The 53,393-nt window shown below is 39.7% G+C and overlaps 1 protein-coding gene across 4 annotated transcripts; it reads left to right on the top strand.

Annotated features, from left to right (window-relative positions):
* Positions 1-8,302: 8,302 nt before the first annotated feature.
* On the top strand, positions 8,303-43,639 carry GPBP1 (GC-rich promoter binding protein 1). Of its 4 annotated transcripts, XM_030968732.1 has the most exons (13): positions 8,303-8,736; positions 9,167-10,209; positions 11,003-11,070; positions 24,572-24,690; positions 28,660-28,783; positions 29,260-29,483; positions 30,112-30,178; positions 32,201-32,385; positions 33,338-33,478; positions 33,941-34,105; positions 37,700-37,884; positions 41,160-41,262; positions 42,396-43,639. In XM_030968732.1, the coding sequence occupies exons 4-13, from the start codon at positions 24,628-24,630 to the stop codon at positions 42,552-42,554; spliced, it is 1,416 nt and encodes a 471-aa protein (XP_030824592.1). In that variant the 5' UTR covers positions 8,303-8,736; positions 9,167-10,209; positions 11,003-11,070; positions 24,572-24,627; the 3' UTR covers positions 42,555-43,639. The 4 variants fall into 4 exon arrangements, with proteins under 4 accessions (XP_030824592.1, XP_030824591.1, XP_030824594.1 ...); XM_030968731.1 differs by lacking the exon at positions 8,303-8,736 and having other exon boundaries at positions 8,967-10,209; XM_030968734.1 differs by lacking the exons at positions 8,303-8,736; positions 9,167-10,209; positions 11,003-11,070 and having other exon boundaries at positions 24,638-24,690; positions 28,635-28,783.
* Positions 43,640-53,393: the final 9,754 nt, after the last annotated feature.

The following is a 53,393-nucleotide window of genomic DNA, read 5'->3' as shown; positions in this document are numbered from 1 at the left end:
TGAACAGAGACACATGGTGATCAGAGATTACCATACGCATGTTTGAAACCTTAGTTCGTGTCTGGGTGATGTGAATATGGTGCTACTTTCTTACTTCAGTCCACACTCTTCCAGCAAACCTTTGCCCAAAGCCGTAGAGTAATAGCCTCAAATAGCCCTTTCTGTAGACATAAGGAAAAAAAAAAAGCAAAGCCTGCTGGTTCAGGAAATGGAGCTGGTCTTACATCTTTTTTTGGCTGTATCTGTGCTAGTAAATTAAATATGCTCAGGGATGTTTGCTTGACATTAAAACCACCAAGAAGCACAGAACTTCTGTCCAGAACACAGAACTTATGTCCAGACCTGCACGTATGTCTGCAGCCAAAACCTCTACTTCTGTCTGAGACCAGCTGTTGTAGGTAGACAGTTGAACTCAGTAACCTGAAGGATAATGAAAAGGAAGGCTGCTGGTCATGAAACACATGGGAACCATCCTAATAGTTTGATATCAAGGATGGCCGTGTCACAGCAGTGTTCAACTTATTGGAAAAGAAATATTATAAAAATACAAGGCACTATCTCCCACCAATCTATATTCTTTGAGCTTTTGGAGGGGAGGATGAAAAGAGCCCTGTCTGTGTATTAGGCATATGGCTTACTACTCCTAATCACATTTCTTGCTGTGCAAATGCCATCAGTTTGAGGATTTTATTTCAACAGAGAATGGATGTGCAGAGAAATTTTAAAATCTCCTAGTTGTTTGTAATGGTTTAACTCAGTTGTCATCTAAATACTGTGCAACTGCCTGCTTGTTTTCCCCAGGTATGGAGAAAAGTCAGGAAAGAAAGTAAACTTGTAGCTGGAGATAAGCACAGTTTAATAATTGAAACAAAATAAAATATAATAATACAAATTATAATGACGGCAATAATCATCAATGTCATCAACAACAATAATAATGAAACAGAGAGGAATAAAACCCCAGAAAGGCAAGAAATGCTCAAATGGAGTTGCTTTTTATCCAATGACAGATGTACAGCCTGTCATCCTGCAGCAACAATCAGTACTTCCCAGCCAGCTCCCCCAGCTCACATCCTGGCCATGCTGGTCTGTGTATGGAACATCCCTTTGGCCAGTTCAGGTCAGCTCCTTGTCCACCTGATTGATGCAGAGCACAGGACACTGAAATGTCCTTGGCTATGGAAAGTATTTCATAATAATGATAAAAAAATTAAAATAGCAAAAAACAACAATAAGCAATAATTTAATTTTAGTAGTGAGCAAAGCACCTTACTTTTGGTGAAGCTTACAAAAACGGAAAGATTTATAGCGAGATGTTTTATCTAGACTTACAGATATATAACTTAGACATGTAAATAATTACTGCACTGTTAATTGCACAAGAGATGTGCACCAGAGGTGGTATAATGTGAATACTTCAATTTAGGAGATCTTTACAGAAGTCATCTAAGGAAGTCTTCCTAACAGGGATCTACCTTAGGCTGCAAACTTCAGCCCTCCTTAGATTTTAACACCTCTGGGATGGATAACCCTGGTGTGAAGGAAATGAGCCCTATGCTCTGTTAAAGGCACAGCTTTCCCAGGAAGGTCTTCTTGCTTAGAGAAAGCATCTTTCTGATCGCCTTCATGCTAAAATGGGACTGCCCTTGCAATATAACTGAAAACAGCTGTTCCTCAGCTATGCAAAGAAAAACAGACGCTCAAGTACCTCCTCTGTTTGCACTACTGTTGGCCAAGGAGGAAGTTTTTAATGAAAACGTAGGTATGCCATTCAATTATAAACAATTGACAGCCTAGTAAGAAACAGCTTCTCCTCAGTATTGCACATTGCTAGTTTTGATTTTATAACACTGGCAGATGTGTCACACATTATGAAGGAAAAAAAACATTGTGTTTTTCAGTGCCTCAAAGTATTTTAAATGCATACACAATAGCCATCGTAATTCAAAAAAAGTATTTTCAAGAAACTTGTCTGTACTTATTAAAGATATGCTATTAGCCTTTCTGGCAACATTGCTATAGTGTGGTAAGATATCTTTGTTTTGGGAGAATTGGGGGGGGGGAGTATTTCCTAAACAGGAAGCTTGGTACTTGTGAGTTGAGGGAATTTTGCCTATTTCTTTTCAGCCAATTTGTAGTAATTACAGAATCACAGAATCCTTTATGCCAGAAAAAAACCTCTGAGGTCATAGGATACAACCTTTTTATCACCACCTTGAGATTAAGACCAACGTTCCATGTCCAGTAATTTCTTGAACACCCCCCAACTTGGTGTTGCTTAGGCAGGACCTGCCTTTCCCAGACCCATGCTGTCTGGGCCTCATCCCTTGGCTGTCCTGTGTGTGCTGTATGATGACACTTTAGATGATCTCCTCTATGACCTTGATGGGCTCCAAGGTCAGGCTAAGAGGCCTTTAGTTATCTGGATCCTCCTTCTGGCCCTTCTTATGGATGAGCATCACATTTGGCAACCTACAGTCAACTGGAACCCCCCCAGTTAGCCAGGATTGATGATAAGTGATAGAGGATGGTTTAGCAATCTCTTCTGCCAGCTCCCTCAGTACCCTAATGACCAAGTTCACAGCAACTATCCTCACTGTCTTTCAAAGAGTTCACAAAGATACACATACTTTCAAAAACTTTGTAACTGTGCACGTTGATGGGCAAAACTTGCAGAAAATCCTTAAAAAACCAGTTTTCTTCACTTGGATATGCAATGTTTCTAAATTATTCTAGTAATTAAAAAATTGAGGAAACAAAAAAAAAAAAGGCACAAGTTGTTGCCAATAAAGATTTTGTAAAGAAAAAAGGGCCAAAGCAAATAAAATTTGCTATGAAATGAAACAGCATTAAACTGAGATCTGCTTATATTTAGGAATGTGCAAGATCCTGATATCATGCCAGTTATCTAGTCTCTTTATTTCAAATTTAATATGCTCTATGTTCACAAGTTAGCAAGGCTAATTTTAGGAAAAACACAGAAATTTCACTTTATAGAGAAAGAGTAGGGTAGAGAGAAGCATCCAATTAGTCACTTGGTATTGAATGTTTAGTTCATAATTCCTTCAACATAATTCCTTTTTTATCTAAACAGTTTCTTGTCATTAACAGTTACTATTTTAAGGGTTTTTAAAAAATTTAGAACAGTGAATATTCACTTGATGTTACTTCATGTGTGGCAGAAGTTGAGTACATTTAGAATTCAGATGTGTAATATTGTGGAGAAGATGTATACCATGACTTTGTCCTTCAACAGAAGAAGTGTAATGTAGGCAGTGTTCATCTGGGACATATTTGAAGAACAGTTGCACCCTCTTGACCTCTATTTATTATCTCTCATAACGAGGAAGGAATACTACTCAGTGGAGATAAACCATTCAATTGGCTTCAAATAGCCCTTACCTTCATTCTGCACAGTGTTTATGGAATGTGTTGTTGGAGATTGGTGCTTTTACTGTTGAAGGGGGAGAAAACTACTAGTCAGGCTATTTTCAATTACAGTATGTGTGAAAAACTGGAAAGAGAGAAGCTGCTCTTTTAAAAACTTGGTTCTAAAAGAGTTTCTATTTCTAATTAGCATAAAGAAAAGCATGGCCTCCCCGTTTTTGTCCTGGCTTTTCACTAGTGTCACCAAGATACTGATTATTTGAGATAGGAACAGACATTATCTTGAGAGAGGTAAAATGATCAATTTATTTCAATAATATAGGTCACTATATAATTCAAAATTAATACTGAGGTATTATTTCAAAATATGGACTGTTAACTACAGCTTTGTTGAAGTCTTTGCCCAAAATTCTGCTTCTGTCAAAGTCAGTGGTAATTTTAATATAAAAGTTCTTCAGAAATTAGGGACTCAATAAGGACTTATGTTTTAATTTCCAGTCCTGTCTTGTACTTGCTTATTATATTAAATGCATTGGATGCAGAGATGTTCAGAACTCTTGAAAATCAAATAACTAGAGGTTATACATAATATAATGCAAATAATAACAGCCAAATATTTAATACAGTCAAATCCTATTGTCTTATTTATGTAGACAGAGCCACTGAAATCTGGAATAAATTGGTAAAGTCACCTTACCTTTCCTACCTAGAAGGTATAATACATAAAAATAGACAAGCCCAGATACTTTACACTAGTGTTCATCATGTTATTGCAAATGATAATGACTAGATGTTGTTGTGCACTTTTTTATAGTGCTTCCATTCTTTTAATTTTGCTACTTAAAATATAAGTGAACATGCAGCTGAAAGATATTTAAAACTTTGCAGTAAGGATGATTCATTAGAACTGTTTGTACTGAGGAACTGTCACTGTGTTTAGGAACTAATTATACAAATAATCATTTGCTGAGAGAAACATACATTAGAATTGGGGGTTTTATTATCATCATTAGGTGACCATTTGCTTTCTAAGTTTTAAATATTGGGCTCCCTGCATCAGAAGCTTTCTGGATCAAATCTGTATCAATCAGATTTAAGCCTCTTACATGGAAATTTTTATTTTGGCTTTCTGTCTGATCTTTTGGTTTGGATTGGTTGTATACTGGGCACGCTGGATTTTTAAGAAAAGGTGAAGTGTTTTGTAGATCTTCTGGAGTGACACAAGAATGTGTAATAGTAGGTATTGATTATATTTCTATACTTTTCTATAGTATTTCCTTAATTAACAATCTGAGTGTGTACTCTACTAATGTAAGTATCTTATATTCCACTCCTATAAATGAAAGCACATTTCAAGTGCCTGCCAAAATACATTTTTGGTCTCATACTTCATCTCATTAGGTGAGGAAGGAGAGGTGGTGATGTGTCTTTGTACAGTAAGGAGTGTTTCAACTATATAGAGCTCAAGGATAGTGATGTCATAAGTTTGAGTCCCCATGAGCAGGAATCAAGGGGATGGCCAACAAGGCAGATATCCTGGTGGTAGCCTGTTCAAGACCACCTAACCAGGATGAAGAGGTAGACAAAGCATTCTACAGGCAACTGAAGGATATCTCATGATCACTGGCCCTTGTTATTGTGAGAGACTTTGCTTTAACTTGCTGGATCTCTGTTGGAAACTCAGCATAGCAGAGAAGAGGCATTCTAGGCAGTTCCTGGACCACTTGGAACACAATTTCCTCACACAGATGGTGGGAGGGAAGACCTCATTTGACCTGCTGTTTGTGAATAGAGAAGGACTGGGGGTGATGGGGTGGTCAGAGGCTGTCTTGGGGATAGTGACCACAAAATGACAGCTTTCAATTATTGGTGAAGGAAGAGAGGGCATCAGCTAAACTTCTGCCTTGGCCTACCAGAGGGCAGACTTTGGCCACTTCAGGACAGTGGTTCAGAGAGTCCCTTGGGAAACAATCCTCAATAACAAAGGGATCCAATAAGGCTGAACATACTTTAAGAAGGAAATCTTAAAGGCACAAGGGCAGCTCATCCCTATTTGCCGAAAGACGAGCTGGAGGGGGCAGGGAGAAAGAAGACTGGCCTGGCTTTTCCTGGAACTCAAGTGAAAAAGGAGATTTTATGACCTTTGGAAGAAGGCAACTCAGGAGTGTATAAGGAAGAAGTGTACAAGTGTATTAGGTCATGTAGGCTGAAAGTTAGAAAGGCAAAAGCTGAGCTAGAACTCAATCTGGCCACTCCTGTGAAAGATAATTAAAGGGTTCTTATAAAAAAGATTAACAGCAGAAGGAGGACCAAGGAAAATTTCCATACCTTATTGGATGCAGAGGGAAACGTACCTAAAGATGAGAAAAAGGCTGAGGTAGTTAATGCCTGCTTTGGGTCAACCTTTAACAAGACAGTTGTTATCAAGGCAACCAGCCCTCTGAGCTGGTAGACAAGGACAAGGAGCAGAAGTGAGCCCCTCTCCAGGAGAACTCAGTTAGTGACCTGCTGAGCTGCTTAGACATCAAGTGTAGAGGGCCAGATGGAATCCACCCAAGGATACTGAGGAGCCAGTGGGAAAGCTCACTCTCCCTCATTTACCAACAGACCTGGCTAACCTGGGAGGCCCCAGGTGACTTGAGTGGAGATTGGCCAATGTGACACCTATCTACAAGAAGGGTTGGAGGGAGGTTCTGGGGAGCTGCAGGCCTGATGTTAGTGCCTGGCAAGGTTATGGGACAGATCATCTTGAGCGCTACAGTGCAATCACATGGCATGTGCAGGACAGCCAAGGGATCAGGCCCACCCAGCATGGTGGGAAAAAGTAGATCCTGCTTGGCCAACCTGATCTCCTCCTATGACCAGGTGACTTGCTTGGTGGATGAAGGAAAGGCTGTGGATATTGTCTACCTAGACTTTAGTAAAGCCTTTGATACTGTCTCCAATGCCATTCTCCTAGAAAAGCTGGCAGCCCATGGCTCAGACAAGTGCTCTGTTCACTGGGTAAAATCTGCCTGGATTGCTGGGCCCAGAGAGTGGTGGTGAGTGGAGTTACATCCAGCTGGTGCCCGGTCATGAGTGGGGCTCCCCAGGGCTCAGCACTGGGGGCATCTCTCTTTAATATCTTTGTCAATGATCTGGATGAGAGGATTGAGTGTGTATCCTTAGCGTTGCAGACAACACCAAGTTGGGTGTGAATGTTGGTCTGTTGGAGGGCAGGAAGGGAGGGATCTGGACAGGCTGCATTGATGGACTGAGGCCAGTGGCATGAGGTTCACCAAGACCTGGGTTGTTGGTTCATAGCTGTGCCAGGTGGCAGAGCACTGCCCTGCCTTTCCTGCTCAGGTCTGGCATCAGGCTGTGCTAATAACTAAGAGACACAGGGAATGCTCCCACACCCTTCCTGGGAATCCTTGCTTTTGCAGCACAGGCAAATAGAAGGACAAACAACTTCAGGGATCAGGAGAAAGGAGGTTTCACTGCAGTCAAGACTGTGATGAATCTTGAATTCTTGAACCTAGAAAATCACTGCTGGTGTTAGAAACTGGAACTGGGGTTTAAATACTCAGAGTTGAGCTGAAGATTAATGTTTCAGAGCTTTTGAATTGTTTCAGAGTTTCTGTCAGTTTAAAGATGAAATTATCATGTGCTTTTTCTACTTTATGGTCTCAGTTGTTGATTTTTGGTTTCTGGTAATTGTTGCTTAGTTCATTTGCTGTTAGTCTGGTAATTGTTTAGTCAAGTTTCTGGTAATTGTTGCTTTCTAGGGATTTCTATCAAGTTATAAAAAATAGTTTACTTTGTCGACATATACATGCTTGTAAAATGCATTTAAAAGAGAATCCTACAGTTTGAGATAATTTTTGTCAAAAGTCAGTGCATAATCTCAGCTTCTACAATAACTTAAACCTTGTGGAGGAAACTTCCAAAGAAAATCCAAAATCAAATGCAGGTGCTACAAACACTTGCCAGCGTTCTAACTATATCAAAATATAATTTTGCAAATTTATTTTTTCTCCTAATTAATTGAAAAAACAATTTTGATTGCGTTGGTAAAAGGATTTCAAAATTGCAAAACGCTGATTTAGGCATTTAAATCCCAGGCAGTAAGAATCCTCCCATCACTTTTCTCTCAAAACTGCACACGCGGAATAACTGTGCGGACCTCCACGGTATTTCCACTCGTGCGCTTGTACACCTAAGTGTCGATTTAGCGAAGATTCTGATATTTTGTTTGATTAATCGGTGGTTATTGGTTTTACTGGCCTCGGGCCACTCCGGCACCGCGATTAAACCGCGCTGCGGGCGCGGGCGGCGCTGGGCGCTGCGGAGCCCCGCTCTGTCCGTGGCAGCGGGCACAGGAAGGAACCTGCGCTTCCCGGGGCCCGCGGCGCCCCGCTTCCTCCCGGCGGGGATCTCACCGGCACACACCGGGCTGATCCAGGGCCGGGCTGGGCGGGCGCTCTCGCACACACACGCGGTCTGCGGGCCTCCAGCCGGGGTCCCGCGGCGCCCGCCCGGGCCGGCCCGGCTCCCGTCCTCAGCGGCCCGGGCCCGCTGCCCGGCTCTCTCAACGGCCGGCGCCGGCACCGCCTCGGCGCCCGTTGCGCATGCGCTGGCGGGGCCGCGCCGCGGCACGGTTAGTGACGGCGGCGCCGGGGACTCCCGCCGCGGGGGCGGGGCGCGCTCTGGGGATTCCCCGTCCCGCGCGGAACCTTCGGGATGGTTCCCGTCACGTCACGGCGGGGGCGGTACCGGGGAGCCCCTCCCGCTCCTCCCCAGGCTCCAGCGCGGGGGCTCTCGCGGAGCTTGCGCGTGCGCACGCGCGTGGGGAGCACTGCGGCGCGGAGCGGCGCCATTTTGAGGAAGGGAGGCGAGCGCGCGGTGTGTGCGCGCGCGCGTGGGGAGGCGGGGGGGCACTCGGAGCAGCCCGGGACAGCCCCGGGACAGCCCCGGGAACAGGCGCGGAGCGGACACAGAGCAGCTGGGCCGCCCCGCTCCTTGCCCCACCGTGTTGCCCGGACCGCCCTCGGGGACGACACGGAGAGCCGCCCCCGGGCGGCCGCCGGGAGGGCCGAGCACGGGTGCTCAGCGGAGCCGCAGGGGGAGGTCGTGGACCCCGAGAGGCGGGGCTCTGTGTGCCCGCACACCCGAGAACCGGGGTCTGTGTGCCCGCACACCCGAGAGCCGGGGCTCTCTGTGCCCGCACACCCCGGAGCGGGCGGCCTGTGTCCGCCCACCCCGGCAGCGGGTCTGTCTCCACAGCCCGGGAAAGGAAGCATGCCCCGGGCCGCGCTGGGGCTCCCCCGGCGGCTCCCGCCGCCCCTCCGGGAAATGTCCCTGGCCCAGGTCAGCGCTTCCCGCCCGGGCGCCTTCTGTACATCTGTTCAGCTTCCCCAATAAAAAGAGACATGAGCCTTTCTTTCTTTGCCCGTTTTTCCCCCCTACTCTCTCCTCCCAGCCCCCACTGCCCGTGGCTCCAGGCCCCAGCCTGTTTTCCTGCCGGGGCCGAGCGGCAGGAGGAGGTTTCCGCTGATAGGCTGCGGCCCCCGTCAAACACTGCCGCCGCCCTCTCTGGCTGCGAGTGGAGGTGTAAGCCAGGCTTCCGCTCGCGGGCTCGGCTCCCCGGCTGCGTGCGCGTGTGCTCTTTGGGATCCGGGTTCCTGTTTGCTTCTGGTTTTAAGATTCAGGCGTTTGAGTTTTGTTTGTTTCGTGTTTGTCTTACGCCAGTCCGGATTTCATAAGGGAGAACTGATTTTTCTGGTTCTTTTTACCTTAGGTTGCTTGAACGATAGAGTCAGTCCTGGATGTTTGTAGCCTTTTGCTTCAGCTGGCAGAGAAGAGGTGAACACTGACCTGCAGCAGTTCTTCCTGTGAAAGGAAGAAATATCGGACACTGTTCTGGGATAATTTGTGCGTGCTTTGTCCAGAAAATGCCCCTCAAACAAGCAGTAGACATCTGGGAAGAGAACTGAGGAAATCGTGAGGTTTTTTCTTCTAGCAGTGTCGAGCACATCACCCTTGGATTCTTTTGTCCGCATGGCATGGATACATAGCTAAATTAATGAAGTTCTGAATACTTCAGCTGCAAAAATAAAGTGCTTTCCTTTTTTACGTACTCCTTTTACTTCTCAGCAACATTCTTTCTGAGTCAGAGGCTTAACCAGTTTTGTTAACTAGCTGCAGGTTAAATGTGGCCTGAGTCACTGTGGGGACATTGCTGAAAAGTTTCATGGCAGATTTTTTTCTCCCCCTTATTTCATTTTTTAGATTTTCTGACACAGTCTTCTCTCATTTTGCAGTGAGACTGATTTTATAAATGAAGAATTTAATAGATGTTTGTTTATACTTTTTTCTTTTGTATTTTATTTAATATTTTTCTTGAAAAATGTTGTTGCTCATAAGCAGTATGGAGGTATCCAGATAACTGTTTACAAATGCCTGTGCTGCCGGAAGGTAGGAAATGTTCTTCAGTTCATATGTGAAATTTGGGTTTTTGACATCACAGTCTGTGGAGTAAAAACTGTATTTATTTCACTTGGAGCTGATGCTGCATATAGTGGTATCTACATGCAATAGACAAGAGAAGAAACTGTCAGAGAAAAGAAAAGGCTTTTAAGACAGACATTGGCAGACTTTGTAAATAGCCTTGCAGAATCTGTAAGAGAGAAGGATAGGTAGCTGATTTCTGAGAGGTCAAATCTATGTCAAACTGCCACGAATGTAGTATCCACAGGAACTCGGGATATTATCTCAAGGAAAACAAACTGGAAAAATATAAATCACGCAGTACTAGCACCTTGTGTGGTCCTCTTGGATTAGGTAAGTGTTGTAGTGTTCACAAATCAATTTTCACTTGAAAAAACATTTTATCGGTAGAATAGTTAAACCTGTAATTTTTACTGGTTAGAGGTTCTTTGGTGGTTGTTTTTTGTTTTGTTTTGTTTTTTGAGAATGTTGAATGTTGAAGTTTGTTGATTTTTACTTGCTGGCCTTTATAATGGAATAATTCCTTAAGACTTTGAAGAATACAGCTACAAGGAGAAATGTGTAGATAAGAGTGTGATTTTTATGTGGGATTAAAAAGTAGCTATATCTAGACTAAATCCATAAGGAATTTAGCCTTTATGTTAGTGTTGTAGTCTCAAGAGTAAATGTTATATCTTTTTGACCAAATCTTCTGGATAGCTTGCATGTGCCATTCCTTCCATTTGTGTTAGATGTGTTTGCAGTATCAGGCTAGTAATAATACAGAGGGGTTTTCATGCTTTTTTTTTCCTTTCCACTATTCTTTGTCACATATGAAAGCCAGAGGGTTTTTTTACCAAAAACTATTTTACTGACTATGCAGACTAGCTTTTATCTGTGTTGATATTGTAAGATTGACTTCAGTGTGTTTTCCTGTTCTGTAATGGCAGTGAATTGGACTGACTGGTCTGCAAGTGTAGCACTTCAAAAAGAGCTCCTTTTCCTTGGAATGATACAAAATTAAATCTAGTGGTGAATTGGCTTATCTTCCTAGTTATTTTTAGATGTATTGTAGCTTTCTTCATCCCACAGTGATTAAATTTTTTTTTAATTTTGGCATTAATGTGTTTATAATAATTTTTTGTAGGTTTGCATTCAACAGAGCTGCTACTGCCTGAAAGAAAATTAAGATGGACAGAGCAACTTAATTCAAAAGTCAGTGGTAATTTTACTGCAGTTCTCTATCCCCTACCCCACCCTGATGATTCATAAGGCTTTAAATAATTAAAGCATTATTGGGTAGACTTTAAACTGAGTGTCTGGTAGAGGTTACGCTTTTACCTCAGTTCTCACCTTCTAAAATATCATTGAGAGCTTCTCCAGTACTAAAGTATTAGCAGTAGTGAAGTAATGAAAAAACGGTTTTCTTTCAGGGCAGTGCCAAGATTTGGGAAGATTGCATGTGTTAAAACCTTGTAGAAAAGTGTAGTTAAGCATGCGAAACTGTATTTAAAAATTACTGCGGTGTATTTTAACTCCTGTAGCTTGTTATTTTGACCACAAATGAAGGACTTGCATCTACATAAATATTGTAAATTCTCAGTCTCACTAAAGTTCTTATCTGTATGTTGTCAATATCTAAAAGTTGAACTAACTTCAGTTTTGTGCTTTGGATGGTCTTGCTGCTTTATTATTTTAACTTCTGTTTCAGTTTTGCTGTTTTGAAAATATGGAAACTATGGAACAGGAGTAGGACTCTGCTGTAATCTCTGGCTATGGCTTGTGGCTCTTCTCTATTGAGTCTAGGTGTGGCTGGGGTTGACTCATGAGCTGAGCCACTTGTTAAAGAACCAAACCAATAGAAAAGAATGATCTTGTATATTCCTTTACTTGTATGACTATGATTTTTTGAAAGCATTTGATAGATGGAGAGTTCTGGTGTGAATTGCCATTTAATTTGATTGTTGTCTATTGTATGCATGACAGTAATAGAAATATTCACTTCTTAACTTATAGAAAAAGTGATGTGTTGCTTGTTTTTCCAAGCTATTAATTTTCAGTGCTGAGATACTTCTATTTATTTTCAAGATGCTCTCATTGAAATCAAGGAGCTACATCCCCCACTTACTGTTTTGGGTGGCATCTTTTTCTAGACTTTTCTGGAAGTTTGGAGGAGTTTGCTTTTTAGCTTCATTAAATTAATTCTGTTTTTACACCTCTCTGTTTGCTGATAGGATAATTCTTTTATCGTTTCACAGTACTTACTCTTGGGAAGTAGGGGAAAGGAGCACCCAAGATGCATAAATGCATCTTGGTTGCAAGGGACAACAAAAGTGGGAGGGTCCACAAAAAATCACCGGGTTTTATACATAAATTGCACACTTGGCATTGAAATGGGTATGTCAGTCCCTGGCCTACTGTATAAGCACACAGCTTACAAAGTAGGGATGGGGTAGAAAGGAAGAGAGAAGGGAAGAGATGACTTAAGGAGAGGGAGAGAGAGAAAAAGGAAAGAAGAGAGAAAAAGAGATCACCGGCCTTGATTCCTAGTGTTGGTCTGGCTATGGGATGTCCTGGGATGTGCAGGCAGGGCTTGGTGGAGTAGCTTTTTAGAGATAACCTCAGTTTCCTTGTCCTGAAACAAAGGTTTTCATTTTCTATCTAGATCAGTTATCTTGTATGGTCCATTCTTTGAGGCCTTTCTGGAAATGGCTTGGAGGGTTTTGGGGGATCCCTGATGATCTCATTATCCCCCTGTGGCATTGGGCTCTGGTCAACAGTTCATGCTTGCTTCTGTGCTGGTTCTGTCTTTTGTTTTGTGTGTCTCTGGACTAGAATGAGGATGCTTGTCCCAGAAGAGTGCTGTCCTACCTCTGCATGGCCCCTTCTCCAGCCACATCCTGTTTTCCACAAACATTGGTTGGCTCTGCAGTTATCCAGCTATTGGTGTTTGGGATTTACATGTTAGCCCCTTCAGGGATTATATAGGAGTGTATTTTTTCCTATTTGTGAACATATGTGTTTGACAAGAATTCAGGAGTGTTTTACAGCTGTACCCTTGTGCCCTAAACATAATTCATGCCTACTGAGGAGAGAACACCAAGCATGCTGGTCCACTTTAATTTCTTCCCTAGATTTTTGTTTTTCAAGTGCTTACAGTCTGTTAAATGCTTTACAGACAACTATGAAGAGAATGTCCTTGCTCCTGAGAGCTTATACTTTAAACCTTGATGTAAACATAACTTTTGAAGAGGGATAACTGTCAGCAGGTTGTGTCTTTTACTGATGTGTTTATTCTGGTAGGTTCATAAAATGGGTACATTTGTACTGACTAATTCTGCAGAATGGTGCAGGTTGCTCTACTATGTGAAAAAGTGTTGGTGGAAACTTTTGAGAATAAGTACCCTTTAATCCTGCAGCAAAACTGAAACAGAATTACATTGGTAAAATGATAGAGGCAAATTGTGCAGATATTTAGTGTTGTACAAGTTAATGTACTTTGTGCTCCTTTTATTTTTATTCTAATGAGGTTATTCTGTTTAACTTGTGTGGCTAGAACTGTTACAGTGATAGTTCATCAATAATGTCTGAGGAAGTTGCTTTTATTTCCTTTTTTTTTTAGTAGTAGGAATAAATTCTGTCCTGCAAAGACAACTATTTGCAGACCTTATTATAAACAGATGTGAACAAAACTTGTCACACTTTTTGTTTTGTTTTTTCTTACTTTATGTGTTTGAGTAACTGAACGTGGTAGCTGACGATAATGCCCTATGTGGTGCTATCAACTCTTCACCAGTCTCCTCCTTTCATGTCTTGGGTAGACATAGTCAGGGAAACAGCTGAAATAAGAAGTTATCTGCTTTATATGCTCAGCATAGGGCAAAACTTCTGCCTTTATCAGCTGCTACTTCTTTCTTGTGGCAATTCTCAAGTGCTGAAGCATTCCTGGTGATTTCCTACATAACATATGCTGACTAGGGCAGTGATGTAATTCAACTCACACTTTAGCTTTTGAATTTGAACCTTGTTAAAGGGCAAGAAATGAGCATCTATCAGGCTTGTGCTAAATGGTCAGTACCATTTAGTGGAGTCATTACACACCAAAATGTATTAAGACTCCTAAGGAGAAGAAATCTGGCTGTAGTGAATTGAAGTTACTCAGTTGAACCTGGCTGTAAATGTGAAGTTGTTTCATGTTATGAAATAACTTGCATTTTTTTCTTATATCTATGTTTCAGTACAGTGCAAAAACAGAACATTTTTTTGGTTAAAAAGTCATCATTATGTTATCCAAAGGATTTAGCAGCTTCATCTATATCTAAAACATTTCTTAAAAGGTGTTTTGATTGTTGTGACATTTATATTTGATTCACAGAGGTAATGTTAAAACCTGTTGCTTGTGAACCACAACTGTATATAGTAAAGGGGACTGTATGATAAAAAGCAGTGCTGATATTCTAGATTATTATGCAAAACATTCTGTGCTTTAGTTGATTCGTTCTTCCACAAGGAATTTAAGCACAAAGTAGAAATGAAGGTGGATTTTTTTTTTGTTGGGTTTTCTATATTTATGCTAAGTCTCTGTAAAGGTAAGTATTGTGGCTGTACTAAAGAATGTGTTGGCTTTAATTGGTTGAAAAACTGACATTATGTTTTGACTCTGGATACTCCTCATACGTAAGTGTCAGTGCTCAGATCTAGCAGAGGACCTTGCTCCAGAAACCTTAGTTTTTATACTTCTTTTTGAAACATGAGGCAAGAAGGTTAATTATAAATTGTATGGATATCTTCTTTTGTTCTTCTGTGTTGTCCAGTGATAGAATATATATGAGGACAGCTCTGTATTGGATGGTGGGGATATCAAAACTAAAATAGAGGTTTTGCTTGCTCTGCAGTAGCCTGATTGAGAAATAAGAGGCTACAGTTGAACTGTTTCAGAGCTTTTTGTTTAATTGGTGGGGGAGACCTTCAAAAGTTCAGCTCCCTTTCCCTTGTGTTGAAAGTATGAGTCTTAGGCAATAAATTCTAGAGAAAGAAAAAACTTGAGGGAATTACCATAACCAAGCCTAATCTTTTTTAAAACTAGTTTTTCATTGAAATGCCACAAGGGGTGGCATGATACTCTTTCCTTCAGAATGTTAAAAGTTTGACTGTAAAGGTGTAAACTTATTCTGTTGTTATGGCTGTTCATTTACACAGAGATGAAAGAAAGAATCTTCAGTTGAAGTGTTTGTCATGGCTTTGCAGCAATTTGTGATCAGTAGAAATGCTTCCAGTTTCAAAAACTCATAAAGCTTTTGTAAGGGTTTGAATATTATTTTCTGTTTTAGTGACATACAAATTTTGAATAGCAAAATAACTTAAAATTAGCTTATTTTGATTTGTTGGAACTACATGGATCACAGAATAGTAAGGAAGATATTGAATAAACTGTGTCTTCAAAAGGGGAACGAAAATTGAGATTTATAGATTTTTAATAAAAGTATTGTTGAGACCTTACATTTAGCAACTTGATTTCAAATTAGTGCTGCTCTTAACTAGGGATAGCAGGGAGGGATAACAGAGAAGGATCTGCTATCACTGAAAATTTTTCTTTTGAAAAAAGAAAAAGAAGATGTGTTTTATGGCAGAAGAAAAAACTTTTGGTAGTGTGGGTTATTTTTAAGATCTGCTTAGTATGAAAAAAGTCCTGAATGATGCTGTATTTGAAGAAGGAGTGTGTAGGCTGATGGCTGAGTCTTGTGCACGTAGTTTCTTTGCCTCATTCAGACCAATATTGGTAGTTTTCTACCAATGTGTAGAATGATTGTCTAATGATAAAGAGTTGAAGCCAAAATTTGAAGCTGGCCCATGGTGGGAGGACTGAAGGGCCAGTGTTGTAACTATTTTGTTGGACCCTCTGAAGTTCATACATATGCTCTTGTTTGTCTTCTGATGAAATAAGAATTTGATATGTATGCTGGAGCTCATTATCAAGGAAACAAAGCAGTAGCAGCCAATTGAGACACTGCATATAACCTTTTCTTTCCATGCTCTCGTAACAACATTATGGTGTGCTTTAATTCTCACACTTACAACCTTCTTGTGTCCCATTTATAAATCTTGTGCTAAAAATTACATTGACAGAGTGAGGATGGTTTGTCAGATGCATGTAGTTGAGAAGTGAAGGGTCCCCTATGTAATTTGTGGTGTGCTGTACTTACTGTGATAATAATCTATGAGGCATTGGATTAAAGCTCATAGGAATGTGCCACTTAGATATGCATACATACTATTTTTAGATTCCCTTGGAAAATATAAATGTGTATATCATGTCAGTGCTTTTAACATTTATTCTGTTTGAGGTTTTCTCTGTGCAAATCAATTGTCTGAACTTCTAAACCGGTCTTCAGGAAACATCAAGAAATTTGTATCTCTTTTCTAATTTTTGTGATTCATGGCTTGAACCTTTCCTCCCCTCCCCCTATTGTTGCTAAATTTGAAATTCCATTCACAAGCTTCAAGTATTCCTTGCTGTTTGAGTTTATATTGCCTTTTGTTTTAATGGTCTTTTGACAATTTCTCAAGTTTTCAAATGTCACAGAAACTGTTTCCTGAGAAATGATACAGACTACACAGAGAGAAAGCTTAAGTGTAGAACCTGAAGATACAGAACTGATTTCCTGTGGTTTTCCTTGTCTTCTGGTGATGTGTTCAGCTGACAGGGTTGTTTAGGGTTTTTTTTTTCCCAATTTTGGCTTTATTTTAAAATTTGTTTTTCCTACAAAATTCTGATCAGCTCCATTTAAATAGGGTGTAGTTGTAGCATGGGAGGTCCATTCCAAAAGCACATACCTTTTAGTTACATTTTTAAACTTTTAGTTAAACTTTTAGTTAAATTTAACTTTTAGTTAAAACTTTTAAGTTAAAATTTTAAAATGTAGACGTTTTGGCTATTTTACTATAATATTGGCTATTTTTTTTCTTATTATAGTAATGTCACTCTTTTATCTGTTTCTTCATGTTAGAACATTAAGAAAAAGCAAAGCAGTTTTAATTTATTCTCACAGTTCAGACAGATAGTGTTACTAAACGTATCTTATCTGTAGTAATGAAACCTATTTTAAGTACTGAAGATAAGTTTCTAAGCTAGAGAAATACTTTCATTTTGTTGACTGGAAGAGGCTTCCCTGAGGTTGGAGATCTGTTCACTACCTGTGGGACTGTCTCTTCCAGCTGAATACTGGTTAGACAAGTTAAACAACGCCCTTTAAATTGGGTGGGGACCATCTCTGGTCTCATGTCATCTTCAAGTTCTGCTGTGCCTTTTTTCTCCACCCTCAGTGAAGAAAGAATGAGGTTAGGGAACACTTAAATAACATTGTAAGTCCATGGGGCTTGACAGGATGGTTCCATGATGGGTGTTCCATTCTGCCATGTGTGCTGATGTTACTGCAAAGCCGTCTTTGAGAGGTCTAATGGTCATTGGGAGGAGTTCTTGTGTAAGAGAAGAGAGCAAATATTAATTTTGTCATCAGGAAGGATGAGAAGGAGGATCCAGGGAACTACAGGCCAGTCAGCCTCACTTCAGTCCATGGGAAGGTTGTGCACCAGTTGATCCTGGAAACGTGTTTCCAAACATGTGATGGATAGGAAGGTGAGTGAGAAAAGTCAGAAGGGCTTTATGAAGGGGATGTCATACTTCAGCAAGCTAATAACCCTTTACAATGAAGGGTGATCAGATGATCAGAGAGCAATGGATGGTATTTATCTTGACCTTAGTAAAGCTTTTGACATTGTGTTCTATGACTTTGTCATGGAAAAGTGGCAAGTATGTGTGGAGGAATGAGCAGTGAGGTGTATCCAGAACTATCTGAATGGTCAGGTCGGCAGGGATGCAATCAGTGGCACAAAAACCATTCAGAAGAAGCTGTTCCAGTGTACCCCAGGGTTCACTGCTGGAGCCCCTGCTATTGAACATCTTAATTCAAGTCCTGGACAGTGGAGTAGAGTTTATCCTCAAAAATTTGCAGATAATATAAGAAAGGGAACTGGCTGATACGAGCACTTGATGTTTGGTCTGCTGCATGGAAGAATGTGGGTAGGGGATCCTCATGTAGCAAAGGGAAAGTGTGAATTTTCTGGAACAGCAGCTGCATATGCCAGCAACAGAGAAGGACCTGGGGGTCCTGTTGAACAGCAGGCCGACCTCGACCCAGCAATGTGTCCTTGTAAGGAGTAAAGTGAAAATCTCTGGGCAGCATTAGGAGGAGTGTTGCGGTGGGTCAAGGGGAGTTCAGTTTTGTCCCGCATGCAGACTTGGTGAGGCCACATGTGTAGGACTGTGTCATCCTTCCAGGATGTGTAACACTGTTACGGCTCCCTGATAGAAGAAAAGGTGAGGCTTGGCGGAGAGAGTTCAGTAAAGGACCACAAAGATAATAAAGAGACCACAGTATCTTTCCAATGGGCAGAGGCTGATACTTGGTTTGAAGTTCTAGGGAGGTAAAAGTTGGCCATTAGTCTTAAATTGATGTTAGGGAAGTACAAGTTGCCATTAGTCTTTCAGAGTTATCTTTGGATGTTATATTTTAATTTTTCAGAAGGTCCTTTACAAATTTAAAATTAGTAAGCCATTAAACTCACTTCTCATGAAGAACTGTGTGAAGATGCAAATGATGAGGGAGACTTTAGTTTTGTTAATACTATTAATGGGACTAGAGACTCTAGGTACAAGAGGACGGACATGCTTTGATTACATCTACTTTCTCTGCCCTGCCATCTTGCAGTATTTCAGAAGGTGATTTCTTTTGCCCTGCCTTCTATGAGCTCTCGTGTCCACTTATACAGACAGTGAAGAGATTGCCTCCAGCTCAATTCTCACAACAGTCACTTTTCTGATTCCTGTATTCCAGAGATGGTCTGTGGCTATTTTTAGTGTTGTGTAGATCTTAGAGGGAGATTTGTTTTTTAATGCTGTAAAGGTTTGATGAGTACAATTAAATCTAGAAGAAATTCTGGGTAAACAATTGTCTTTAAAAGGGACCACAAGTGATCAGGTGAATTATTTTTTGTGTAAGAAGCCTTTGTTTTCATTATACATTTAAGGCCAGATTAAATACTTTTGTCAATGAATTTGCTATTCTACTGTGTCATTAGAAGCAGTGCAGAAGACATTATATGAGTTTCTACTATGTGAAAGTAGTCTGCTTACACAGTAAATTTTCTACAGTATGAGCTGAAGACTTTCTTATTTTATAAAAAAATATTTCTTTTTATTTTAAATTGTATTTTTACTTTATTTGTAATTTTAGTTTAGTTTATTTTATTTTTCATTTTAGTTTTAATTTTATTTATTTTAAAGCTTTGTCTGTGCTAACTGTTTTCAGTGTTTTACAGATGCCTGGCATGGGGGAAATATAGTCTAGGTCTGTCTTCATGTCTTATCCTTTTTCTTCATAACATTTGGCAGCACAAGTGCTTCCTGGTGTAGTGCTGCATTTAAGTGAGGTGGTACATACACCCAATTCTGTCTGTAGTGGCTCTGCAGTTACCCTGTACTGAGTCTGGTATGTCACTGCAGTGTATTCCCATTTTTTTTGCTATGCAGAGATACAATCTGGAGTAACAGATGCCTGCTGTGGTTCTGCACTGTGCTTAGCCTGTGGTGCTCTTGGGCTTCACTAGGGGTTGGAAAGTAGTGCCATGTACTCCAGTCTGCCTGCTTGGTGGAATTGCCCTGGAGTGAACGGCATGAAATCCGTGACTAGCATGGCTGTGGTGGCAGCTGTCCCAAATTTAGCACAAATGGTGTGAGAATGAGCAAGCATTTTGTTCTGCCTGTATCCTCCACACCCCTCCCCCCAGTAAATTAATAGAGAAAAAACCCCAAGTGTTAAAATAAATTAATTTTTACTGCAAGAAGTTACAGAACTTTATTAAAATGTGACAAATTGTATTTATTAGAGCCAAGATGTACTCCATAACGCTATTTCAGCTAGTTTGTTTATCTGCATCTCCTTGATCTGTGTATTATGAACAAGCTTTGCAAATGAAACTTAAATGTTAGTAAGTTTGCTTGTACCAGTAATAGTGAATGGTTGCAGATAAGGTGAAAATTTTAATATTAAGATGAAGTTTGAGGAAGCACTTTGCTAAAGTAATCTGAAAGCAGGCTAATATAAAAATTCATGAAGAGAAGGGTGTTCTCTGCTTTTGTATTGTGTTGAATTCTATTTGTAGAAGAGAAGGGTGTTCTCTGCTTTTGTATTGTGTTGAATTCTATTTGTATTATTGCAGGAAAAGAACAGAATTTTACTTATATTTTAGTTGAAATGGGTGTTCTTTGTGCTTAAAAAGTTAGTTTTTTAAACTGTATATTTATTTCAAGTAGCATAGGAGAGAGAAAAAAGTTGCTGGAGAGACATCACACTTGCGTGATTAGCACTGAAAATAGGGAAAAAGTGGATTAACTCTTACAGTGTAACTTTTATGTAATGTGTCATCCTGCATGTTAAACTCTTTAATTACAATTATTGGGGTCTGGTTTAGAAGTATAGTAGAAATCAACAGGTTCAAATATTTCTCTAAGTCTTAAAGCTATTTCAGAATATTGTTCTTGAGATTTTCAGGACCATGTGTCTGTCCACCTTCAATCTACTGTCCGGGTGTATTTGTTGCAGTGCTCTTATTTCAGCTGCAAATGTAGCTCAAAGCAGATGACTGAGTAATATTTATGACAAATCTCTTCACTGTACATCATCTGGAACCAGCTGTTCATTATTCCTTGGCAGTCAGTACCTTATTATTGAAGATCATACTTCACAAAACTTCAGAATTAAATTTTATTTAATTGAATATTGGATTAATTACTGCATGTTACTTAAAGCAAAATTGTTTACAGACTTCTTTCAGATCCTCCCCTCAAGATGTAAAACTTAAGAACAGGATTTCTTTCTTTGCACTAAGCTATTTGGTTATCCACAACCCAGCAACACATTACTTTTATCTAAATTTATGGGCTATGGGAGACTTTGGTTACTGAGGTCACTAAGGTCACTACATGTTACTTGAATTGGTCACAAGAGGCTATTGCTGAGATGAGACAGTAGTTTGACCAGTCTGTCTAAAGACTTTTAAATGTGTTTAAGTGTTAATAGTATGAGGATAGCAGAATTTCAGTATCCTTTTCTTATCTTTCTAGAATTGTGCAGCTCTGCTTCAGTAGCTGAGAGTCTGAGCCAAGTTAGCTTTTGCCACTGTTTGGTTGGAGAATGGCAGATTTGTGATAATAGGGAATGGTGACTTAAACATTCATGATGAATTTTGGGCCTGCTCTTTTGTTACCAGGAGAGTTTTTGAAAGCCCTGGAATTGTGTTTGACTCTGTGGTGTTTACTTCGCTCAGTTTACTTCTGATAGCTGTGTTAATGGTGGGAATGCATCAACTGCTTTATTAGTGTTACTGAACAGTGTTTGTGTGGTGTGTACACGAGAGAAAACTTGCTAGTAGATGTATAGTTTCATGTCAGTGTAATAAAAGCAGTTTTATGCTACTGATGTTTGTTCTATTCAAATACTTTAAATGTTGTTTTTGTTTAATTAAAAAGTAGTAGATAGTATGTATGCAACCGGAAGAAAGGTTGCAAATGCTTTCTTGGACACAGAATGCAGGTGCATCTCTGACTCTTTGGGATAGCTTAGGTATGGACCTGAATAGCAGGGGAAGAAGGTAGAAAGAACCTTTTTAGTGTTAGAATGTGTTGCAGTATAATTTGATAGTTGCTGGTCCAGCTTAAGTTGGAAAACTAGCAAGAAGCGCACTAGTGTTGGCAGCCGAGCTGGCCACAAAGGGTTTAAGGGTAAATCCTGCCTGTGGCAGTAGAGGTGCCTTGCTGACATCCCATTCTTATGTTTTGTGATCTGTTTTCAGATTTCACATTTTCACCTTTCAAAAATACTTTCCTGAGAATGAAGAGTATCCTAGAGCTATCAAATATGTGTCACATCATTTGAACAGAGATCATGCTTATAATAATTTTTTTTATATATAGGGTAAACTTGTTGGCAGCATCAGAAAGCTAGTAAGAATGTTTATGAAACCTGGTAAAATATGGAACCAGTAACTTTAAGCTGGGTAGACTATGTCCTCTAATACAGTTTTAAAATATCTTTTCCTGACCTGCCCTTTGTTTCCCAGTTTAATTATGTCTGGGATGTTTGTGCCTATTCAAAGTTAGAAAGGTTTAATAATGAAAGAACTCTCTGTTCCCATGTCTAATTGCTAGACCAGGCAAATGTACAATTAGGTGAAGGAAAATGTTTTCTTGACTTAGGTGTGGAGTATCCACAGGAGTTGTTTTTCATGTTAATGCCTAACTGCAAACCTCTGAGTTTGGTCAAGTAGTTTCCAGAAGTACGTCTGTGCTTTTTTTCTTGCTGTTTTTTTTTTTTTTTTTGTTAAAACTATTTGGAAGAATTAGCCCTAAAAGTTTGTCTTTTATGGGTTTATTGAAACTTACATATATATTCTGTTGCTGACTTGGCTCTGAGTATTGTGTAGTTTTGGCACAGGTCTCTGTCTTAACCATTTATTTCTTTCTAAGAAAAGGACTGATTCATATGACAGAGCAGCAATATAAAATTTTTTTCAGAGCTTTTTTGCTGAGAACATGAGGAAGACTTGAATCTGCTTCTAGGAAAATTTTTGCATGAAGAAATAGGCAGCCAGTGTCAGTGAGCTGTGGGAAAAGGTCTTTTTGCAAAATACCTTTTCCAGTCCTTGGTTACTTGGTGATCACGCAGTCTTTTGTGCAAAGGATAAAAGGTAAGTATGTTAGTGAGTTAATAACAAGCTCTTCTTGTGGCAGTTGCATAAAAAATGTTAGGAAGCTTGACTAGTTTTCTAAAAACTTTAATATAAATCTATTAAGTCACATTGTTAGTGGATCGTGTGTGCTGTAATTAATAGCTGATGCACCAATAACTTGGTGATACTTTGTGGAATCTTTAAGTTCTCACTTAGTATAAACCTAATCTTACTCATTGTTTTTCAGACTGTAAGTGCCTCAGTCTGAAGACTTTGTTGTTGTTGTGTCAGTCTTTCAGTACTGAAAATCTGTCTTGATAATTTCTGAAGATAGCATGATTCTTCTGCTTGAAGAGAACTGTGTCCAAGTGAAGAGGAATAAACTTTTTTCTTGCTGGGATCTGCTCAGATTTCTTGTTTCTTAATTTAACATCTCTTGGTTCATTTGTAAACATACGCCCTTTCGTATACTGTTGCTGAATGGGATATATCAGTAAAAATGAACATTGTTCCTTTTAGAGAGAAGCCATTTCCGTGATGGCTGATTGACTCCAGAATTTTGTTCATTTATATTTTACTAGTTTGATATAACTGGAAATACTTACAATATTTCTCTGGATTTTTTGCTGAAGTTGGTGTAGGAGTGAGTTGAATGACTTCAGCAGAGTAATTCGAGTTAGTTATTTGAGTGAGACATACCTTTAACCTTGTCCCTGTTTAACTGTACTAATTTTATGTCCTACACTACAGTTTATCTATGTTATTGGATGTTCCCAAAAACTTAGATATGAGCTCACATCATTAAAAACAAACAACAGCTGAACTAAGTACAGTTTTACACTGAGTCAAATCTAACAAATCTATTAGACTTCCTTTTAGAAGCTGGAAGAGTCTTGTCTGTCAATGGAAATCTGCAGTAGCCTGCAATATTTTGGTTCAGGCTGGAGAACAACCATAATTATGAGTTACCAAGTTCAGATTCCACATCTCTTACTAATACATTACAGCAGCCACAGATTAAAGTGAATTATATCTGTGCTCAATAACCGATTTGCACTCTGCTGTGCGGAGATGTAGAATTCATGTTTATTTGGGCCTCCCTATAGAATGTGTGTGAGAGTTTATTATGTTTTCACTAGCTGGATTTCTCATAGCACATATATCATACTTAAAAATTTTTTGAGTGATTGACCATTTTGTCGTGACTAGCTGCGGAGCATGGTTTGGTTGCCCTAGTATAATTAAGGAAGTGTTTAATCCATCTCTTTCCTGTCTTTGCTACTGTTCAGTTTCAGGTAATATAGTTCACATTACCTTGTGTTCTCTTGCTTATTGAGAAATATTTTCTTACCTCTGAGAAGAGTGTAGGGTAGAAAAAGTACTTGTGGGTTTTAATAGTAAGCCATTATGTTCTTTGGCCCATTTTCAAACTAGAGAATTTTACTGGATTTTGATACTCTGGACATATAGACTCTGTTTCCATTGGAGAGAGGGGACATAGAGACATTGTGAGGTTTGTAATGAGCCCAAGTATGTAGGTTTTTCATAAGGAACTTTCATATGGCCGTTGAGACTGTTGGGGATTAACTAAAAATATCAGCTTCTAGGAAGCTAATAAAAGCTTCCTAGGTCCCTTCTAGGTAGTACCAGAATGTATTTCAGCAAGCTAGTTTTGCCATAGTATTACACAAGATGCTTCATCCCATTTATAGGAGGAAATAAAGAAATGTTACATTTATATTTTCATAATTCCTGTGATATATTTGATTTATGTGACATTTTAGTAATAAAAACACAGATTTGATGCTGTAAATTATATGATGATAGATTCTAAATGAGATCTGTGAGGAAAATAATACGGGAAAACAGAAGGGAAATACTGAACAAAAGACAAGAAGTGTAATCCCTTAGTATTTTCTTCTGATTACAGGGACTTGCCATGAGGTGCTAAGCCTTTTTTCATTGATTTGGAAAGACTGGACCTAAATGGCGCAGCATGACTTTGCTCCAGCCTGGCTTAATTTTCCTACTCCACCATCATCAACAAAGGTATGTTTAGTATTGTTGTTTTGAAAAGACACTCTCGTTATTAGGGAAATCTAAATGTCATAACCTCAATCACAGTAAAAATGCCAATCTCTTAATGAATACTGTGATGACAGATGACTGCAGTAGAGTTTTTTGCTTGAGCAGCTTAGTTCATGGAGAGAAGCACATATCTGGCCTTTGCTGTGGTTGGTTTAAGACTGCCTTCTTCAGGTGTTTAAAATTAATTACTGTGTTCCATGCTAGAAGTACCAAGACAGAGCACCTACTTGATGTTCTTGTTTCTGATTTTTAATTGTGTCCTTTAAATTTTAAGGGAGTATTATTCTGTCATCCAAGTGATTAAAACTATGCTTTTTTAGAGTTTCTGAAGTGGCTCTGCAGTTGATGATGGAATGCTTGTTGCTGCTGGTGGAGTGTGTTACTTTCATACTGTTAGGCATCTCCACTCTGGTTGTTTCATTTAGACTAGTGTTCCTTTATGTAATGGGACCGCTTGGAAATGGGAAATAATAATCTCTTTTAATTGTTAGAATTAGTAAATATTCCTGGAAGTCTTGAGTATGTCTATCTCAGAAATGTTTTTTCTACTCTTTCTTAATTTGTGCAAATGCAGAAGCAGAGTCAGCAGCGGATGATAAAACTCTTGTTATCTGTTTCCCTATTTGTAGACCTGTCTTCATTATAATAATTTGAATTAATATTTATATCTACTGCTAAGACAGTTGCTTTATTTTTTTAATATATAAACTTTGTGCAGTCTATCACCTCCATGGAAAATGCTTAGCCTTGAGAAACTTAGGGCAATAGGCTTGTGGTATTGTTAAATGCATGGAGAGATGGCAGTGTTAATTGTGTTCCTGATGCTTTGATTCTGTATGTCTACACAAAGGTAAACACTTTTTTTTTAGTGAGGTCATTGAATGTCCTTTTTTATATCACTGTTTAAGTCTTTTCTACCCTGACCTAGCTAGATTGTCTAGTACAGTCTGTTTCTGGGAACATAAAGCTTATCTGTTCCAGGATACATAGTGTCTGAAAATCCAGATTAAGAAGCAGTCTCTTTGTTTTCATTCTCTATGATTTCTTTTGCATTCAGCTCTTTTGATCTGATTTTTTCAATGTAATATGTTTTAAATTGGAAGTGTATTTGGAGCTTAATTGATACGGTGTCACAATTGCAAAACAGTCTTCACTACTTATTTAGAGAGTCTGCTGCAAGAGCTTTACCTGCATGCTTTATGTGCCAATATAGCAGGATAAAACAAAGTTCCAGAAGTACTCTAGCACCACTAGAATATATCTGAGGTATGGGTTATATTTGTCACCTCATTTCTGAATTGTGTGAAATTTTGTTGCAAGTGCATTTTTCCTTTCCTCTTTGATGATTATTTGCCTCATGGAGTTTGGTTAGATTTTCTTCTCTTTCAGAAACTCCATGTTGTGTGTATTACTCGGTTGTAATATTTGTGTGTCATTGTTGGAATGCACCTTATTTCCCTGTATTACCTGCTCCCTCAGTGATGAGCGTTCTGTGATACACAACACATTTGAATTTTAAGTGCTTGAAAAGTCGGTTTGTAGTTCTTAGTTTACAGAATAAGACTTATGATTCCTCCACAAGGCAGGTCACAAGTGTTGTGGCTCCCTGTCCCCTCTATTTCCTAAAATAGACTTATTTTCTGCTGTATATCAAAAAAGCAGAAGAGCAAAGCAGGTAAGAGGGATGGAGATGAAGAGGAAGGGGTGAGGAAGGCAAAGTGTCTCATGTTTCATGCAGAATGGAGCTGGGGTGAGGCTACGGTATCAGCAACATTTAGACATTTTAAAGATTTGAGAAGTAGAATCTGAGCTCTGCTTAGTCAATTTTTATATTCCTGAAGTGTGATCGCTTTCAGAGATTACACCCATAGGACCCTGGTTTTCCCCTTGAGCCCTTTTGGTAGCTGAGATGTTTTTCCATACATAGCTCAAGGCTGGCATTACAGAAATTGCTACCAGGAAACTGTGATTGTGAATGAGCTCTTTAATGTGACATACAGATTGTAGCTTGATTGAAATCCATCTCATCTGTTGCTGCTGATTTTCGTTTAACAGCAAGCTTTTCTCATCTCTCTTTCAACTACTCTGCAAAATCCACCTGAATAAGTGTGTATCTGTCACTCAGTGAGTTTTGTTCAGGTCTGGAGCTAATGTGTTTGTGTCAGTGCAGTATTACAGATGGGGAGCTGGAATGGGAAGGTGTTATGAATAGTGAAACCATTTTGGGACATGGACAGAACTTTTAAGAAAATATTTCTGTGAAAAGGATATGGGAACATTGCAGATAGCTAAAGTCAGTTTTACAGTTCTCTTTTACTTCTTGTTAAGCAGTTAGACTTCCTGTAGTTCTTAAAATCTATGTTGTTTCTATACTTTTTCTTGATTTGCTGAACTGAGTCAGATAGTTTCTCAATTTACAGAAGTAATCAATACATTTCCTTTTGATTACAAAGCTTACTGTCATCTCTGCCTTGGGAAGCTTCATAGGCAGGTATCTCCATCATGTGGGGAAAATGCAAACTGCATGATCTTTGCACACTGTTCAGAAGCGTTGGATTCCTGATAGCATGTACAACTCAAACACAACATATAAAATGCTGTCAGTTATACTTTGTAAAAACGTCGATTGTTTTGAAGTTAATAGAAAAAAAGAAAGTTAAATTCCAAGAACAATCTTTAGAGGTTGTTGTATGTAAATAAACGCATGAAGTATCTTCTAAAATTTCACCTAAGATTGGCAGATCTAGTGCTTTCTGAAATTTTTGGCAGCTCAGTCAAAATCTGTTTAAGGATTTTCTTTCACTTAAATATTTAGATTAATTTGGTAATTTTTCAAGTACTTTTATTTTAACAATTTTTTGCAGTCTTCTGGTCAAAGCTCTCTCCAAGGAGAGTTTGTCAAGTAATTCATGTCCCATGTCTCAGATTGAGAGGGTAGTCCCTGTACATTTGACTCTAAAAATTAACAGTCTATAAATATCTGCTTTAATTTTTAAAGATATACTTATTGGAGTTTTAATTTTAAGCAGTGAATATTGAACAGCACCTTGAGCTCTACAGGGCCGTTTTCCATAGAGCTTTGGGGATCTTTTTTTGTGTGTGTGATTTCCTCTGTGGGTTAGGTGGGAAGAAGAAAGTAATTTTAAAGGCACACCCAGAGAGAAGTTATAAGGAAGATATTGTGTAAGGAAAAATGTTTTTTGCTTTAATCCCTTTAGGTGTGAATTCTAGTCAGGATGTAGTTTGATATCTTGGTGCTGTTCTCAAGATAAGATTTTAGTTTACTACTTCCTACTGATATATTAAATATTTATTTCTTTAAAAATTCTTTAATATGTGTTTATAAGCTGAAAATTTGAAGTATCTTTGTGAATCTGGGCTCTTCTGATTCTAGATTTTATTAGTATTTCATAACTACTTGTATTTGCCTTTTTAAATTGTAATAATGACAAGATTAATGAATTAGGGTTTGCTTGAGTATAGCTGCCTGGGTTGCAAGGGGTTCCTTGCTTTCTATGGAATGCCTGTATGTAGTCTCTGAAAATCCAGATTAAGATCCCAGACTTCTGCTCAGCCTTCCAAATTGTGATCTTCTGTCCTTTCTTATCTTTTAAAAATTTTTTTTCTTCTGCTGCAGCACATGTCACTTGTGCTCTGTTTTGCTGCCAAAACAAAGTAGACACTTCTTACCTTGTGTCACAGGCATGTGACTTAAGGGCTGTTTCAGTGTCCTGGAGCAGAAGATGCAGCTTCCACTTTGTTAGCCTGAGAGATGGTGACACAGCTCTGCATGAGGGACTGCTGCATTGTCTGTCATTCTAAGTTCTTGTAAGAATGAATTATATACTGTCAACAATGTGCATGTTACAGTTCTGATGATTAAGTTGTTAATAATCAGATCTCAGGTCTACCACTTATGCTCCTTTGCAGTCATCACTGAATTTTGAGAAGCATTCTGAAAATTTTTCATGGACAGAGAATAGTTATGAAGCAAATCGCAGAAGACACAATTCTTCGGAAGGATTTGATCCTAGCGCTGGAAGGCCAAATGGAGGTATAATTTATGGAACACTGTGAATATGTTTGTGTCATTTCTTTGTGGCACTAGCTAGAAAGGAAGTCTGATGATGACAGCTCATGTGTGCTAAATTCTTTTGCTGCAGTGAAAGAGAGGTAATGGAAAGACACACCTGGGAGAGGATGTGAGCACTAAGGGTTTGTTAAAGTAATGCGATTCCAGGTGTATTTCTCTCTTGAGTAGAATAAGAGTGTTAATACACTAGCCAACAACATATAAAATGAGTAGCCAGAAAAAGAGGTTGACTTGTTGTAGCATTGGCTGGCTATTTTCTCTCTGGCACTGTTTTGTGAGATCCTTCCCTGATGCTTATGTGAATGAAAACTTATTTCCTATGCTATTGTATCCCAGTGTATAGAGCTTGTGATTTAAATTTTTTAACAATTCTGCAGAGTAAAATATTATTTTTAAATGGTTTGTAATTACATTTATTTAAAATTTTAAAATCCAAGGGCATTTTGGGCGAAAAGAGAGGAATGGGTGGCGTTCACAAGGTAGAAATGGTCCAGAAAATATAAACCAACGTGGAGGGTACCATGGTGGAGGTTCCCGTACTCGTAGCAGCACCTTCCATTGTGGAAAAGGCCAGGGACTGCATGAAAAGAATGTACTTGATAATGAAATCCGGAAAAAGGAAGAAAAAGAAGTACCCAACCAGTTTGAGGCTGAGGACTTCGTAAGTAAATTGTAATTACAATTAAAAAGGTTTCATTTTGTCTGCAAATACCATTTTGTCCATTACAAGTCACTTCATGAGATTTCACCTGTTTCAGATCATCATGTAAGGAATTTTCTGTAGGTAAGGGAGTGTTGGTAGTTTGTCTAATAACTTGTTTCTTATTTTATAACCAGATTTTTCATTATATGTTTATTATTGTTATTTGTGTATTTAAGTGAAACTACAGTTGCATTCCTATCTGCTGTGGTATGTGTATGTATTAAATTCTACACAGTTGCCTTATTGGAATTTGAAATAGTAACAAAGTAATTTTCATGCCTGTGGCCTTTGAGCTCTCATGCTTTAACCCGCAGTTAGGATGTGAGGGGAAGGGTGATCTTACTATTTGAATCAAAATACATGGCTGGTTTTTTGCTTTCTCTGCTGCTGTCATATAATGGCATTGGCTGCTGCCTGAGATTTTTGTAGAGAAGAGAAACAAGTGAGCATTGTCCTGTTTGGTTCCTGAGGGAGGTGTTTAGTCTGTCAGCAGAGGTCATGCTGCTGGTGTTATTGTGACTCTTTAGTTCATTCATCCCACAGTTCAAGGGTTACTTTTTAAAATAATGACAAAACTTTCTTTCAGCCATCTTTAAACCCTGAATATGAGAGGGAACCAAACCAGAATAAATCTCTAGCTGCAGGTGTGTGGGGTAAGTATTTTGATGTTTTTAAATGCAAAAACGTAGCAGAGATCTGCAGTTGTTAACATGAGCCTCTTTTTAGAATTCTAAAGGTATAGATTGAGAAGACTTCAATATTATTACAATGTAGGTATCTTTTTGTTGAAGGGTAACACTTCCATATGCGTATCAGTCTGCTAGTGTGTAGATGTGACCACAACTAATACTCTTTCCCAGAACAAGTATACATCTTTTTTTGTAATGATGTCAAGAAATCTTCACCTTTATTTTCAAGAGGAAGTACAATGAAGGTTGGTCACCTATATGAGTGGTATTGGTTGCTAGCTGAAGGCTTTGTAAAATGTGTTGGAAGAATTTGGAGAGAAACCTGGGAGAGCTGGAAGAGTAGGTTAGCTTGCAGAGATTTAAGGTCTCTTTCTGGAAGCACATGTCTTATGCTGTTGGTTCTGTTTGTGTATTATTTGTATGATAAATACAATCCTGGGCAGGGGCATTGAACAGACCTGTAGCTGCGATTGTTTTCTCATCCTCACCTGATCGTTTGGCTAACACTTTACAATTCTAATGGGCTTTATGTTGTCAATTGTTTATACCAGGAAGGTGGTAGCTTTAGATGGCAGGCATTTTAAAGTAAATGTACTCAAAATAAGAACATTTCTCTTTATTAAAAAAAAAAAAAAAATTAAACATGAAAACTTTTACTTGTCTACTTAAACAACTGCTAATACTGAGATTTTAAAGATATTTTAATTTGCTGATTCTTTTCTCATACTTAACCAGTATTTTTTGTACACTAAAGTAACATTAGATACAGGCCAACCCCTCAATATAAATATCTAATTGCTGTAAACCTTTACAGCATCATAAATAATTGGACAGTTTTCTGGCATTGTATTGTTAGCAGCTTTCATGTGATAATCTATCTTTCAATAAAAGAGTCTTGTTTTGTAATTGAAAAACTGAAGGCTGTTATTATTCCCTTTAGAAGGAAAAAATATTCAGGATAGAGGAGTGTTACAATCCCTTCTAATATCTGTTAAAAACGTAAGCATCTCTTAGATTCCATTTTACCTTGTGTATATGTGATGGGAGCCTGTAAATATTATGAAAAATCTTGTAATGAGATTTAATGACAATGTAGCTTACAGTTATGGTAACTATTTTGTAGCATCTACCTGCTAAACAAAGCAAAAGTCATGTATTCTTTTAAGATAGGGTTTGTTGTTTTTTTTTTTTTAAACAGAGGCTATAGTGACTATGTGAAGTAGAATTGCTTGCAGGGAGAGGAGATAATCCTTGAAAAAGGAATGCAAGTACAAAAAATATATTTTTTTTACTTTTTGAAAATTTTAGAACTGTTTTTAATGGATGTTCCTTAATACTGCTAAATGGCAGTTTCTCTAGTTTGATGGCTAACTGTATGTCTTGTAATTTTTTCTCCATTGAACATGGAAATTTTGTCCTGTTATGTCCATCTGAAGCATGGAGCTAGAGAAATTGGTCATTGCCATGGTCTAATGTGTAGTGCACATCTTGTCTCATGTTTATAGAACCTCAGTGCACATCTCTAAACTGAGCTGTTAATAAATATATAACTAATTATTCTTTAGGAAATCTTAAGGGGAATATGAAAGCCATAAACTCTTTTGAAGTTTGGTTAACTATCAACAACTGACAGTATTTTGATTGTAGAATTGCTACACAGGAGTCTCTAGAAGTGTGTTGCAGGTTTCTTTGAAGAATATATTTTCTTTCAAAAAGTGCAATTCCTGCATTGCCAAGTGAAATATTTTTAGAATGATGACTGTAGAAAATGGAACAGAACCTGTGTTTTTCCAGGTTTGCACAGTATGTTATTTGTGGAGCTAATACTGATTTAAGTTCCTGATTTATGCCTGTTAGCTCTGGATCATATGGCTGTTCCAGTACCTTATGATCTAAAAACTAGTGAGTTGTGTACATAGGCACACACACACACACACACACATACGCACATATCTTTATACATACACACCTCTTTTTTTCTTCCAGAGTACCCTTTAAATCCTAAATCTAGGTCTCAGAGAATGCTGGTCATTAAAAAAGGCAGTACAAAAGAACTGCGGATATCTGGATTCCCATTAGTGGGAAGTCTTCACTCACAGCCGGTAAGGAATGGAACTGGCACAAGTGTTTATAAAGGATTAGTCCCCAAACCTGTAACTCCACCTGCAAAGGTGAGTATTGGATACTAGTGTTGTGAAAAACATGCCTAGAAAAGTAATGCTGTAATTCTCAATATGTTTATTTCATCCCTGAGGATACTGTTCTGGATTGTCATGTATTCAACACTTGCAAAATGCAACACACCCCAAAAATGAATAGAAACAACTTTTTTGCATTTTTCTTTTTAAATTATAATTTTGTTTCTCTTTGCTTCTCATCTGCCTCTTTTGAGAAGCGCAGCAGCTGTACAAGTGAGAGTAAAAATGGTGTTTTTTAACTTATGGAATAGCAGTCCCTTTTGTATATATGATTTCAACAGAACAAAATTAGGTACGTTGTAGAGAGGTATAGTCAGCATAATATTACCTTCAGAATTTATCCCAATTATAGACAGAGATGACATTATAACCTCGTAGTATCATTCTGGTCTCTTACCAAATGCAACTTTCCATATGCACAATCAGAATATTGGAAGGAACCCACAAGAATCATCAAGTCCAGCGCTTAAGTGAATGGTCTATATGGACTTCAAACCCACAACCCTGGCATTATTATCGCCAGGCTCTAACCAACTGAGCTATTCTCACTGGCTTCATCTCTATTTTTTTGTTTCAGGAATTTTTCTGTGCTCTTGGGAGCATATGGTGGATTAGTTCTTAACTCTGTAACATTTTGAATCTGAAATAATACTTTCAGCTGTTGAAAGTATTATCATTTTTGATATCTCAAATATGAGGATCTTAATTGTTTTAAAATTTTAGTTTTTATATAAACAGCATGAACAGTATTTGTGAGCAGATGAATTGCTCATAAACATCCTGTTTTCCACAAGAAAACAGATGTTTGCACTACATTAAGGTTGCAGTTATGATTTGCTTTTGCTTAATCATTTTTCTGAAGATTCTTGAAAACAATCTTTTTTGGTTAATGACACTTTACTTCTCTGTTTATTCTTCTGTCTAGCCCACACACTGGAAAAGCCAAGCAAAAGAAAATAAACTTGGGAATGCATTTCCTCCTGAATCTGCATATGGTGTTGGCAGTTTCAGTCCTTTCAAATCAACTGTCAAGGCATTTGCTGTAACACAAAATTCAGTGAAACAGGTAAAATAGTAGCTGTAGTTAAATTTATAAAACATTTAATTTGCTTAAGGGAGGATGGCCAGTAAATTTTATACAGAATTGTATTAAATATGGGTTTTTTTAACTTAACGTTCAGAAAAGGTGGAATGCACATCACTGGCTTCAAAGTACTGCAGTTTCCTTTGTAGGTTTGATTTAGAATAAAAACCCACATTAGAAAATACAACCTGATACTTTTAGGCTTCAAAACTGCTAAAGGTATTACATGTTTCAGAAGGCCCACTTTTCAGTAGCAGTGCTCCATAAAGCTGCATCTCTGGGTTTACATCTACAAACTGTTTATACCAAAATACAGATCTTCTCTCTAGTTTTGACTGTGAATATATGTGAAATCTGAAGGAACGGATACCTGTGTCTTTAATTAAAATTTTTCTGAATGAACACATTTCTAACATTCTTTCTTTCTCTGACCTTCTTCACTAGTGTAATTGGTCAAATTCTTCATCCCCTGTTGACACATCTGGTCAGCTTCGTTTAACAAAATTGACAAGAATGCGGACTGATAAGAAGAGTGAATTTTTGAAAGCATTGAAAAGAGATAGAGTGAAAGAGGAACATGAAGATGAGAATCATGATGGGCAAGAGAAGGTAATTTTGTTAATACTTAATGTAGATCCAGTAGGTTTCAGACAAACTATAAACTACTTCTGATTTTGCTGTAAATAGCTGTTAAGTAATGCTCTTGGATCCCTAAAGGAAGGAAAGGAATTATCTTTTGATTAATTTAAAAACATTGTTCCAAGTACTACTCTTCCTCCAGTGCTGCTTTGTAGTTTCTTTTTGTCTTTCTGCATTATCTGTTAGTGCATGTTGATGACTTAAGTACTTGTGTATCTTTAGCAACAATAAAAAGGATAAATTAGGCTTAGTAAAGTAATCATACATGAATTTATATTGGAAAAGACCTTTGAGATTGAGTCCAACCATTAACAGTACTGTCAAGTCTGCAAGTAAACTGTGTATTCAAGTGTCACATCTAAATGGCTTTTAAATACCTCCAGGGATGGTGACTTAGCGACTTCCCTGGACAGCCCATTCCAGTGCTTGACTACCCTTCCTGTGGTTGAAAGTCTTCCTGTGAACAAAGTCTTCCTGGTGTCTAACCTGACTCTCCCCGACACAACTTGAGGCCATTTCTTCTGTCCTGTCACAGTGTTGGCCAACCCCCACCTGGCCACAGCCTCCTTTCAGGCAGTGGTAGAGAGTGATAAGGTCACACCTGAGCCTCCTTTTCCCAGGATAGACACCCCCAGCTCCCTCAGCTGCTCCTCACAGCACTTGTGCTCCAGACCGTGCCCCAGCTCCATTGCCCTTCTCTGGACTCTCTCCAGCCCCTCAGTGCCTTTCCTGCAGTGAGGGCCCAGAGCTGGACACAGCACTGGAGGTGTGGCCTCAGCGGTGCCCAGCACAGGGGGACAATCCCTGCCCTGGCCCTGCTGGCCACACCATTGCTGATCCAGGCCAGGATGCCATTGGCCTTCTTGGCCACCTGGGCACAGCCTGGCTCATGTTCAGCTGCTGTCACCAGCACCCCCAGGTCCTTTGCAGCCACTCTGCCCCAGCCTGTGGCACTACCTGGGGTTATTGTTGCCTTGGCCTGTTGATCCATCCTGTACGGACCCCTCTGCAGAGCATTCCTGTCCTCCAGCAGATCAGAATTCTCACCCATTTTGGTGTCACCTGTAAACTGACTGAGGTGCACTTGTCAAATCATTGATAAAGCGATTAGTAGGGAGCCCTGGGGAACCCCACCCATGACTGGCCACCAGCTGAATATAGCTCCACTCACCACCACCCTCTGGGCGCAGCCATCTAGGTAGTTTTTACCCAGTGAAGAGTGCCCCTCTCCAAGCCATGGGCTGCCAGCTTCTGCAGAATTCTCTGAGATACTGTAGCAAAGAAAGGCATTATTGAAGTTCTAGCAGAAAACATCCACAGCCTTTTCTTCATCCTCTAAGCAGTCACCTGGTCGTAGAAGGAGATCAGGTTGGCTAAGCAGGACCTGTCTTTCCCAAACCTGTGCTGGCTGGGCCTGATCCCCTGGTTGTCCTGCAGGGACAACTGTGTGATGGCATTCACAGTCATCTGCCCCTACCTTTCTTGGTACCACGGCGAGTCTGACATGCCTGTAGTTCCCTGGAATCTCCTTCCAATACTTTTTGCAAATGAGCATCACATTTTCCAGTCTCCAGTTTCCTGGGACCTCTCTGGTAATCCAGGGCTGCTGGTAAATGATGGAAAGTAGCTCAGTGAACTGCCAGCTCCCTTTGTACTCTTGTGTGAATCCCACCTAGTCCCAACAGACTTGTGAAGGGCAGTGTTTCATACCCTGGCAATTAGTTCTCCTACAAAACAAAGAAGTTTGTTCTGCTTCTCAATGCTTCTCAAACCATTTCCTTTCTGATTGGTGTTTAGGTAGCCAGAAGTTCTCTATTGGTCTAATCAAACGAGCAATAACTCACTATATGCATAAAACACTGGTTCTAACTAATTGAGAGCTTGAAGGCCTATAATGGCTGTGTATAATATGCATCAGGTTTCTTTCAGTCTGAATTGATTTATGCAATTGGTTTTTGCTACCAGCCACCTAGTTATCATACCAGTTATCATAATCCAGGTGAAGATAAGTATTTTATTATTCAGAATGAGGTGCTTACAAGCCTGTTTGCTGTAAATGAGTGATTTAAAATGTCTTATTAAAACAAAAAATCCCATAAATTAGAAATCAGCCAGATAAACAAGTGATTTTGAGGAAGCGATATTAGGCTTCTGAGATATTAAAAAGGAAACAGTGCCAGTGTACATTGGTGATAAAAGTGAGACTGACTCTACTGACCCTGATCCTATTTCAGGCAAAATGCAATTTGCTGTAATGGGACTGTATAACTTAGCTGTATGTGTGAGCTAAGAAAAGCCTACATCTTTTCATTAGGTATTCTGTGACTGAGTACCCTGAAATGGGTATTGGGGATAGCTTTGTTCATGTGTTCAGGAAATACACAAAGATTTTGATTTAAGATTAGAAAGATCTTAGGAACCATCTAGATATTCAGAATTATGAAATAATGAGGCAAATTATACTCAGCAGCTGAATCACACTTGGAAGAAGCTGTTTTGTCCTATATATTAGACCTGATTAGTAAATTTATAAATTTTTCTTGGTATTATGTGACATATTCTCCAGGCATATAATGTAACAGCTGAATATATGTTGACTGGGATATGTGTTCTTAACAATATCTTGCTGACTGTTCTAATATTTCTGAAAGCAGACAACATGTGAGTGGGAGGGTGGTGTTGATCCTGTGCTCTGAAGTATGATTTCTTACAGGTGCAGAAGATTGCATTATTTCCTCATGCTATGGGTAATGCTGTTATATGCCCAGTTTAGGGATTTTGCTATTGAGAAGGTGTTAACTAATAATGATTGTACTCTTCTTTGTTTTTACAGCTGGTAAGACTTCTGAGGCTATTTGGCTCGTTCATAAATATGAATTACACGTTGCTGAATGAGTAGAGTAGAAAGAAATACCTAATGTTTATAGACTAAAGACCTTTTGATCTTTGAGTGAACCTGAACAGTCGGCTTTGTAAATAAATTTTCTTCCTGATTTGTATTTAATGTCTAGTAATTTACAGTTGTTGTTCACAACAGCCTGAGAAGCTAGGGTTGAGTGCATGTGTGTAAGTGAGCTTGTCTGAATTTAAAGAGCATTATGCAGTCTTTCTAAATTCATGGCAGAGAATTTGCTATTTGAGGTATGGGTGTTGTGACCTGTGTCTTAGACTAAGTAAACTTGAGAACTCATATACTTTCAGACTGCTTCTGCCACATACAGCTCTGATACTTAATTAGGAACAATAAAAATTCAATAGTCCATTATTTCTGTAAGTATGAAGAACAGCTGAAGTACGTTTGAATTTTAAGATATGTATGAAACTTTGCAGGAAGAAAATTTGGGGAAAAGCTTGTGAGGTGCTTTCTGCATTATTTAATCAGTAGTGTATCTTAGGAATTCTGTAGCATGCAGGTGTTGCAAATGCCAGAACAGAATTACCTGTGAAGTACAGAGTCTCTCAATTTAAACTTAATTTCATAACTAAACAGAACTACTGAATTGCAGCACTTCAGGATATTTTCTTGTGGATGGAATTCACTTCTACATTTTGTAATGTATTTAGGATGATGAGTCCTTCAGCTTGCATAACAACAACAGTCCTCATCGTGAGAGAGATATAAACCGAAACTTCAAAAATGAGATTCCGCAGGAGAATGGCAATGCTTCAGTTACACCTCAGCAGATCATTCAGTCTTCAGCTTTCCCTCAGGCAAATGTTCTTTCGAGCTCACTTGAGGCAGAGCATAGGTATGTACTATATAAAACATAGTGTGTTTCTTCATGGTAGCTGAGCATGTTCTTAAATTCTTACTAGTGCAGAAGTCAGAATGTGAAAACTGAGAAAGCATAAAATGTTTCTTGACTACTGTAAAATTTATCTTTTAGACATGTACTAATTTAACATGAGATATAGTTTATTTCTTAGACCTGTGTACTGATTTACATCCAATTTTTAAGTACAGAAAGTTTATTTTTTAATAAAGAATATAGCAAACTACATAGTGATTTCGTCCCTCTGATTTTGGTCTAGGTGTCTGGGAGGAACAATACATGTAATTGCTGTTTGTATTAAAAATATTTTAAGTGCTGCATCTTATATAAAACTTCAGTGAGCTTTTAATCATTATTAAAGTAGTTAATTATTTTTGTAGCTGACTTGTTGACACTATTAGTGATATCACAAGACAGTCCACTGGAAGGTGAAAAAGTAATTTCATGAAAAGGATTGAAACAATTCTATTATCCCAGTAATCCAACTGCAGTAGCATTTGGTAGATATAAGAATTATGCTGCTTGATAATCATGACCCAGTCTTCTGTCAGATTCTTATGGTTTAGACAGATTTTTTTTTCAGTGATAGTCTATACATTGGACTAGGCAATGCTTCATTTTGTAGTGCCTGTAGAAGAAACTTTCATTTCCTCTTACTCCTCCTGAGTATGAAGAGTACAAAGCACCCTGCTGTGTTCCTTTTTTCCCACCACTGGCAACATCACTGCCATAAGTGACGCCGTGTGGGATGAGTTCTGTCATTGGAGCATTGTGGATGGTGGCAGGCTCCTCAGGAGGCGCAGACAGCAGGAGAGATGGGGGAGTAGTGTTGTAGCTAATGGATGGGTGGAATATTTGGAGCTTGTGGCTGGTGATGACATGGTTAAGGGCCTCTGGAAAAGGATTAAGGAGCAAACAAAAAAAGCAGATGTCATTGTTGGCGTCCACTGTAGGCCAATCACCCAGGATGATGACACTGACTGTCCTTTAAGGAGCTAAGGAACACCTCTAAATCAACTGCTGCTGTCCTAATGGGGGACTTCAACTTGCCAGATATTAATTTGGGATACCAAAAATGGAAGATGGTGCTTGCCATTGTAGGGAGAAAATCTGTGACTTTGAGAAAGAATGTTCTTCATCCAGAGGATAGCTGGGCACTGGAACAGGATTCCCAACAACACCAAGCCTGACAGAGTTCAAGAAGTGTTTGGGCAGTATTCTCAGTCACAGGGTATGATTCTTGGGGCTGTTCTGTTCAGGACCAGGAGTTGGATGCCGCATTGTTTGTGGATCCCTTCCAACTCACGATATTCTGGGAGTCTGTGAAATGTATGGCCACTAGAGGCTCATGATTTTTTGGCTGGCAGATGGGAGTCAAATCTAACTCTTAGTTTTTCAATTCAAATTACTATAAATAGCCTTGTTAGGATTTCTGGGCAAATGTCTTTCTTCTGTGGTATTCCAGAGAGGCTGTGTGTCCATACTGCCACAGTGCTTTGGCTGTGAGCTCAGCACACATGTGGACAGATGTTAGGGTTAACCTTTTTGTGGTAAATTGCACAATGGATCGCCACCTTAGCTCCTAGGTTACTTTTGCATACCTAGTAAAAGTATTGGCACATTTGGTACAAAAGGGCTTCCTTCCTGCTGGGGAAGTTTCCAATGTGCAGCAATACTGTAAGTATCAAGTTGGCTAATCTGAAGTAATTTTTTTATGTAGTTCATACTTCTAACCATTCTAGAATGGTGTCACTTTACAGGGACAGTGGTGCTGCTAACCTTACAGAATGTTGCTTTAAAGTTAGTTAGCTGTTACCCTAAATTTTACTTACATTAACAGAAGCTCTGTAGCTATTTACTTCACTGAATGCCATGCTTATGTCTGAGCTTGCTTGCAGTAAAAACCGAAACTCAGCTAACTATCATTGAGCTGCATTTAGCATTGTGTTTTTCTGTACAATATATTCTCTTAGAGTTTTGGATGACTTGATTGTTCCTGCCTGTTATGCTTTCTGATTTGGTCCAAATGCAACAGAGGATACAATTTCTATTACTGTCCTACTGACTTTATTTTAAGCAGAGTAGTGCTTTCTCCTTCTACAATTCCCGGCTTTTGTTACGGTTCTAAAAATGCAAATTTTTCCAGTGCACATCCACTGTATTGGAATATAGAGTTCTTTGTGGGGAGGATTGTGTTGACATTTTTTGCTGATATCTGCCTAAATGAAGTGCCTGGTGTATGGTGTCAGCTGTGAGTTTGTCTTGCTATTTTAATATATTCACTTTTTTTACCTCTTAAGTGTCAGCTCTGGCATACATTTTAGAAACCTCTTTGTTTTTTGTAAAATAGCTTTAGTCTGTTTTAATGTTTAAGGTGAAAAGATACCTGATTTACCTGAAGAAGGTGCTAATCCTTTTGGAAAAAAACTTTGCAGCAAGGAAACTTAATAACTTCATTGTTAAATGTTGTGGTATCTTCACCCTCAGATAACCTCTGTTTTTATACCATCTTCAAATGTAAAACCACTTTCTTCCTGCTCATATACTGCCATCCTTCTTTATGAACTAGCCAAAACATGCTGATTATTGCATCTTTGTATATCAAGCTTAGTTACGAGAGGAGTCTTTCTTCTCCTCATTTCTTCCCCTTATCCCAAAATCCACTCCTAGCTGTTTGAGCTGAAAAACCAGAATGTGCTGTTGGCTGAGACTCAATTGTAAAGAGGCCTGACATGGCTCTTGACATTAGCATGTGGTATAAAAAATAAATCACATGCGACCATTGCATCCTGAGTTGGTTTCCATCGAGGGACACCATCAATGTTCCTTATGCTTTGCTCTGCTTTGTTATTCAGGAAAACTTGCAGTCCCTCAGTGTGTCTTTGTGTCTTCATATTGTTCTCAGGGGAGTGAATACATTGCTGCTTCACTGACAGTTTTAAGTTATATTAAGAAAACACATTCTTACTGTTCTGACATAGATCTCTTGCCTTAGAATGAAGGTATAGTTTTTACCACATATGGTGGTAGAATAGGATCATCTTTAAGGGACCTGAGAACTCAGCTTCTGTGCTTAATACATACCTGTTACAAGACTTTGAACTCACACTTATGTAAAGAGTTTGTTTAAAAAAAAATACTGGCTGATTAATCAATGCATTTGTTACAGGTCTTCAGATATGTATGTAGGCAGAGCTTGAAATGTTTGAGTGTGTGTAGCAAATTCTAATGTTGTCCTTCTTAATTTAAAGGTTGTTAAAGGAGATGGGCTGGCAGGAAGACAGTGAAAATGATGAAACATGTGCTCCACTAACTGAGGATGAGATGAGGGAATTTCAAGTCATTAGTGAACAGGTAAGACTAAGTTAATTTTCCATTATAGACCTGCAGCTGGTTACCTGAGATGCCTTCCTTTGAGGAGGATCTGCAGTAATTGTGATCATTAGGGATGTTGCTGTTGCAGTACCATTTCACTGCTGTGCTTTTGGAAGTATAGTTGCTTCAGAAAAATCGGGTACCAATGTTGACTGTAGCGCAGGCCTATTCACAAAGCATCAAGGGCAGGGTAGGGTGTACTTCTGGGTAGTTTAAGTATTGTTGGTGGTAGAAGTGCACAGATTTTCAAGCTCCTTAGCTTAGCCTACTTAGCCTAAGGAAAGAGAGTCTTCTTTCATTCTTTCAAGGTTTTTGTGCAGTTTCCGTGGTACTCTGAGAGCTGTATTTTCTTTTTTGGGACTTGAGAGACATTTAATTTACTAGTAACAAAGTATGAAAAGGTAATGTAGACTTGACTTTTCCTTCCTTTTTTTTTTTTTTTTTTAAATTTCTATTTTTTTATTAAGAGTGTTGAGTATACCTGGTGGGGTCAGTGAGAAGGAGTCAGAAATGAGAATAGTGTGTGGTACTAAATCTGAACTTTTGGTAATTCCAATATTATTTGAAATATTAATAATTTGATATTGGAATATTAAAATTTCAAGTGCTTGTTTTAGTGCACACGTTCTGCATGATGTTGAAAATGCAGTAATTCCTTTCTTTTTTGCAGAATCAGCTGTTTCCTTTCTTCAGTGTCTTTGACTTTCCAATTGCTGAGATACCAATTCCTCTCTGCAGCATCTCTTCTGGGCCCCTTCCCTATTGCCCTTGGCCCTTCTTAGCACAGATGTTTGCAGTTCTGTGGGAAAGGGGACTGGATTGCAGGGAGAGACCATTTGGGAGAAAGGATCTTGGGGCAAGATGTGTGGGGACATGGGTGAGAACGGGGTGAGCTCTCATTGACTGCAGGAGTTCAGCCCACCTGGAGACACTGGGATGCAGGTGGCTGGCCAGAGGTGAAGGCTCACAGGGAAGTTATCCTTTCTGTGTACATATAAAAAGCTGTGGATCCAGTGTAGCCCAGAGGTGAAGATGCAAAAAGTATTGAATTGAAACAGATTGTTGTGTTTGGCATTTTCTTTCTCTAAATGTGTCATTTTTTCACATTTCAGTTACAAAAAAATGGCCTTCGGAAAAACGGCATTTTGAAAAATGGCCTCGTCTGTAATTTTAAATTTGGCCCCTGGAAAAACAGCACTTTCAAACCTGCTCTGGAGAATGAGGATTCTGAGACAAGCAGCAGTGATACATCAGATGATGATGATGTGTGAAGACTTCTGTAACACCTGTAGAAGTCCATTTGTTCTTGTGAAGATTGGGGATGTTTTGTCCAAGAACAAAAATTGTCATTTATGTAGTAACATGCCCACTACAGAAAGAATAATGGGACTTTCCTCTGAAGGAAGCAAGGAATGTTCTGTTGGGTGTGTTGAAAATCATTATAAGTTCTCCGTAAACGAATGTTGTAGAAGAGGCCTTGTGTTGACCCAGTGTTGACTTCCATCACTGAAGCATTTCTGACTAGCAATGTGACAATGTTATGAATCAGACTTTCTCACTTAATAATAAAAGCAAAGAATTGTGTAATGTCTTGCAAAGCTTCTGTCTTAAAATGTCTAAGGAAGAAAAGAGCAGCTTGACACAGTGTTTTGCTTGCCAAGTCATTTTTTTCTTACAGTGGAAATCAATGAGTCCACTTTGTACGCACAAAGGGCAATGTAGCGTGTTGGCTAAAATGAGCAAAGTGCACTAAAACTCTTCCTTAACTGAGTTGTTGAACTGTTCTGCAAATAACTGCTCTTTAGCCATTGGTTGTGTTGTCGTTGTTATTAATGGCAAAAGACCCTGGTGTTACAGTTCCAAATTTCTAGAATTAACTTTTAAATTGAAAGCTTTAAGGGGTATAGCAAGACCCTTATTCTCACAGTGACTTGTGGGAAAATAAGCAGTTTGATTTTGCTATTCGACATGTGGAAAAATCATTACAGTGATTGGATTTGTCCACTACATGGGAAATAAACTGATTTACAGAGTATTGTCTCAGTGCATAGCATCACGGGTATTGTTTTTAAAACAGCTAAGTTTGTTTGCATTTATATTACATGTACTCTGGCAGCAGTGCAGTTGTGCATTTCAGTACAAGGTAAAAATACTTTCATCACTAGATCCTGCTTTTATAGCAGCAGAAGTATATGTGTGCAATGACCACCTCTTTTGCTTACTCAGTGTAAGACTTTATGATCTCACATTTAAAAACCAATATTGTATTATTTATAGTTTTATTTGGTTTATTTTAGTTCTTTACATGTTGTCCACAGTTGTACAAGCTGTGTAGCATTAATTCATAAGCACAACTGCTCTTGGGGATGTTGCATAAGTTTATAATATAGCACAGATATATATATATGTATATATATATATAGACACTTCCCTGTCAAGATGTTTTTGAATTCTACTACTTCTTATAGTAAATTATTTGCAGTTTAGAACTTGAAAGCAAAAATATTTATAAAGTTGAGATTCTGTCCATATTTCTTTAGGAAAATACTTTTTTTATAAGTATGGCATCAATTTTGGACCAAATTTGGTATGTTTCTGTTTTTTATTTATTGTTAATTTAAATAGGTATTTCTTTTCAAGAGGTCAGTTTTTGTATTAGAAGCTGCTTGCAAATGTTGATGTAGTTAATTTTGGCATGGTATATTTAAATACTCAATTTCTAATCTCAATTTAAGAGGATAAAAATGTTTCTTTTTAAAAAGAAAACTGCCATATCTGTAATGATGTTTTTCCTACCTGCATGCCTTATACACCTTTTTCCTTTCCCTCTCCTGAATTTTTTTTACTGACTTTGACACATGGTGGTAGTTTGTTCACTTTTTGGTTTTCACATGCTATAAACAGGATCTTCTGCCTAGTTTAATTATATAGTGATATGTGGATGCACTGTTTTAATAGTAAGTGAAAATGTTTTTTCCTTGGCATTTCTCAAGGTGGGGTGTAGGCTTTTCCCCCTTCTTTATTCAGTTTTACTTTATTTCAATCACCTCAGGAATTAACTCTCTGAGAAGTTAATGTAATTAGAGAAGAGCTGTGTTAAAATTGTATAGACTTGGGAAATTTACAAGTTGGAATTGAGAAAATTATCTTTAGAGGAAGTAGGAGTACTAGTCATACTTGGTACTTCTTCTTTGCTAGTTTATATCCTGAAACTGGTAATGGAAGCACTGATTATAATGAACTGTGGGCAAAGCAGGTAACAGGAACTGGACAGTGGTTTTGCTTTGTAGAGTGGAACACTTTTATAGCCTTCATAAGTTTCCTCTGTCTCTTTTCTCCTCTTGTGTCTGCTGATGCTTGTGGATTAATTTCTGGTAAGTTCAGAGACCCCTCAGAAGTGTGTGTGGCCCCTGGCTTAAGTGGTTATCTGTCTACTCTGTTACTTCTGTTGGCCCTTCATGGCAGTGTGGGAATGGGTGAAATTTGATATTTACACTGAGGAACTGGATTCCTTTATGTTATATTTGCTTGTGGCAAAGCTGAATAGAGTATCCTTCATCTTCTGTGTCACCTTAAGAAACTTTTAGTCACTTACTGTGGGAACTCTTTTAGTTTTTTTTTTTTTCCTGGGAAATGTCACTCAAAACAATGTTTGGTTTTTGTAGTATGCTTCCATAAAATGTATGAAAGCATTTTATTGTACAGTTCTTCTTCCTTTTTTTTAGTGCTTGAAGATGTAGAAAAGAATGAAATTGGATTCTCTAGTATTTAACAATGCAACCTTATGCATCTTTGATTTTGTTCCTTTTCTGGGGCAATTTAAGTAGTGCATTGGTCTTTTTGTTCTCTCATAACATAAACCATGATCCATTCCCAGAATAAGTCCTCTCTTGTTTTTCTGCTTCAGCAGGTGTCTGTGTTAAAGGATTGAGAAGTTGGTGACTAAGCTTGCCCATTTCCTTAGTGGGCACTAGTAAGCTTTGGAGATACTTTGTCAGTGTTGGGTTGACAGATCTTGGCTTCAGTGGTGGTAATCATAGGTGGCTGCAGGCGGACATGATTTGAAGTCACATTTCTCTTCATCTTCCTGGCTTTATTGACGGAGAACCATGTATGCCTGGTTCCCTGTTCCAACCCTCTTCAAAAGCAAACAGTAGTGATCAGTCACTCACTGGTTTTTCTGATCTGCTGTTGATAGAGAATGTATTCTCTGCCTGCTGCTGGCATGGAAGATGTCTGAGTTTATGGTGGGGAGCTGGGGATCCTTCACCTCATCCAGAAATACAGAGGCCTCCCTCATTGGCTTGTACAGGGCCTTTCTCTCTCTTAAGGTGTAGAAGAAGCTAGTTGTATTCATGGAAAAGTGCTAAAACTACAGTAAAGTTGTCCACTGATTCATGTTGGACCCTGTCAAGAGTCTGAAGAAGATTTTAATGGTGATCCCAGACTTTGAGAAATGTTACCAAGTGTGAAGGAAATTAATTTTTATTCTCCTATGCAGTTGCCTGTGAGGGAAAAACCTCTTGATTTGAGATGGGGACTTCAACTTTAGTGTTTCTTTTTAAAAGAATATCTATTTTTCAGTAAATGCATTTAAACTACTGGCTGCTAGAAACTTGAAGTAGAGTTTAGTCAAGGATGCCTTTGTTTATCCATTTTCAGTTTGCTGCTAGGCAGCAGCTGAGGTAGTTTACTGAGCTGCAGGGAACTTTTGATCTGATTAAGGATTATTGCACTTGAGCACCAAGGGTTACTGGCTCATTAGGATAATAAATGTGCTGACTAGCTGGTCATCTTTCCTCATGCTGTTGTTCTTGGTCATCAGTGAGTTTTATTGCAAACTGAATGAGGTTTGTTTTGTAGCCTGGATCACTCTGCAGCTGTCCTTAGAGGTACTGGAAATGCATTTGCTAAACCAGAACTGGCAGTGATCTGCAAAGCAGTCTGGCTCTGGATAGGGCACAGGATAGTGCCAAAAACTCTTCTCTCACAGGAGGTTTGCACTTCCACAGGAGATTTGTAAGCAAATGCTGAGGTCGGTTTCTCTTACTGGATTGCCATCTGGAAGAGATCTTCAGACTGAAGAAAAATTCACTCCTTCAACCAGTGGGTCAGTGGAGTTTACTGCCGAGTTCAGTGTCCACCACAGTCTGCTTCCATCGTAGTCCCTTGTGCAGATCAGATCATCTGATGGATGTGGGAGGTCTCACAGGGCCTGTAGCAGCATGCATTCCTTAAGTTCCTGAAAAGACACCTGACAGTAAGCTTGCTATGTAGATTTCATTCTTCTTGGATATTCTTAGTGTGCAGCTATTTATTTCCCTGGCACTAGCATGATTTTCATAGAGAAATGCCACTCCATACCTGCAGAGCAAGTGCACATTCAGTTTTGTCTTCTATGCAGAAAGATACAGCTTTGAAGTGAAAGAATATTTTTGCTAAGTGATGATTGCTGATGTCCAGGCAGGCATCTGCTTAACAGACTGATGGAGCTTGGGTCAATATGGGAGAACTTGAGTTCCCTTTAGGAGATGTGGGGAGAGAGCTCTTTCTGTGAGTACTAAGCAAGACACTGCTAAGTTTCAGCTTGGGAAGCAAAGGGAAACAAACTCGTTTCATTCTGTCAGGTAGTGTCAAATTTGAGAACTGTTGCCAGAAATTGCACATGCTTGAGAACTTGGACCAGCCTGGTGACCCGAGCTATTTCATTTTACTAGTTTAACAGGCTGGTGGTGTGCTGTCCTGAATTGTGATCTTCTAAGCCTATAGGTTCTGAAACAGAGCTGTGCATTAGATACCAACACAGGGCTCCTGGCTGGCTCTGAACCCAGAGGGTGCCTGGTGTTGCCTTAGTGTTACCAGAGTTGTGTCAGGGAAGGTGGTGCAGCTTTTCCTCGAGTCAGCTACTTGGTGTAATCAGTACAGGAGATGGTGTGCAGCTCTGATCCAGCTTAGTCCAGCATGGTGGCTTTAGTGTTGTGGCTTCCTTGTTCCTTTTGTGTGATAGCTTAAAGTCTGCGGGCTCTGTGCTATTGTAATTGTGTATTCCATCTCCCATTGCTTTCTGCTGAGGACTGCTGAAGCGGAACCGTCTTTAGGAAGTCAAGGAGCCTCCTGTCTGGGCTTAAGTGACTGCATCATGGATAGGTGAAAAAGAGAGCTTTGAGTTGTTTAGCATACATGTGCACACACTGTGTGGCACAGATGTGTTCTATTAGAATTTCAATGTAATACAGGGGGACATTGAAAATTGTTAGCGGTAACTTATTTTCTGTGCTTGCCATTTGTGCTTGGTTAGTTTTACTGGTGTTGTTGTCATGAGCATCACATCTTTTTCCTGCCTTAAATTATAGCCAGGCAGAAGGGCCTCTTCCTCAATGACTGGGTTAATTTTTTATTTTCCTACAACATTGCTTTAGGTAACAATTCATGCTGTTTGTAAGGATAATGAAAACAAAAGCTGTCTGAAATGAGCTGATCTGTAAGGAATTGACATACACTATAAGCAGCCTGCTGAGTCAAGCCACTGTTTGTGCAAAGCTTCATTACCAGAAGCTGAGAAACACTACTTTATGCATTGGAAGGCTGTTTCAGAAAGAACCTCAAGTATGAATGTAAATTTTATTTTCCTAAATCCTCATGTGAACATTTATTTTTCTTTGCTTCAGTTTTTTTTTATTGTCCACCTCCAAAGTAGGCATGCACAAATAATCTTTGTACAGAATAAATGCATTTCCATAATTGAGATAAAGGAATTAGTTATTCTGAAAATGCGATTTGTAAGTACCTTAATGTTCCAGATAAATTATAACTTAGTATTATTTGATTTTTAGTCTTTCCTTTTATAAACTGCTGAAAAAACAAGCACATTGTTGTAGATGAAACCGGTAGTACTGGCTGTGGTTATGGTTACCTTATATTTCCACTGGAAGAATGTGTTCCTGCTCATTTACTGCTGAATATACTGTGGGACCTGGCTGACCAAGCCCCTCAGCATGCAGCTGCAGGCTGGCAGAGCCCAGCAGATGTGCCAAAGGCAGATACAATTGTGGAGAACTCCGGGACAAAAGAGGGGAAAAATTTTCAGTGATGAGGGCAAATGGGGGCAAATGGGAGCAAATAGTCTCAAAATTTTGAAAAGTAAAGGTCAACAATAAGTTTGTCCTGATCATGTAGTTGGAAAGTGAGTCTTCTGATGACAGTGAAGTGTTCTCCCTGCCTGTTGGTGGCTGGTTTTGTGTTAGATTGCAGCCAACATTTGTTGCATGTGATGATCCCAGATTATGCTGTTTCATTGTAAGAAAGTTAATGTCTTCACTGGTTCATGTAGAGGTTTGATGTGGTTCTCTTATTTCTTGTTCTTTTTTTTGATTAGAGAGAACCTAAATTACCTTAACCTTGGTAATTTACTGACTTGAAGAAAATGGACCATACTGCTGGCTAACCACAAGGATGCAAAGGTAAGTTAATGTTGAAGGACTTGGCACAGAAGTACCAGAGGAGGGGAGTAGTAGTTCTGTGTTTTGTGCATGGCATGGAGGATGTGTTAAGTAAGTCAAAACCAAATACTGAGTTAGGCAGGTGTCCTGGTGTCCTGCCAGGTGAGTGGTATGTGCTTGTGCAATTAAAAATGTAACAGTAACACATGCCTGGGAGGGCTTGAAGATTGCATGTGCTTGTGCTTCCTGGCTTTCAGCAAGGTTCTCTGTTTATAATCTTGACTTTGATTTTCTTTGAATACCTTTCTTGTGCCACTTTACAAATCACAGAATCATGAGATTGGAAAAGACCTTTAAGACTGTCAAATCCAACCGAGCCCTAACACCTCAACTAAACCACAGCACTGAGTGTCATATCCAGTCTTTTTTTATACACATCCAAGGATGGTGACTCCACCACCTCCCTGGGCAGACAATTCCAGTACTTTATCTCTCTTTCCATAAAAAACTTTTTCCTAACATCCAACCAATATTTGACTTGCTGCCGCTTAAGACTGTGTCGTCTGGTTCTGTTGCTGCCTGAAGAAAGAGACCAACCCCCACCTGACTACAGCCACATTTCAGGGAGTTGTAGAGCGTGATAAGGTCACCTCTGAGTCTCCTTTTCTCCAGGCTAAACACCCCCAGCTCCCTCAGTCGTTCCTCACAGGGTTTGTGCTCCAAGCCCCTCACCAGCCTCGTTGCCTCCTCTGGACCTGCTCAGGTGTCTCTATGTCCTTCCCAAACTGAGGGTCCAGAACTGGACACAGCACTCAAGGTGCTGCTGCCTCACCAGTGCCGAGTACAGGGAAGGGTGACCTCCCTGCTCCTGCTGGCCTCACTATTCCTGACACAGGCCAGGATGCCACTGGCCTGTATGGCCACCTGGGCACACTGCTGGCTTGTGTTCAGCCGCTGCCACCAGCACCCCCAGGTCCCTTTCTGCCTGGGCACTGTCCAGCCACACCATCCCCAGCCTACAGGGGTTACTGTGGCCAAAATGCAGGACTCAGCATTTGGACTTGTTAAACTTCATCCTGTTGGACTCTGCCCATCCATTCAATCATTCCAGGTCTCTCTGCAGAGCCCTCCCACCTTCCAACAGATCAACACACACTCCCAGCTCAGGGTTGTCTGCAAATTCACTAATGAATGACTCAATCCCCTCATCCATGTCATCAATAAAGATATTGAACAGAACTGGCCCAGCACAGACCCCTGAGGGACACCACTGCTGAGCAGCCACCACCTGGATGCAGCACCATTCAACACCACCCTCTGGGCCCAGCCATCCAGCCAGTTCCTAACCCAGCACAGAGTGCTCCTGTCCAAGCCCTGGGCTCCCAGCTTTTCCAGGAGTGTGCTGTGGGAGACAGTGCCAAATGCCTTGCTGAAGTCCAGGTACACAACATCCACAGCCTTTCCTGCATCCATCAGGCAGTCACCAGGTCATAAAAGGAGCTCAGGTTGGTCAAACACAACCTGCCCCTCCTAAACCCGTGCTGGCTGGGTCCAATACCCTGGCCATCCTGTACGTGCTGTGTGCTGGCACTCAGTATAAACTGTTCCATAACCTTACCTGGTACAGAGGTCAGGCTAACTGGCCTATAATTGCCAGGATCCTCCTTCCCACCCTTTTTATGAATGGCAGTCACACCAGCCAGCTTCCAGTCCTCTGGAACCTCACCAGTGAGCCAGGACTGCTGGTAAATGATGGAGAGTGTCTTTGCAAGCTCATCTGCCAGCCCCCTCATCACCTGGGATGGATTCCATCTGGGCCCATGGATTTATGAACATCCAAGCATTTCAAGACTTCCCTGACAGCCTCCTTCTGGTTAACAGGGGGACCATTCTGCTCCCTGACACCATCTACCAGCCCAGGAGGACAGCTGTCCTGAGAACAAGCTATCTTTCCACTAAAGACTGAGGAAAAGAAGGTGTTAAACACCTCAACCTTCTCCTCATCTGCAGTTACTGAGTGCCCTCCCACATCCTCTAGAGAACGAAGTTGGTCTTACCCTTCCTTTTGCCATTAATATATTTGTAAAAAGATTTTTTATTATCCTTTACAAAAGTTGCCAAATTAAGTTCAAAGTGAGTTTTGGCCTCCTTAATTTTTTCCCTACATGCCCTAGCAACTCCCTTGAATTCTTCCTCAGAGACCTGATCCTCCTTCCAAAGATGATACATCCTCTTTTTATTCCTAAGCTCCTTCAAAACCTCCTTGCCCATCCAGGCTGGACATTTGCCTCATTGTCTCATCTTTCAGCACGCAGGGACAGTCTGCTCCTGTGCCCTCAGGATCTCTGTTTTGAAGCACGCCCACCTTTCCTGGACTCCTTTGTTTTAAGAGCTGCTTCCCAAAGAAAATTGTCAGTAAGTCACCTAAATAGGCCAAAGTCTGCCCTCTGGAAGTCCAATGTAAGAGTCCTACTGATGTTCCTTCTGATTTCGCCTAATACCAAGAACTCTATAATTTCATGATCACTGTGCCCCAGGTGGCCTCCAACCACCCCACCTCCCACCAGCCCATCTCTATTTGCTAAAAACAAGTCTAACATAGTCCCTCTCCTGGTCGGCTCACCCACCAATGGCAAAAAAAAGTCCTCCACACACTCTAAGAATTTCCTGGACTGCCTCTTTTCTCTGTATTAAGTTCCCAGCAGATGTCTGGTAGGTTGAAGTCACCTACAAGAACAAGGGTTGGTGATCCTGAAACATTTTCCAGCTGCTTATAGAATAAGTTGTCCACCACTTCTTCCTGTTTGGGTGGACGGTAACAGACTCCCAGTAGGATGCCAGCCTTGTTGGCCTTCCCCCTAATTCTTACCCAATGGCACTCAGCCTCATCGTCATTAGTTTCAATACCCACAGCATCAAAAGCCTCCCTGGTATAAAGGATCGCCCCTTCATCTCTTCTCCCTTTCCCACTTCTCCTGAGGAGCTTGTACCCATGCAGTGCGGAGCTGAGTGAGTCATCCTACCACATTTCTGTGATGTCAGCTTTATCATAGCTCTGCTCTTGCACCAGGGATTCCAGCTCTTGCCCATGCTGCACATACTGGTAAAAATGAACCTCAGCTGGGCTGCTGATTTAACTCCTAACTCAGGCCTACCACCTTTCGGCCTGCTTCCAGAGAGCCCAGCTGCATCCCCTTCTCTCGGATAGCTGTTGTTAATTGCTGCCCATAGATGTGTAGGTTGTCTCTGCTTCTGAACAACGAGTCTGGACTCTTCACTTTTCGGTCTTGAGGTTGTTTATTAATTCTTATCTATAAAATTTTCTTTCTGCCCAGCAGAGGTCCACTCTGCAGGGCAGCCACAGGCACTCTGACTGCCCCCGAGGCGGTGTTGTCCTTTTATACTACAAACGATGTATATCATATTTACACTTAATTCCCAATACCTGTCACCTATGTTAGACAGTGCACTTCTACTCTAAACCAATCCCAAAGTGCCAACATCACTGCAGAAAATGGAGAACAAGAAGAGGAAGAAGAAAGGCTAGACATGCCCAGATTCCTCCATCTTGTCCCCATAACCCCCATACCAAAAATCCTAAAATCTACATTTTCACCCTGTGATCATTTTGTTACTACACTATTCAAACCTGTGTGACTTTCACGTCCTCATACAAAGTTGGCAACTTGCTCCAGGGGTCAAAATCAAATCCCCAGGTCTTCTGGGCAGCATGCCAGGGTCTCCAAGCCCCCCGGTGGGGTCCTCAGCAACTCTGGACGTCCAGAGGGATGTACCGAGTTCTGACACCCTTCCCCTTTCAAACCTATTTTAAAGCCCTCTCAAAGGTGGTCCTGATGTCAGTTTCCCGTCATATGAATGGGAAAATTAAGACTGAAGAAGAAATGAGAAAAAAGCTGGATCTTCTGTAAAATTGCTAAGGTATTTTTTAGGAGCAGACACAATTCTGTGGAGTCTGAGATTCAGAGGGCATCCTCTAAGTGACCCAGGGTGTAGTGCACCTATCTAAAAGATGCATCAGTGCCAGAGTAGGGTGGGAGTGAGGAGAGAGGCCAGACCTCTCTGAGGAGGGGGAACTGGTACTTGACTTAAATGGAGTAAAAAAAAAAAAAATTATGCATAGTCTGGCCTAGGTCAACACTGGGCAGCTACAGTATATGTTAAACCTTCTTTTTTCTTTACCTTTTAGTTTGGGTTGTATTTTTTGTGTTTTGTTTGTGTTGGGGTTTTTGTTTATGTTTTTGTTTTTGCTTTTTGTTTGTGGGTTTTTGTTTGTTTGTTTCTGTTTTGGTTTTTCCTGGGATGTCATTTTTTTGGTTTGTATTTGAATTTTTGGCTGCTATTAACATTTCTGAAAGGCAGATGGCCTCATCTTTGAATTTTTAGTAGATTTTGTGATGCAGAGGCAGCCAACTGGTAGCAAAAGAACCTGCTGTGTTTGGACTGAGGGAGCAGGACACAGACAAGACACCTTCACGCACTAGAGCTCATTGGCTTCTTTCCCTTATGCCCAAAGGCAGGTAGCAGCTACAGGCAGAGGTCTCTTCACAGAGTGAGGGTAGAGAGATAAGGCTGGAGCAGAATCTGCTTTAATGAGCAGTGGAAAGCAGTTTCTGAAGAAATAGTGATAGCCAGGGGCAAAGAGGATGCTGC

This window comes from Camarhynchus parvulus, chromosome Z (genome assembly GCF_901933205.1).
Source record: "Camarhynchus parvulus chromosome Z, STF_HiC, whole genome shotgun sequence".
Classification (NCBI taxonomy): Eukaryota; Metazoa; Chordata; class Aves; order Passeriformes; family Thraupidae; genus Camarhynchus; species Camarhynchus parvulus.
Note: the sequence above shows the minus strand (reverse complement) of the source record. Positions and strands in the feature narration are given on the sequence as shown.

Excerpts from the sequence above, each read along its gene's own strand:
- GPBP1 (XM_030968734.1), top strand. The coding sequence starts at position 24,638 with ATGACTTTGCTCCAGCCTGGCTTAATTTTCCTACTCCACCATCATCAA. Across the intron at positions 30,179-32,200 it reads TCTAGCTGCAGGTGTGTGGG|AGTACCCTTTAAATCCTAAA; the intron begins GTAAGTATTTTG and ends TTTTTCTTCCAG. Across the intron at positions 33,479-33,940 it reads CACAAAATTCAGTGAAACAG|TGTAATTGGTCAAATTCTTC; the intron begins GTAAAATAGTAG and ends CTTCTTCACTAG.